This window comes from Taudactylus pleione, unplaced genomic scaffold (assembly GCF_031769625.1).
Source record: "Taudactylus pleione unplaced genomic scaffold, aTauple2 ptg000720l, whole genome shotgun sequence".
In the NCBI taxonomy this organism is placed as follows: Eukaryota; Metazoa; Chordata; class Amphibia; order Anura; family Myobatrachidae; genus Taudactylus; species Taudactylus pleione.
Genome location: NW_028285122.1, coordinates 2,055,823 through 2,127,911, shown reverse-complemented (window position 1 = coordinate 2,127,911; position 72,089 = coordinate 2,055,823). Strand labels below are relative to the sequence as shown.

The 72,089-nt window shown below is 45.9% G+C and overlaps 1 protein-coding gene across 1 annotated transcript; it reads right to left on the bottom strand.

The window, feature by feature from the left end:
* Positions 1-15,733: 15,733 nt before the first annotated feature.
* LOC148477397 (uncharacterized) lies at positions 15,734-44,099 on the bottom strand. Its single transcript, XM_088456821.1, has 9 exons — positions 44,064-44,099; positions 38,118-38,478; positions 36,717-36,932; positions 34,369-34,400; positions 31,754-32,114; positions 30,365-30,580; positions 28,045-28,076; positions 18,900-18,954; positions 15,734-16,458 (listed from the first exon to the last, which is right to left on the bottom strand). Exons 1-9 carry the CDS (start codon positions 44,082-44,084, stop codon positions 16,433-16,435), a joined length of 1,320 nt encoding a protein of 439 aa, XP_088312947.1. The 5' UTR covers positions 44,085-44,099; the 3' UTR covers positions 15,734-16,432.
* Positions 44,100-72,089: the final 27,990 nt, after the last annotated feature.

Genomic DNA, 72,089 nt, shown 5'->3' with positions numbered 1-72,089 from the left:
AGGGTTCCCCTGTAAGATCCAGAACCAGCCCTGGACCATTTCTAATGGGGGACTGATGCCACAGCCAGGGGAGCCCTATCACCGGGCCCCCCACCCGTAGCATCAGCCCTGACGGTTAGTCAGCCCAGGCCAGGGATCCCTGGGGAGTTGGAGACCCCTTCAAAAAAAGGGGTCTCCCTCTCCAGGGCACCCATAGCCTGGGCTGATAGCCCGGGGCTATCCCCGCCACCACTGGGCGGTGGGTGGCGGGTTAATTGTGTAGGTGTGGTGTAAAATGAGATATAATTAAACATTATCTTTCCAGTAGAACTGCAGGTCCCAGCAAGCCTCCCCACACGCTGGTACTTGGAGAACTACAAGTACCAGCATGTGGGGAGGCTTGCTGGGACCTGCAGTTCTACTACAAGTACCAGCATGCGGGGCATTACAGGCCCACTGGGACTTGTAGTTCACCTGTAAAGAAAGTTTGCAAGAAGCACACACACACCTTACAAAGTATAAGTTTAATACATACATACACTGACACAATACTCACCTATCTTATCTCCAGTGGTCCCCTTCTCCAGTAGGCATCCATGGGTTAAAATAATAAAACGAGAAACCCGACCATCGCTTTAACTAATAATCATTCTAACCAGAATCAGAAACTTGCCAAATCGAACAGCAAATCACTCTTCAAAACCGACTCAAATCGAATTTGTTTTGCAAATCGCCAAACAAATCGACTCATAGTAAATGCAGTGAAAAAACGGTTTTCACTGCATGCGATTTGAGTCGATTTGAGAAGTGCTAAATCACTCCTCAAATCGTGCTGCAAATTGACCTTTAGTAAATTTACCCCTTTGTCTTCATTATTTTGCGTCTGCTTGTATTTCCTAAAGGCCATCTTTTTTGCTGTCACAATACTTGCTACCTCTTTCCCAAACCACACTGGCTTCCTTTTCCTGGTGGTTTTCCTAACCCTTTTGATACAAAGGTCTGTTGCCTTTAATATGGCACTTTTTACATTTTCCCACCTCTCCTGCTCTCCTTTCACGTTCCTCCACTCTGCCAAAGATTCGCTTATACATCTTCCTATCCCAGCAAAATCAGCCTTCCTAACATCTAACCTTTGTATGGGTGAGTCAGTATCGGTCTTTATTCTGAACCATACTGCTTAATGATCACTGGATCCCAAGTTTTCACCCACTTTTACATCAGATATTCTGTCTCCATTTGTAAATATTAAGTGTAATATTGCGTCTTTCCGAGTGGGCTCCCTCACCAATTGCTGGAGGGAGGCTCCATGCAATGAATTCAGGATGTCCCTACTTCTAGTGGAACTTGCCACAGACACCTCCCAGTTTATTTGGGCAGATTAAAATCTCCCGTGATTATAACCTCTCCTTTTAATGCCATTTTAGTGATGTCCTGCAGTAGTTTATTGTCCAGTTCGTCTTCCTGACCTGGTGGTCTGTAGATCACCCCAATACGAAGAATCACTTTCTCCCCTGTTTCTATAGTCACCCAAAGGGACTCGGTTTTTTCTTCAGTACTATATATTAATGTAGTATTTATGCTTTCCGTGACATACATTGCTACTAGAGATGTGCGGGTTCAGTTCTATATGGTTCTTATCACCAAATTATGACAAGTTCGGATTAGTTTGGATTTCTCTTATTGGCTATTCAAAACACGTGACAGCCGGAGAGCCAATATGATGCCGTTTTTGAGATCCGAACATATTCGAATAAATCTCAGTAAAACCGAACCGCACATTTCTAATTGCTACTCCTGCTCCTATTCCTCCCATTCTGTCCTTCCTAAATAAAGTATTGTATACATTTAAATAATAAATACCTTCCCCCCCTCAAAATGAAGGCTTTAAATACTCTTTGTTTCATGTAGCAGCCCGTCACTTCATAAAACAAAAAGAATCCTGAGGGACGGGCTATTGGAGTGGGGGAAAACTTTTCAGGGTATGTCAACAGTACGGCGGCCATCTTGAAGTGAGCCATCTTGGATGCAACTTTATATCTTTTGAATAGGAATGTTGTAATCTGACATATCAAAGAGATACAGAATTTCATAAGAAAAACAATTTATTCTTTCTGGAGTTTTCTTTTGCAGGTAGTGACATTAATGACAATGGCACTAACACAAACAGAATGTGTTAAGATTGTCTTGATATCTGGAGAATGGAGCACACCTGCTATGGCAAATGATTCCAACCAACATCACCCAAATAAGCCACCCATTACTCACAGTGCAGTTGCCAAACTTCTTGCCAAATTTAAAGAAATTGGATCAGAAATAATTTGCCGCATCACTAAGCAATACCTGGGGCTCTATTTCTGAACATTATTTTTACTAAAATAAAGTGATAAATGCTGTTTTGTGTTGTCACACCCTTTTCACATTATTGTAGTTTCCCCTGTAGTTATTACAGGGCAATTGGAGTAGAATTCGTAAAATTCTACTCCAACACCTACTGTAATTATCACTTATTTTTAGTAATCAGATCGCATTTCCCATAATTGTAATGGGAAATGTGATCCGACCAGAGTTACTAAAAATAAAATGTGAAAAAATACTGGGGAAAGCCCTGTGATAATAATGCCACCTGGAGGTGGCATTATCCAGGGTCTCCCCCGGTTACCTTACTCCTGGCCTGCTGTAATGGGGAGAGCAGAGCCGGGAGTCGGTCCCAGTAATCAGCTGTGTGGTCTAAACAGACCGCAAGCTGATTGCTGTAAAAAAAATAGTAAAAAAAGAAAATTACTTACCTGACTCCAGGGACCGGTGATCGGGGCTCCGGTGATGACTCCCCTCCGGTCAGCTGGTCTCCCATAGTGCACTTCTGCCTGGTCATCAGGTGATCGGGTCCCAGTGCAGTATGGGAGATCACCTGACCGGAGGAATGGAGAACATCACCGGAGGCCTGGAGCATGCAGGTAAGTGTAAGTAAGGGAATGGGGGGTCGCGGGGGGGTCCACAATCAAGGGGACGGGGCTTAGCACCAGGGGGCGGGGCTTAGCATCGGGGGTAGCAGCGGCGACCAGTCGGCGCATGTGCGGGCACTTAATCACGGTATGTTTTGCGAAAATACCGTGATAAGGCTCCGAAGGGGATTCGCAGGGACAGAGCTTTATCGCAAGCTCTGTCCCTGCAAGTGATTTGTAGTAAATCCCTGTGATATTGCCTGAATTCGCAATGCAAATCCAGTCGGTAATATCACACTGCAATCTGCATTACAAATGCGGATTGTAGTAAATAGAGCCCCTGGTGTGGAAAATGAGGGTTCAGCTGAAGGTGCGGGATCAGTATTTACTTACTCATTTCCTTTTTATAAATACACTTTTTAGCTGAGTTATGCAAAAATACAACACAGGAAGGGAGAGATGACAGGAATGAGGGAGGGGATGTTCATCGGTAGCGCTTGCAAACAAAGGGGCCTATTTATCGATGAGTTTTATTATTCACAAAGAGAGATAAAACACATTGCGTATGATAAATGGGTCTACGGTATGTACATTATCTAACCCTTCTCAAGTACAATCTTTACTGTGATTCATTATATACACCAGAAACACTTATTGTTGCCCTTATACAGTAATTCAATTAACCACAATATTTATGATTGATGTTTTATTATCAATTTATGAAACTCATACCTGCCAGAATAATTGTAGTTTTGACGAAATGCTCTATTCTTAATACCCTCACCATCACTAATAATGAGCTTATATGTACATATACGAATATCCATTGCACACTGTGATAACTGAAATCATTCTGTATAACCCTATATACAGTGAGTAATCACATGGTGCAGCCCAGACATTACTAATAGGGGCCTAATTGTGATTAAGAGCTGATTGCCAAAACTACCAGTAATGATAAATGCATCCGAATACTTGAATAAGTTTGAGGATAGATAAGCACCCTGTTTGATATGTATATTTTGTTAGGTAAGTTAAGGGTTAAAAGCTGGAGGGGGATGTGGTTAGTATTCGTCACTTGAGGAGTATAAGCCTATGGTAGGATTTAAGGGAGGGCTTAGAGGTTCCATATAAACAGCCTGGTGAGGGGAGCTATCTTCCTCTTTCCAGTTTATTTCAACCAGGCTGGCTAAGTGGCATATGTATTGTATTTTATATGTCTGTCTTTCTCTTCTTCTTTCACATTTCACACCCCATTTATTTCCCCTGGTCTATCACCCTCTCTGTCTCCTGTTAATTTTATCTTTTACTACCTTCCTTTTTCTAATTTCCCCCCTGTCCTTTCCTTTCTGCACATGTTCCATACTTTTCCTCCCCCTTCCCCTGCTTGTGTTTCCATATAGTCCCTGTTACCTGCCAGTGCCCTCCCTCCCTGTCATTTCCAGATACACAGGCCCCGCATCCCCCCCCGCCCCCGGCTGCCAGGAATCTCACCTCCGTGGCTGCTTCCCCAGCCAGGCGAGGGCCATGGTCCGCTCAGGCGCAAGGCTCCACCTGCCTGCACTCCCCCTGCCGGCTCTCGATTGCCGCCCCCCCACATCGACCGCCCCTTCCGCCGCGGCCGCCTGCTCTCAAGCGGCAGCGATATTAGCTAGACGGCCCCCACTCCCCGTCTCTCCTCACGCTAAGCGCGGCCATCCCGCTCCCTGCACCGGTGGCAAGCTCCACCCACAGGGCCACGGCGGCCATCGCACGGTGCTCTGCCGCACCCCTCCCCCCCATGCCCCCACTACTTAAGAACAGGGGGGCACCTCCCTGCACAGCCCCCCGCCCTGCTCTCCCAGCACCAGAGACCCCCCTTGGTGCGTTGTCCCCTAGCACGCCACCCACCAACTTGTCCCCGCTTCCCCCCCGCACCCTGGGGTGGGGGTTACACCCCCCCTTGCGTTTAGGGGCAGCTGGTGCACAGCACAATAATCCTGCCCCATTCAAGCCTACAATGACGCGCCGTCGGGCTGCCCCCCCCCTTATTTCCCTTCCACCGGGATGCTGCACATAAGCCCAATGCAATTTTCAGCCCCTTATCATCCGCCCCGCTTCTGCACTGCCAGCCACTGCCCCCCACTCTCCACCAGTTTGCCCCCTCCACTGCTAACGCGCCCCCCCCCCCTTTTTTTTTTTTCCAGGGATTGGCGCCTCACTACAAGGCGCAATAGCTATGCCCTTCCAGCCGCATGCCACTACAGCTTTTTTCCTGAACCCATACATGTTTCCACCCCCCCTCACACCCCTCCCCCCAAAACCTGATCCCGTACCCCCGCTGGCTACAGCATCTCCTGCTCTTTCTTCTGCGGAGGGACTTTGTTGCGTGGGTTTCACCGGATATTTTTTCGAGCCCCCAGGTCACAGTTTTTTGAGCGTCTAGGCCCATTGTCCAAGTCCTGTGGACAGATGGTGCTGATGTCGAATCAAGTCGTGGTGGGCGCACCGTGCAGCGAGGGACTGTTAGCGAACACAAAGGAGCCAGTGGCTGGGCCTTCCACGTCAGGATCAGCACACATTCCCCTTCCACTAATGTTTCTAGCGATTCTTCCAGTTCATTTGTAAATCCGCGCAAGCTTATGCGTTACTTAGTGCAAATTTAATGGGAAGCAGGGGTGCCCTTAGAGATTTAACACAGTGTCGGCAATTGAGGTACCGGATGAAGTGCGGGTTATGGTTCACTGAGCGAATACGGCTATCCTTAAAGGTTTAAAGTTTTAAAGTAGGGAGCGGTTAGGGAAGAGTAAATTTGTGGAAATGTTTGTGATTACGGCTGACGCACGTAGGTTTAGTTCAGGCTAAGTCAGCAGGAGTAATGGCAGGGGCCTTCGGGTATGTTATGTTTTTTGCGACGTGCTACCTTGAGTCCAGACACAACAGGAGGGACAGGCAGTGTTTTCAATTAGGTTTCAAGGATGTTGAGGTTTGGCTTGCTCGACCAACTGCCTAGCTTGCCTGCGGAATCCTTGGTTGGTCGGAAGCAGCCCTTTCTGGCCTGCCCAGATCTGTGGGCATCAGCCACTGGTAGTGCTACGCGTGTAATAACACGCAGGGTCATATGGGGCAGGCTGTGGATACAGTCATATCTGCATGCTCTGCGGGAGCATTCATCCAGCCAAGGTGTGCGGGTTGGTCTGCCACACAGGGTCAAGGAGAATATTGCAGCAGCAGCGCAGGGGTGTTCAGAAAAGAACCGTCATTGATTAATTTGGGGTTTTTTGGCATGGGTTTGCATTTATCTTTGACACAGGAATATCCGTGGTTTCTGAGAGGAATCTGAAAGTGGAAGTTGGGTGGGGGCCCATGCGTGGCCCCTTTTGCTCCACCCACTTTTTGTAGGGTTTAGGTGCACCGCCTTCAAGGGGGTGTCGTAGAAGGAATTGGGTAAATTGGGGTTGTTACAGAGTCTCTTCCATAAATGGAAGGGTTCGGCAATCACACAAAATATCTGTCAGATCACTGCGTCGTTTAACAAACGGGGGGAGGGCTCTACTAGCTAAGGCAGATATCGCATCTGCTTTTTGACTGCTGTCCATTTCACCCCGAGTCCTTTAAATATTTGGGGTTTGGAGTTGCAGGGCTCAATTATGTTACACAGAGGGAAAGCCCTTATGACCTTGTGGTTAAGATGACTGTTTTTACATGCCGGCCAATTGGCCTTTTCATTTCCTGTACTTTATTTGAAGGTTTCAGTTACTTTTTGCAGTAGTTGTCCATGTGGGTATTGGGACATACTGTTGTGTCCCGCTACCTGGATGTTTTCATGTTATGGGGCTAGTAGATACCAGAGTTTGCCAGTATTTAATTAATTTCCTTAGTTTAGTCGTTATGGGAGCCCCGGTGGCTCGTGACAGGTAAGAAGGTTCAGTTATGCGCATTATCTTATTTGCGGATAGAAATCGATACCTTGATAGGATTATGCCGCTTGCCTAGGGCGAAGGCGTGGCGTTTTGGGGAGTTGCTAGTAGCATTTCATTTTGGCAAAAAAAAAAAATTTCGCTACTACAGTTGCAGTCGCTATCGGGCCCCCTCAGTTTGGCATTTAGAGTCATACATAGGGGTCGGTTTTTCAGTAGACGGCTAGAAGGAGCCACAGCAGGGGTTAGGAAGCCTCGTCACCTCATATGCGTCTCTCTGGAGCGGAGTGGACATGCTGCGCATTTGTTTGTTTTTTATGCGCAAATTCAACGGAGTACAGTTCTGCACGCGTCACCCGTAGCCAAGTCAGGGCCGAGACAGGAACATCCTTATTCTTGAGAATTTTTCAATTGTAGTGGCAGTTGAACTGTGGTCCAGCAAGCCTTGCATTAGGCAAATCCTGTTTGGTGATAACTTAGGTGTGGTATAAGAAGGCTCTAATCTAGGACGGACTTGGATCCGGCCTCGCAGTGGTTAGGCATCTATTTGTTTAAGGAATATTGAGTTTAGGGCACGGCATGTTTTCATGCGTTGCTACCAAGATAGCGGACATCTTATATCGTTCAGTGGCACATGTTTCATTCGCTCGCGCCTCCTGCTAATTTACATGGTTTATCCTTCCCCTTCCATGCCTGGCAGATCGTCACGCCGGCATCCAGGGGACTAGCACGGAAGTCATGGGCACCAAGTACATTAAGACCTACACGCTAGTTTTGTGCGATTGGCAAGGTGTTTAGCTTCCAAGAGCAGGCGGTTTCAGATGGTTAATGATTGTATGGCAGAGTTTGTCTGTAGCTACTATGACAGGGGTCGTTCCAAGGCGGCTTTGTCTCCAGCGTTACCCAGTATAATTTTCCAAGTTGCACGTTTGGCGGATCCTGACAAATTATTTGTATTAAACAAGGCATTTAAAAGGGTGGGCAAGAGAGTATTAACAAAGACATTTAATAGGGTGGGCAAGGGAGCGTCCTAACAAAGGCGTTGCGCGGAACCCCATCAATGCAGCCCTATTACAGGATTTGATTGGGCCAGTAAAGGAGTGGCTTCGGTCAAGTGCTAGGCGCCTCCCCCCCCCCCCCCCTTTTTGGTTAGCATTTTCATTAGCTTACTTTAGGGCTTTTAGAATGGGCGAGCTAGTTGCTGCTACTAAGATTTCTGCGCTATCAGGTTTGATGTTAAAATAAGGTGGTTATCAAACCGGTATTGAGCTTGTGCTGAATAGATGAGTCTAAGACAGATTAACTGGCAGGGAGCGAGGGATTTCTATTCAGATGCATGCAGATCCAGTGATTTGGCCAGTTGCTCTTTGGGGTACTTTAATAGGGTTTGCCCTCCAGGTGGCGGGCAGTGGTTATCCATGTTAATCTAACTCCCTTTGTCCAGTTCGTAGTTTACGAGGGTGTTTCAGAATTATATTATAGCTAGGGCAGTGGAAGTCGTATTAAAACAAGTAGCATTAAGTAGTTGCGCTCCTTGCGAGTTTGTTGGGAAACCCAGGGGCCTTATGCCTACTGCCGCTAGGGATTCTGAAAGGATTTTCAGCTTTTGCCCTCAAGGAGGTTTTGCTGTTTTTCATCTTCAGATGGGTCACCCAACTATTTGTTTCCCTTTCCTTGGTTGTTGTTGTTATTATACATAGCAACTTCTGTTTGTATTAAATACCAATATCTGCCAGTATAAATGCCAATTCTGTCTAGGTGAACTTTCGGATAGGGTTGTCCGGGAGTGCTAATTGTCGGGTGTGGGAAAATTCCTATATTTACTGGGCTAGCCAGCACCCTTTGGAGTTACATGCCCAATTTTGGTCGTGATTACGAGAAATGCACTGTAAGTACCTGCTAGATGCCCCATGGGCAGCAGAGGAGAAGTTTGGGGCCAGACTTGGGAGGCAATGATTTGGTCGCGTTCGTGGGTATTGAACAGATATGGCCATTGCACGCTTGTCATTTAGCGTTTGGTGGACGCGTCATACAATACCCAAGTTTATGTCACGGGGCAGAGAGCTTTCATAGGCCCGACGGGGTACATCTCACGAGCGCACGGCTAGAGCGGTTGACCGATGACCTCTGCAGTTTTCAATTTCATTAAGAAGGTCACAGTTTTGGTGGCGGGCCTGGTTCTGCGAACCGGGCTTTGGCGGGAAGCAGTGCTCTTGGGCGGCCTATTATTAGCGCAGGAGTGCCTGTGGTAGCATTCTTCCATTGAGAGCAGCCAGTTTGTCACCGCCTAAAAGGGGGGCATGGTCATTGTTCCAAGGGAGGGACCAGTGCTGTGCCAATTAGGGAAGGATGGTACTGCCCCAGGTCAGCCTGCGCAGGGCGGGGATCCGCCCCTATTATTTAGTATTGGTATCCATCGGGCTGTGGCCTTGGAGCACTGCTTTCTTCTTGTCACCTATTCTAAAATTTCAATTTGATCAATAAATTCTGGCTGTGACCTCTTTGAATTCCATATACATGTGTCATTGTGTTTATTTCTAGGTTTAGGATTAAGTTAAGTTAACAAAAGGGAATAATAAAACAAATGGATGACTTACCAAAACTCAGATTTTTTTTGTGTGTATTATTTTGACATTTTGTATATATTTCTGTGTCGTTTAGTGTGGGGGAAGATTTATGTAGTGCTTTCCTTTAATGCATGAATAAAAAGAATAGGAGGTGCACAAGGGTGAAGTACATTTAAAACCTAATTCTTTACTGACCACAATTAAGAACCACTCACATATAACGTTGTGAGACAAGGAAACATCACAAACAGTGCATAAAATATGAGATATGGTAAGAACTTACCCTTGTTATCTCTATTTCTACGAAGTCCATAGGGTTCCACAGGATACCTTGGGGTATAGGTGATGACGTCAGTCTTCAGGCACCACAGAGTTAAAGTTTTCAGCCTCCCAGGATGCATCTGGGTCCCTCTCCTATACCCCGCCCCCGGGCCAAGGCATCTCAGTTATGTCACAAGCCATAGGCCGGAGGAGAAGAAAGAGAGAGAAGAAAAAAAAAAATCTGGACACTCACAAGAATCACATTCTCACCATAGGGAGACGGAAAAAACGGTGACCAGAATAAAGCCCATCTGCAGTACAGGTGCGACAGGGCGGGAGTCCTGTGGAACCCTATGGACTTCGTAGAAATAGAGATAACAAGGGTAAGTTCTTACCATATCTCATATTTTCTACTTCAGGGTCCATAGGGTATCCACAGTATACCTTGGGGGTGTCCCAAAGCAGTATCCTTTAAGGGTGGGGACGCTCCTGTGCTGAGAGGAGAATCCGCCGCCCGAAGGAAGCATCCTGAGAGGCAAAGATGTCAAAAGCGTAATACCTCACAAAGGTATTGACAGAAGACTACGTAGCAGCCTTGCAGATCTGAACTGCAGAGGCACCACGTCTAGCTGCAAACGAAGGACCCACAGACCTAGTGGAATGAGCCCTCACCAAGGAGGGAACTGGAAGACCTTCATGAAGATAAGCTTCTGAAATTGCCATACGAATCCAGCCTGCCAAAGTCTACTTTGAAGCAGGCCAACCCTTTTTACGGAAGCCATAGAGGACAAACAAGGCGTCCGACTTCCTAAAAGAAGAAGTGCGATCAACATAAATTCTCAATGCCCGCACAACATCCCAAGTGGCGTCACCCACTGAAAGTCCAGGTGAATTGAAAGCCGGCACAACAATTTCTTCATTGATGTGAAAACTGGATACCACTTCAGGAAGGAATCCCGGACGAGTGCGAAGCACCGCCCTATTCCTATGAAAATTCAGAAAAGGGGGTCTACAAGAGAGAACCCCTAAATCCGACATCCGTCTGGCCGAGGCAATGGCCAGAAGGAATATGGTTTCAGCTGTAAGCCATTTAAAGTCCACTGAGTCCAGTGGTTCAAACGGCGGTCCCTAGAGAACTCTCAGGACCACAGCCCAATTCCAAGGCGCCACCGGTGGAACAAAAGGTGGCTGAATGCGAAGAACACCTCGCATAAAGGTGTGCACATCAGAGAGCGCAGCAATCCTACGATGAAACCAGACTGACAGGGCAGACACCTGCACTTTCAGAGAAGCCAGGCGAAGCCCATGATCCAGTCCAGCCTGTAGGAAAGCCAACACCCTAGACAGGCGGAACTCCCTAAGGGAATAACCTCTAGGTCTACATCACCGGAAGAAAGTATGCCACACACGATGGTAGATTCTTGCCGAGGAAGGTTTACAAGCTCTTAGTATGGTTTGCACCACGGAGCTAGAAAAACCCTCTGGACCTTAGAATGACCGTTTCAACAGCCACACCGAGTCAGGTCCGGGTGAAGACAAGGACCCTATGACAGCAGATTTGGTCGTAATGGTAACCTCAGAGGAACGTCTACTGACAGACTCTGGAGGTCGGAGAACCAGTGCCGTCTGGGCCACTCGGAAGCTATCAACAGTAGCGTACTTCCTTCTTGATTTGAATTTCCGTAATACCCGCGGAAGAAGGGAAAACGGAGGGAAAAGGTAGGCAAACTGGAACATCTACTAGACGGACAGGGCATACACCAGAGACGCCTTTTCGTCTCATGTTCGAGACCCGTACACCGGCAACTTGTTGTTGTGCCGGGACGCCATGAGGTCTATCTCTGGAAGACCCCACTTGTCCACCAGACTCCGAAAGACGTCCTGGTATAAAGACCACTCTCCCGGTTCCTCCTTGCTGGTTTAAATAGGCCACCGTGGTGGCGTTGTCCGACGGGACCTGCACAGGGTGACCCTGGAGAACCGGCTGTGCCCGCTGGAGAGCTCTTGACATCGCATGGAGCTCCAGAATGTTTATTGGAAGCTCCGCTACCGCCCGAGTCCACCTGCCCTGAAACAAGTGTGGACCCGTGACAGCTCCCCAGCACCGGAGACTGGTGTCCGTTGTTAACAGGACCCAGTTCGCCACCCAGAATGGGCGTCTGCAAACACCAGGTTAGAGACAGGCGAACATCCGGAGTGAGCCCCATCGTCTGGGACTTGAGACACTGAGGCAATCCATTCCATCTGGACCGGATCAATAGCAGCAGAGGTTTGGAGTGAAATTGGGCGTACTCCACCATGTCGAATACCGACACCATTGAGCCCAATAATCTCTTTGCCAAGTGTGTCGACACTCGACGACACTGCAGACAACTGCGCACCCTCAACTACAAAGCAAGGATCTTTTCCTCCGTCACAAAGATCCACTGCTGCCTGGAGTCCAATAAGGCCCCGAGGTGCAGGATCCTCTGAGACGGGGTGAGAGTGGACCTCTGCCAGTTTGTCAACCAGCCGTGACGTTGCAGTACCGCAATTGTCAGATCCAGATGGTGTAAAAGAAACTCTGGAGACCCCGCTATCAACAGGAGGTCGTCCAGATAAGGCAACAGTCGGACTCCCTGCGTCCGCAGGAGAGCCGCCATGACCGCCATGACCTTGGTGAATACCCGAGGAGCAGTCACCAGGCCAAAAGGCAGTGCCCGGAACTGGAAATGTTCGTTGCAGATTGCCAATCTGAGGAACTGCTGATGGCACAAAAAAATAGGGACATGCAGGTAAGCGTCCTGGATGTCCAATGACACCATGTAGTCCCCAGAATAATGGACTGCAGGGTCTCCATCCGAAACAGAGGCACCCTCAAGGACTTGCTGAGGGCCTTTAGGTTTAGTATTGAACGGTAAGACCCATTGGGTTTCTGCACCAAAAATAGAATGGAATAGAAACCCAGGCCCCTCTGGGAAATTGGAACATGCACTGCGACCAGCACCGGGCGAACTGAAGCAGGCGCCCCCCACTTTGGGGTCCTCCAAAAGGAGACCTGGACCGTCAGGCCGCAGGTTTGTTATCTGACCTAGGAGCCGGACATCTGGTACTCCAGACCTGATTCTTGGGCTTGGACAATTTCTTGGCCCCAGCCTGCCATGGACAGGACTGTACTTTAGGCCTACCTTGGGCCCTGTGAGGCCAAAAGGACGACCCACCAGCACTAGAAAGAATCGTAGCAGACAGAAGACATGCAGATTTTGCTGCTGCCAACGTAACTACAATTTTGTCCAGATCTGGACCAAATAGTACCTGTCCAGACCTTCTAATCCCTTTTTGGAATCCGCGTCTGCTTTCCAAGAACGCAACCATAAGGTGCGACGAGCAGCCACGGCTGCAGAGGAGATCCTAGAGGTGAGCATACAAATATCTAAGGCCGCTTCATTAATGTAAGTGGCCGAGTCTCGGAGATTGCCCACCAACTCGGTCTGTTCAGCCGAACAGTCAGAGTCCAAAGACACCTCCAAATTATCCGCCCAGCGCTCCATAGCTCTGGCTACCCAACACACGGCCAGAGCCGGTCTGGATGCTTCCCTGCAAGGGAATAAACGGCTTTGAGGCAGATCTCCACCTTGCGGTCAGTGACATCCTTCAAGGATGACATCGAAGGCATAGGCAATGTGGCACTTTTGACTAGGCGTGTGACATGTGAATCCATTTGCTTAGTGGATTCCCGCTTAGAAAAATAATTGACCGCAAACGGATAAGCCACGGCTAAGCGTCTCTGGGGCTGAACCGTTTACCTGGATTTTTCCACGCCTCCTCTAAATGATCCACTAATTGATCAGAAAGAGGGAACACCGTAGCCTCACCCTTAATATCCTTAAAAAGGCATATATGAATGTGGCCACCAAAGGATCAATATCCTCAATAACTAAAGCCGAGCGGACCGCTCGAATAAGACCAGGGATATACACCTTGGACTTAGCGTCCGGCTCTTTGGTACGGAGAGGTTCTTGGTCAGATAGATCCAGAATCTCCCCATGATCTGACGTCTCATCGTCATCCCCATAAGGAGCAGATAAAGACGCCACCGGCCGTTATGAGGCCGCAACACAGACTCCCCCTGTAAAACATCGGACAAAGGCTGAACCGATGTAGTTAAGAGTATTAACCCACTCAGGCTCCGGAGAAACCTGGGAAGGGACAGGGAGTCTGTGGGGTACCATCAATTGTCTCGGGAACTCCCGCATGGGTGACGACACCACTGACTGCTGGGACAAACCCGTCTGGGTAAACGCAGGTGGCGGAGCTAGCTGGCCCACAAGGGTTGTAAGCGCCTTAGCGAAACAAGCCCAGGGAGGTTCCTGTACCGGGACCGTGACCATAATCGGCCGTGACAGTGCCAGGCACTGGGGGCATAACCCCTCCGCGTTACCCTCTCCCTCCGCTATTGGTACCTTACATTTAGTACACATGAGCTGGAGAGGAAAATCAGTCTCAGACATGATGGTAAGTATGTGACACTCACACCTATACGTATTGGTATAGTGTGAATAACACCTTGCACACCGCGCACCGCAAGGGCTTTGAGCAGAGCAAGATCAGGGACAGTAATAAAGCTGACAGTAGAAAGTGAAAGTACAGACAGCAGGCTAGCAGTTCAGTCACATACAATGCAGAAGAAACAAATCCCTGCACTATTAGCGCTGATTCTCAACTACTCAGACCCTCAGGCTGGTAGGACTCAGCGCTGCATACACTGACCTGTGACAAACAGAGGAGAGGTATGCTGGGGGACCCAGACCGCAATGCCACCGCTCACAGGCTTCCAGCAGTGTTCACCATGCTTTAAAGATGGCCACCGAGGAGCAGAAGATGAAGGAGGCCGGCCTGGGGAGGACAGCTGACACACTGTGGCCAATCAGGCAGAGCAGAGAGGCTGTGTGCAGCAGGGGAGGCGCCGGCTGTGAGACAGGGAAAGCGCATTCCCCTGGCATGCATTTAACCCCTGGGACGCCGCAGCGCATGCCGCTCAGCAGCGGCCTGCTGTCCCTGGGGGTAGTGGAAGCGCAGGTTGGTCGCCTGGCTCCACGCTGCAGCCAGTCCCCAGGGAGCCCCCTGCCTGGGGACTCAGGACCATGTGACCAGCAGGGACCCACCGCGGGACCCCGCTGCTTACCTGCATCCCCTTGGATCCGGCCATGGTCCAAAACATCTGGGGACACCGCTAGCCGTGACCCCAGATGTCTACCGGATCAGTACCGGCGTTCTGGTACCGGCGGGGTGTAGGGGAGACGGCATGGACGTCAGTACTGACTGTCCATGCTGTACTCCCATATGTGCAGCCAGCGCTGCCTTTAAAAGAAACTTCAGGGGATCTTCATAGCCCCCCTCTGCACAGTGCCTCCGACTCTGGCCAGGCACCGACGAAACTGAGATGCCTTGGCTCGGAGGCGGGGTATAGGAGAGGGACCCAGATGCATCCTGGGAGGCTGAAAACTTTAACTCTGTGGTGCCTGAAGACTGACATCATCACCTATACCCCAAGGTATCCTGTGGATACCCTATGGACCCTGAAGTAGAAATAGGACCTTTGGTCACCCCACATCAGCCAGCACCCCTGGCGTCCACTCCAATCCACCAACGCTTCCTGGACCAATGATGTCACAGCGCCTCCATCATAAGCCAAGCCCAAACATGTTTCATCTCTTGGGGTGTGATCTTTGATGGCTAAAGTAGGGATTATGGTTAATACTGTGACGTCCTACACATAATATATGTTGATAGTACATATACCCGCACAGCTCAATGTGCTGCCAACAGTAAATCATTTCCTAAATAATCCCTAACAAAATATGTTATTTGTCTTTAAAAAAAAGAGAACAAGATCAAAACACTGACACATTATATTATATTATATTCCTGTTTCCAAGAAGGTCACCTGCGCCGGTCACAATCCCGACAGCAGAATGCCGGCTAGGGATTTATGATAGATGTCGAAACACCGACGCCAATCTTAATCCCGACCCCAGGAGTCCAGGGTGCCCGTCCTGTTTGCCGCGGGGAGGGTTTGTTTTAGGGCAGTTAGCGGGGGTTAACGTTAGGTTTTTGAGGTTTTGGGGGGGTTGTTAGGGTTAGGCACCCCTGGGGGAAAGGGTTAGGCACCCCAAGGGAGAGGTTAGGTTAAGGGAGCGGAAAGTGGGGGTTAGGGTTAGGCACTCCCGGGGGGAGGTTAGGGTTAGGCACTAGGGAGGAGGGGTTAGGCACCACTAAGGGAGGGTTAGGGTTAGGAACTCCTGGGGGGAGGTTAGGGTTAGGCACCACTAAGGGAGGGTTAGGGTTAGGCACTCCCGGGGGGAGGTTAGGGTTAGGCACCACTAAGGGAGGGTTATGGGTAGGCACTCCCAGGGGGAGGTTAGGGTTAGGCACCACTAAGGGAGCATTAGGGTTAGGGGAGCCAGGAGAGGTTAGCATACCTACCAGGCTCTGTCGGGATTTTCAGCCTGTCGGGCAGCCGCTGTCGGGATTTGAGCCACCGTTATTTCAATCCCATTCCCTTAAAATAATGTTTTCTTCACAAATCATTCAGATATATAGAATATTACAGGGGATGTGTTGTATTGTCTCTGATCGATACATGATCACAATATATACATGTTGTTCTGTGGATAATAAGCCAATGATTAGTCCAACATAACATGTAAAGCAGTTGGTCTTATGAATGATGTGGTTTCCTTTGTTCTCTGTAATGTTGAATGGTATAAACTCGTCCAACGCAGCACGTTCCATCAGCGAAGATTCAGATTGTGAACCTTTTCCAGAAATCTAAAAGACAGAAAATATGACATTATTTCCACTTGGCACATACTGACCCATTATCTTGAATCACAGACACATTTTCCATCTTAATTCCAATGTTAACACCCAAGAATTTGAATTTGTCTGGTAGCCAAAAGAAGATGAGTTCATTATACAGACTCCCTCCTCCCACCGTCAGCCCTTTGCATTGTGTTACTTTACAGTACAGAAAACTGGGAATATCCGAGTTTAGGGGTACTGAGTCGAACCAAGTGCAAGTTCTGAATCACTTTGGGGTTCGAAGTTGAACCAACTTCTGGATCGGTTTTGTGGTCAGCTCAGAACTCAGTTTTACAAACCAAACTTTTGGATTGCATGTAAACAGGTCCACGTCACATGATTTTAGCTATTTTTTTATTTATTTAAAAAAAATAAAACCCTTGCATCTGCGCATAACTCTACAATACAGCCATCAAGGCTCATGCTTGCAAAATATTTTAATCAGGCTGGGATATATTGTGCCTTTGGACACATAGAACTAACAATTCTGGTACATAAAGGTTTTCACTTTCTTGTGTGTCCTCTGGTAGCTAAGACTAATGGAACCTTAATATCTTTATCAGACAATGATGCATTTACTGTGTATTATAGATATTGTGTGGGCATCCTATCAGGATGTAGTCAGCATCCCGACAGACAGGATGCCGACAGATTGCGCTGTCAGGGGGGGGGTTTGTGATAGGCTGTGAGAGGGGTTGGTTAGGGTAAGGGTGGGTTAGGGTAAGGGTTATAATACTTACAACAGAGGTTCCCAAACACGGTCCTCATGGATCCCCAACAGTTCAGGTGTTAGAGTTATCCATGGTTGAGCACAAGGGGTTAAATCAAATTGACTGAGGTACTAAGAAAGTCACCTGTGCTCAACCACGGATATCTCTAACACCTGAACTGTTGGGGAGCCTTGAGGACCGTGTTTGGGAACCTCTGACTTACAAACATATATCAGTATTTTGACTGTCGGGATCCCATGCCCAAGCCATACTATCAATGCCTAACAGCTCCATCAGTGATAAAGGTTAAGGACCTCTTTAGGCAACTGATAGTGGCAGCTCCGTCCCACGACACAGGCCTGATTCAGAGACGGATGCATTGCCGATATGTATGACATTGAGCTATTATCGGTTGTCTGCGCATGCATCCGAGTCTCACTACGAATGTGGCAAGTTCCATCACCAATGTCACACACAGTAATGATTTATTTGCAAAGTGATTGACAGGCAGGGAGCGTTTATGGGCAGCAACAGGAGAGGGGGGTTGGGGACTCAAATGCCGGTGTGTCATGACCGTTTTCCAGGCATGTTTCTGCCTGTGGCTGCAATTCCGTATGTGGTAAATATGACTCTGGCGCCTCTGTATATTGTAAGCTCTACTGGAGCTGGGACTGATGCGGATGGACAAATATTATCTGTAAAGCGCCGCGGAATATGTGTGTGCGTTATATAAATATCTGGTGACAAATAAATATTGTTCTGCATGAAGCTCCTTAATATTCAGCGATTACAATCATCCCAAGAATAAATAACATGTACAATACATGGCCTCTGCCTTATGTAGCCTCATAAATTATAACTGTTCACGTCTGGATGTGCTCAGCCTATTCCTGCCCATCTTACAGACATACAGTCTTTACAAAACAGATAAGACAGAACCGGTAACAGAGCGTGAAACACGGTGTTAAGAAGAGCAAACTGAGCGTAACAAGGTGATCCCTATACACAGAATATATATATATTATGTGTGTGTATGTATATATATACTGTGGTAAGACCAGAATTAGTTTTATTGTGAAGAAATAAAATGAAAATCATAAACATAAATCCTAGCCCATCTGTGCACTAACTAGACAAAACTTCCCTCTCTCAAAATTGTAGAGCCTACTGCCTTCACCACAAACATACGCATATGCACATTACTTACAAGAAGTATATCACAATATCTCTGAACAAGCCTTCCTGCTTGTTCTTCCCCCAGGTGAGGGACACTGAGCCTGACACAGCTTATATGAGCCTCTTCCAGGTGCAATCACTATGCAGCCTGCTCCCAAGCTGAAAGGTTCAAATGCCTAAAATGGCCCTGTGGATAGAGCCCTCCCTTCTCTCTAACATCCACACCACCAGGACCCTTTTGTCTGGCAAGCCAAGAACTCCAACAAATCAGAATCAGACTTTTCCTGGGGGTTTAAAAGACATAGGTCTGAAACCTTGGACACATGTATACTCCATTTAGCTCTTCACCTGTGTTTCTCTCATCATACACATACACACACTCCTGGGGTCACATACACAGTATATGAACAACTGATAACTTTACAGAGCACTATACAAAAGGAGTCACACAAATTAGATAATACATAGAAGAAAATAACTCATAAAGCCTATATTGAATCATACAGTACACTTGTTACTTACCTGTCTTCTTTAGCCCACAAAAAATAAATTGTAGTATGAACACAGCCAATGGAGTCTAAACAACACAATAAGAAAATTGGAAATTTAATGTGATTATAATTATAATTGTCCATTGTGTTAGTAAGACATGTTCTGTATACACTGATGCAGTGTATTGGAGATTGCTAACACAGCAGCATTTCCAGACATGCCCATGACCCTCCCACAACATGCCCATGGCCCTCCCACAACATGCCAATGACCCTCCCACAACACACCCATGACCCTCCCACAACACACCCATGACCCGCCCACAACAAACCCATGACCCTCCCACAACATGTCCATGACCCTCCCACAACACGCCCATGACCCTCCCACAACAATGATAGATCTTTGCTTCTATACAGAACATAACAGTATATTACAGTATATATCCCATATAAATAAATGTCCTAAGAAATGTAATTTGTTATTGTTGCTATCTTGGTGTCAATCCATACCAGGCTCGCAGATACTTCATATGGTATAAACACAGGGCACATACCAGGCTCGCAGATACTTCATATGGTATTAACACAGGGCACATACCAGGCTCGCAGATACTTCATATGCTATAAACACAGGGCACATACCAGGCTAGCAGATACTTCATATGGTATAAACACAGGGCACATTCCAGGCTAGCAGATACTTCATATGGTATAAACACAGGGCACATACCAGGCTAGCAGATACTTCATATGGTATAAACAGGGCACATACCAGGCTAGCAGATACTTCATATGGTATAAACACAGGGCACATACCAGGCTCGCAGATACTTCATATGGTACACACACAGGGCACATACAAGGCTAGCAGGTACTTCACATGGTATAAACACAGGGCACATACCAGGCTCGCAGATACTTCATATGGTACAAACACAGGGCACATACCAGGATTGCAGATACTTCATATGGTATAAACACAGGGCACATACCAGGCTCGCAGATACTTCATATGGTACACACACAGGGCACATACCAGGCTCGCAGATACTTCATATTGTACAAACACAGGGCACATACCAGGCTTGCAGATACTTCATATGGTATAAACACAGGGCACATACCAGGCTCGCAGATACTTCATATGGTATAAACACAGGGCACATACCAGGCTCGCAGATACTTCATATGGTACACACACAGGGCACATACCAGGCTCGCAGATACTTCATATGGTATAAACAGGGCACATACCAGGCTCGCAGATACTTCATATGGTATAAACACAGGGCACATACCAGGCTAGCAGATACTTCATATGGTATAAACGCAGGGCACATACCAGGCACGCAGATACTTCATATGGTACACACACAGGGCACATACCAGGCTAGCAGATACTTCATATGGTATAAACACAGGGCACATACCAGGCTCGCAGATACTTCATATGGTATAAACACAGGGCACATACCAGGCTCGCAGATACTTCATATGGTATAAACACAGGGCACATACCAGGCTAGCAGATACTTCATATGGTATAAACACAGGGCACATACCAGGCTAGCAGATACTTCATGTGGTATAAACAGGGCACATACCAGGCTAGCAGATACTTCATATGGTATAAACACAGGGCACATACCAGGCTCGCAGATACTTCATATGGTACACACACAGGGCACATACCAGGCTAGCAGATACTTCATATGGTACACACACAGGGCACATACCAGGCTAGCAGATACTTCATATGGTATAAACACAGGGCACATACCAGGCTCGCAGATACTTCATATGGTATAAACACAGGGCACATACCAGGCTCGCAGATACTTCATATGGTACACACACAGGGCACATACCAGGCTAGCAGATAATTCATATGGTATAAACACAGGGCACATACCAGGCTTGCAGATACTTCATATGGTACAAACACAGGGCACATACCAGGATTGCAGATACTTCATATGGTATAAACACAGGCCACATACCAGGCTCGCAGATACTTCATATGGTACAAACACAGGGCACATACCAGGATTGCAGATACTTCATATGGTATAAACACAGGGCACATACCAGGCTCGCAGATACTTCATATGGTACACACACAGGGCACATACCAGGCTCGCAGATACTTCATATGGTACACACACAGGGCACATACCAGGCTAGCAGATACTTCATATGGTATAAACACAGGGCACATACCAGGCTCGCAGATACTTCATATGGTATACACACAGGGCACATACCAGGCTAGCAGATACTTCATATGGTATAAACACAGGGCACATACCAGGCTCGCAGATACTTTATATGGTATAAACTAGGGGTGTGCACCGGCCTCTTTTCGTGTTTGGGTTTTGGATCTGGATCTTTCTTCGTGTTTTGGATCTGGATTGGTTTTGCCAAAACCACCCTTCCGTGTTTTGGGTTCTGGGTTTTGTGTTTTGGATCTGTATTTTTTTTTTAAAAAGCATAAAAACAGCTAAAATCACAGAATTTGTAGGTTTTTCTGATCCTATGCTATTATTAACCTCAATAACCTTAATTTCCACTCATTTCCAGTCTATTCTGAACACCTCACACCTCACAATAGTGTTTTTATGTCCAAAAGGTTGCACCGAGGTAGCTGGATGACTTTGCTAAGCTACACGAGTGGGCAGCACAAACACGAGACCCATCTAGGAGTGACACTGCAGTGGCAGACAGGATGGCAGTTAGAAAAACTAGGCCCCAAACTGTACATAATGCAAAGACAAAAAAGAGGTGCAAGATGGAATTGTCCTTGGGCCCTCCCACCCACCCACCCTTATGTTGTATAAACAGGACATGCACACTTTAACAAATCAATCATTTCAGCGCCAGGGTCTGCCACACAACTGTGGCTGAAATGATTGGTTCGTTTGGGCCCCCACAAAACAAGCTGGCAATTAATGTGTCCCTGCACAAACTTGCTCTACGGAGGCAAGATGTCATCCTCATCCTCCTCATCCACCGATTCCTCACCCTCTTCAGTGTGTACATCCTCATCCTCACAAAGTATTAACTCGTCCCCACTTGAATCCACCACCACAGGTCCCTCTGTACCTTCTGGAGGCTGGTCTCCCTGGAAGAGCTGATAATTCATTTTGATGAACATCATCTTCTCCACATTCTGTGGAAGCAACCTCCTACGCCTTTCGCTGACAAGGTTCCCGGCTGCACTAAACACTCTTTCGGAGTACACACTGGAGGGGGGGCAACTCAGGTAAAATAGAGCCAGTTTGTACAGGGGCCTCCAAATTGCCTCTTTTTCCTGCCAGTACAGGTATGGACTGTCTGACATGCCTACTAGGATGCTGTCACCGATGTAATCCTCCACCATTCTGTCAATGGTGACAGTATCTTATGCAGTGACAGTAGACATGTCAGAAATTGTTGCCAGGTCCTTCAGTCCGGACCAGATGTCCAAACTTGGTCCTGCCTGCCCTGCATCACCGCCAGCGGGTTGCTTAGGATACCTAAGTTTTTTCCTGGCAGCCCCAGTTGCGGGAGAAAATGAAGAAGGAGCCGTTGACGTGTCACGTTCCGCTTCAGCTGACAGTGTGTTCACCAGCAGGTCTTTGCACCTCTGCAGGCTTGTGTCGGCCGGAAAGAGAGACACCACATAGGCTTTAAACCTAGGATCGAGCACGGTGGCCAAAATGTAGTGGTCTGATTTCAACAGATTGACCACCCTGGAATCCTGGCAAAGCGAATGAAGGGCTTTATCCACAAGTCCCACATGCTGAGCGGAATCGCTCCGTCTTAGCTCCTCCTTCACTTTCTCCAGCTGCTTCTGCAAAAGCCTGATGAGGGGAATGACCTGACTCAAGCTGGCAGTGTCTGAACTGACTTTACGTGTGGCAAGTTCGAAGGGCTGGAGAACCTTGCACAACACGGAAATCATTCTCCACTGCGCTTGAGTCAGGTGCATACCCCCTCCTTTGCCTATGTCATAGGTGGATGTATAGGCTTGTATGGCCTTTTGCTGCTCCTCCATCCTCTGAAGCATATAGAGGGTTGAGTTCCACCGCATCACAACCTCTTGCTTCAGGTGATGGCGGGGCAGGTTCAAGAGTGTTTGCTGGCGCTCCAGTCTTCGGCACGCAGTCGCTGAATGGCGAAAGTGGCCAGAAATTTTTCGGGCCACCCAAAGCGTCTCCTGCACGCCCCTGTCGCTTTTCAGAAAATTCTGCACCACCAAGTTTATTGTGTGAGCAAAACATGAGACGTGCTGGAATTTGCCCAGATGTAATGCCCGCACAATATTGGTGGCGTTGTCAGATATCACAAATCCCCAGGAGAGTCTAAGTGGGGTAAGCCACTGGGCGATGATTTCCCTCAGTTTCTCTAAGAGGTTGTCGGCGGTGTGCCTCTTACTGAAACCGGTGATACACAGCGTAGCCTGCCTTGTAACGAGCTGGCGTTTCTGAGATGCTGCTACTGGTGACGCTGCTGCTGTTGCTGCGTAAGGTGATACATCTACCCAGTGGGCTGTCACAGTCATATAGTCCTTAGTCTGCCCTGTTCCACTTGTCCACATGTCCGTGGTTAAGTGGACATTGTGTACAACTGCATTTTTCATGACACTGAGGACACTTTTTCTGACGTTTCTGTACAGTCTCGGTATCGCCTGCCTAGTGAAGTGGAATCTAGACGGGATTTGGAACCGGGGACACACTACCTCTATCAATTGTCTAAATCCCACTGCACTAATGGCGGATACCGGACGCACGTCTAACACCAACATAGCAGTCAAGGCCTCAGTTATACGTTTTGCTTCAGGATGACTGCTGTCGTACTTCATCCTCCTCGCTAAGGACTGTTGGAGGGTCAATTGTTTAGTAAAAGTAGTGGTGTTCCTACTTCCTCTCTGGGATGACGAACGACTCCCAGCAGCAGCAACAGCAGCAGCGGCAGCAGTAGGCGTAGCAATGCAGGATCCTCCGGAGGAATCCCGGATAGGAGAGTCAGTCATGCCAGTGACATGGCCTGCAGGACTACTTCTGATCCTGACTAAGGAGGAAATTGACGAGGAGGGAGTTGACGGTGTGGTTTGCAGGCACTTGGATACAACAGGACAATGGGATTTAGGTGTCCCTGGACTGCTTACGGTCTTAGCCAAAGTTTCTGAACTTGACAGTAACTTTTTATGAATGCGCTGCAGGTGCCGTATAAGGGAGGATGTTCCTAGGTGGTTGACGTCCCTACCCCTACTTATTTCACCTTTACATATGGTACATATGGCAAGACAGTTGTTGTCCGGATTTGGATATAAATATTGCCAGACCAAAGAGGTGGAATGTTTGGTCTTCTGCCCAGGCATGACCGTGATGGGCTTTTTCATCCCACGGACAACAACTGTCTCCCCCGGAGCCTGATTTAAACAAACCACATCACCATCAGAATCCTCCTCGCCAACTTCCTCCTCAGCGCCAGCTACACCAGTATCCTCATCCTGTTGTACTTCAACAGTGACATCTTCAATTTGCATATCAGCAAGTGGACTGTGGGTGCTCCTTTCAGCACTTGCAGGGGGCGTGCAAATGGTGGAAAGAGCCACCTCTTCCCGTCCAGTGCTGGGAAGGTCAGGCATCGCAACCACCACCACACTTGGACTTTGTGATATCTTCTTAGAAAGCACAGTTCTTCGCTTTGCTTTTGCCAGCTTAACTCTTTTGATTTTTTTAGTGGGAGGAGGGCTTCCATCGTCATGTGAAGCTGAACCACTAGTCATGAACATACTAGGGATCGACCTTAGCCGTTCCTTGCCACTCCGTGTCGTAAATGGCATATTGGCAAGTTTACGTTTCTCTTCAGCTGATTTAAATGTCTTTTTCAAGGTCATTTTCCTGAACTTTGCCATTTGGGACTGTATGTGCCCTCTACTATGACATTGGGCATCGGCCTTGGCAGACGACATTGATGGCATGTTATCGTCTATGTCATGACTAGTGGCAGCAGCTTCAGCACTAGGAGGAAGTGGTTCTTGATCTTTCTCTATTTTATTTTTATCGGAGAAAGTTTGGTCCTCCATTTATGTTATATCGATTTGATATATACGTGCGGCTAAACACAGAAAATAAATTTTTTTTTGGTTTGGACTGGAGTGTACTTTCGGGGGTTACAGCACCCTTAACGGTCAAGCCAGCCGGCCCTTTACTTATGACACAGGCGCACGCTTGGCACTACTTTGTTGATGCACGTGCGGCTACTGCGCACACAATTCACAAACACAGAAAATAATTTTTTTTTGGTTTGGACTGGAGTGTACTTTCGGGGGTTACAGCAGCCTTAACGGTCAAGCCAGCCGGCCCTTTACTTATGACACAGGCGCACGCTTGGCACTACTTTGTTGATGCACGTGCGGCTACTGCGCACACAATTCACAAACACAGAAAATTATTTTTTTTTTGGTTTGGACTGGAGTGTACTTTGGGGGTTACAGCACCCTTTAACGGTCAAGCCAGTCGGCCCTTTACTTATGACACAGGTGCACGCTTGGCACTACTTTGTTGATGCACGTGCGGCTACTGCGCACACAATTCACAAACACAGAAAATAATATTTTTTTTGGTTTGGACTGGAGTGTACTTTCGGGGGTTACAGCACCCTTAACGGTCAAGCCAGCCGGCCCTTTACTTATGACACAGGTGCACGCTTGGCACGACTTTGTTGATGCACGTGCGGCTACTGCGCACACAATTCACAAACACAGAAAATAATTTTTTTTTTGGTTTGGACTGGAGTGTACTTTCGGGGGTTACAGCACCCTTAACGGTCAAGCCAGCCAGCCCTTTACTTATGACACAGGCGCACGCTTGGCACTACTTTGTTGATGCACGTGCGGCTACTGCGCACACAATTCACAAACACAGAAAATAATTTTTTTTCGGTTTGGACTGGAGTGTACTTTGGGGGTTACAGCACCCTTTAAAGCCAGCCGGCCCTTTACTTATGACACAGGCGCACGCTTGGCACTACTTTGTTGATGCACGTGCGGCTACTGCGCACACAATTCACAAACACAGAAAATAATTATTTTTTTGGTTTGGACTGGAGTGTACTTTGGGGGTTACAGCACCCTTTAACGGTCAAGCCAGCCGGCCCTTTACTTATGACACAGGCGCACGCTTGGCACTACTTTGTTGATGCACGTGCGGCTACTGCGCACACAATTCACAAACACAGAAAATATATTATTTTTTTAGCACTTGGGGGGAGCACCACTGATGGACAGAGCACCCCCTGGACAACACTACAGCACCCCTTTAGGACTGGGACACTGCACAGGACTTTGGAGTGGACACAGCCCCTATGGAGAACTGACTGCACAACACAGTCCAGCCAGCCCCTATGGACTTTGAAGAAGTGGACACAGCCCCTATTAACAACAGCAGCACAGCACAACACTACACTGCACTACACTACACTACACAACACAGCCAGCCCCTATGGACTTTGAAGTAGTGGACAACAGCAGCACTACACTACACTAGACAGCCATAACTCCCACCCTCCCTCTTCACTGTCCACAGCCGAGTGAGAAAATGGCACCGACGCGGGTACCTTATATAGGATCCAAAACCCGCGAGACTCGGAAGGCGGGATGATGACGTTTTGCCTCGTTTTCAGATCTGAGTCAGGCGGGAAAAGTCGAGCCTGACTCGGATCGGACTCGGATCGGGGGGGCTCGGGGGGGTTCGGATTTCAGAAATCTGAACCCGCACACCCCTAGTATAAACACAGGGCACATACCAGGCTCACAGATACTTCATATGGTACACACACAGGGCACATACCAGGCTCGCAGATACTTCATATCGTATAAACACAGGGCACATACCAGGCTCGCAGATACTTCATATGGTATAAACATAGGGCACATTCCAGGCTCGCAGATACTTCATATGGTACACACACAGGGCACATACCAGGCTAGCAGATACTTCATATGGTATAAACACAGGGCACATACCAGACTCGCAGATACTTCATATGGTACAAACACAGGGCACATACCAGGATTGCAGATACTTCATATGGTATTAACACAGGGCACATACCAGGCTCGCAGATACTTCATATGGTACACACACAGGGTACATACCAGGCTAGCAGATACTTCATATGGTATAAACACAGGGCACATACCAGGCTTGCAGATACTTCATATGGTATAAACACAGGGCACATACCAGGCTCGCAGATACTTCATATGGTATAAACACAGGGCACATACCAGGCTCGCAGATATTTCATATGGTATAATCAGGGCACATACCAGGCTCGCAGATACTTCATATTGTACACACACAGGGCACATACCAGGCTAGCAGATACTTCATATGGTACAAACACAGGGCACATACCAGGCTCGCAGATACTTCATATGGTACAAACACAGGGCACATACCAGGCTCGCAGATACTTCATATGGTACAAACACAGGGCACATACCAGGCTCGCAGATACTTCATATTGTACACACACAGGGCACATATCAGAAGCACAGATGGAGATAGGAGAACTGATAAGGAGGCTGTCTTATTACCTATCTGTCACTTGTTACAGTGCTCAGTTAAATATTTATGTAATGATTGAAATGTCCGTCCAGTTTAGATTTATGTGAATTCTTCATTAATTCCAAAACCTACTCACTGTGACATCCCAGTATATTAACTGACTATATCATTGATTATACATATTAGCTGGTGACATCAGGGCGAATGAGGGGGATTTATCAAATCTTGAAGAGAGATAAAGTGGTGAAGTTGCCAGTACAGAACCAACCAATCATCTTCTAAGTGTCATTTTACACATTGTGCTAGAAAATAACAGGTAGAAGCTGATTGGCTGCTATATGCAACTTCTCAACTGTGCCCCTCATTATACATTAGGTGACATCACTAAGTATATATATATATATATATATATATATATATATATAAAAAATTAGTTGATGGCATCACTGAGTATATGTTATGTGGTGACATCATCACTAGTCACTATGTCTACATATAGACGTTCGGTATTGGACTGGTACTTATATAAATATTACTGTACATATTTATGGATATTCCTGAATTAATAGTTAAACAACATAGATAAGTGATACATGTGTTTTCTATACTCACCAGGATAAGAATCTCTTCCGCTTTCTGTGAACCTACAGATCAGAAGGAAATTTGTGATATGAAAGTAGGAGTCCAGATAGGATGAGATATTACGTGTTCTCTGTATGCTCTTATTACATTGGCTATCTTGTACTGATCATTAAAGAAGTAAAAGGTTCGCCAGTGACATGCTGTCAGCAATAGCAAGCAGGGAGGATCAGGAGAAAACAGAAGGGAATAAGAGGGAGCAGGAGGAAACAGGAGTGTGCAGGAGGAAACAGGAGTGTGCAGGAGGAAACAGGAGTGTGCAGGAGGACACAGGAGGGAGCAGGTGGGATTAGGACAGAGCAGGATAGAGTGGGAGGGAACAGGTGGAATCAGTACAGAGCAGGTGGGATCAGGTGGGATCAGAACAGAGCAAGAGGGAGCAGGTGGGATCAGGACAGAGCAGGAGGGAGCAGGTGGGATCAGGACAGAGCAGGAGGGAGCAGGTGGGCTCAGGACATTGCAGGAGGGGGCAGGTGGGATCAGAACAGAGAAAGAGGGAGTAGGTGGGATCAGGACAGAGCAGGAGGGAGCAGGTGGGATCAGGACAGAGCAGGATAGAGGAGAAGAGAGCTAGATGGAGCTCTGTAGAGTACAGAACAAGCAGTTGGACAAGCTGCCAGACCTCTTGAATGAGTGATCCAGGTAAATTTGAGTTTTGAGGTAAGTTATACTTTAGGTACAAACATTCTATTTTATAGGCCAATAAACCCAAAGTACAAAGGAATAAATACTAAACTACAGTCACAAATATATATTTAAACTTTCAGGAGCTTTTCCAAGCTAAATGTATTTAATATATAGCTGTGGAGAATCCAGATTAACCTGCCACTTTGTCATACAATTTATCATTAATACCATTTAATTTCCCACAGGATGTTCCTTTCTAGGTTGCTCCCTCCCCACATCCCTCTTGGTGTCATGTTGTTATACAGTAGTTACTGGGAAGTGTTTGGTTATTTCATTTTGGATGGTTGTAAATGTTATAGATCTTGGTAAACTGATGTCTGATTCCTTAATTTCTACCTAGACCATAAGTATCTAAACTGAGAGAGCTCCTGAGATAAAGGGGAGATCACTGCTGGGGCACTGCTGGAGGGATCACTACTGGGGCACTGCTGGGGGGGAGATCACTGCTAGGGGCACTGCTGGGGGGGATATCACTACTGGGAGCACTGCTGGGGGGGAGATCACTGCTGGGGGCACTGTTGGGGGGGAGATTACTACTGGGGGCACTGCTGGGAGGGAGATCACTACTGGGGGCACTGCTGGGAGGGAGATCACTACTGGGGGCACTGCTGGGAGGGAGATCACTACTGGGGGGCACTACTGGGGAGGAGACAACTACTGGGGGCACTCCTGGGGGGGAGATCACTACTGGGGGCACTGCTGGGGGGTGATCACTACTGGGTAGATCACTACTGGGGGCACTGCTGGGGGGAGATCACTACTGGGGGAACTGCTGGGGGGAGATCACTACTGGGGCACTGCTGGGAGGGAGATCACTACTGGGGGCACTGCTGGGGGGAGATCACTACTGGGGGCACTGCTGGGGGGTTATCACTACTGGGGGCACTGCTGGGGGGTTATCACTACTGGGTGCACTGCTGGGGGGGAGATCACTACTGGGGGCACTGCTGGGGGGGAGATCACTACTGGGGGCACTGCTGGGGGGGAGATCACTACTGGGGGCACTGCTGGGGAGAGATCACTACTGGGGGCACTGCTGGGGGGGAGATCACTACTGGGTGCACTGCTGGGGGGTGATCACTAATGGGGGCACTGCTGGGGGGAGATCACTACTGGGGGCACTGCTGGGGGGAGATCACTACTGGGGGCACTGCTGGGGGGAGATCACTACTGGGGGCATGGCTGGGGGGGAGATCACTACTACAATGCCTTTGCAGTAGGTGTAGGTGGGTCTACAACTGCATTATATAAGGGGCACTGCATAGGAGGACTACTACTGGGGGCACTGCATAGGGGCCACTACTGGGGGCACTGTATAAAAGCTTGTGAAGCTATACAAGGGTGAAGAAATGCCTAGGGTGCCAAGAAACCTTGCACCGGCCCTGGCTCGGAGGATGAACCTATCTGGTACATTACTGTAGCTTCAGTCTTGTCTTAGTAAGAACCTTGGAGTGAGAATCAGTGACAAGATAACTTCACCGCATCGGAGCTGTATGAGGCTGTCGGGCCAAGCGGCTTCTCTCACCATTAAGTTTCCGTAACCGCACCGGCTGTTTAGCAACATGAAACACAGGACGCTATACATGAATGGTTAGACAGCACTTACCTATATCGATGTAGAAAGCCTGGTTAATGATAGATAATATGTCTTGCAGCTTCTCATTCATGTGGTCACGTGCACTTTCCTGTTTCTCCTCCTCGCTGAAGAGAAAGAGATCTTGGGCCATTTGCTGAATCTGAGGCTGATCTTGGAGTATCCTCTGCTTTTCCAATGTAGAGCTGGAATCCAAGTCATCGGCCACTACAATCACCTTACTCTTCCCTATAAAGAATAGAGCTGCTATTACCATATTGCCACTTACACCAGTCACCCCAATACACTGTACGGCACACCGTTCCCGGAGGAGAGGATTCCATATTACTCTACTTTGTGATATTTCATAACAAAAGCATCAAACAATTTTTCATATAACAAAAAAATGTATACAGTATAAACTGTTTAAATAGCCTCACTATTACAGATAGATAGCTCAAAGAAACACAAGTCTATTCTTACAGTGCAACATAAAACACTTCATCTCAATACCAAAATATGTCATATATATATATATATATATATATATATACATATAAATATAACTGTATAGAACTATCTGTCTGTCTGTCTGTCTCCCACTGCTTATAAACCCTTCCCACTTCATGTGCTGTGAATTGCTGCTTACATTGTAACTTGCTATAGCTGTTACACTGTGAGAATACAGTGGATGGATTAGAGCATAGAGTATCGGGTAAATTTACTAAGGATCGTGATGGTCTGAGATCACATTCAGGGGTGTGTTTGGCAATATTGGGTGTGAAATCATGATTCTCTCTGTAAAACATGGGTGAAAACACAAATAGAAATAAATATCAGCCAATTCCCCCATATTTCCTCAGTCAGGACTGCTTTAGGAGCCAGGTGCTGGTTCATTGAAATATGGGGAGCCCCATGCCATTTTCCCCCCTATTTCCTGAACTAGGACTGGGTCACAAAGCCCAAAGCTAGTAATGCTTGGGAGGTGGGACTCCATGCTATTTGTTTTTTACCATAAATGTTTACACTATATACATATACTAGCCTACATGGATCTCACCGATATGTGCAGGCTGCATGTTTGGGAGTGTTTGGCTATGGTCAGACACAGGGAACACGAGCAGGAAACACAATCTCACACACCATCGAAAAATCGATTCAACAAAAACATGATTCTTGGTAAATTTGGTAGTTTCGGCTGACAAATCTCTCCGTGTGCCTGCGATTCGGAGCATGTAATTCAGGCAAACTCAAGCAAAACACGATTCTTAGTAAATGTACCCCTCAGTGTCTTTGGTTGGATCCACTTAATGAATAGCTATAAATAATGTGACTTATCAATTGGAGATGACTCGATAAACAGCAAATGCATAACACAACCTGTCCTACCTCATGTGTGTGATGTGCCTCAGTCTCTCTTACCCAGTATCCTGTGCAGATAGTCCAGCTCCTGAGTATACAGACAGTCCGTCACATCTGTGATATTCACTCTCCCTCTCTTCTTGGAGTGATACAGGATGGCGACATCGCACCTCTGCACCTCCGCGCAGAACTCCCGTTGACCGTTGTTAGTTATGATGAATGGCCGCACTTCTCCGACCACCCTACGCGATGATGTGAGAAAGTCTTGGAGAAAACCATAACTACTCGCTCCTTCCCGGGAAAGTATCCCAACAACTTTAGTTTTTCTTATTTGTATTCTAAGAAGTTTGTATGGAAGAGATGAACAATTCCTGATAAGTGTGTTCCAGATGCGAAGAATCAATGTCAGACACATTCTGTTCTGAAAAGGAAACAGAAATTTAATTACAATAATTTCTTTTTTGGTTTGGACTGGAGTGTACTTTGGGGGTTACAGCACCCTTTAAAGCCAGCCGGCCCTTTACTTATGACACAGGCGCACGCTTGGCGCTACTTTGTTGATGCACGTGCGGCTACTGCGCACACAATTCACAAACACAGAAAATAATTATTTTTTTGGTTTGGACTGGAGTGTACTTTGGGGGTTACAGCACCCTTTAACGGTCAAGCCAGCCGGCCCTTTACTTATGACACAGGCGCACGCTTGGCACTACTTTGTTGATGCACGTGCGGCTACTGCGCACACAATTCACAAACACAGAAAATATATTATTTTTTTAGCACTTGGGGGGAGCACCCCTGATGGACAGAGCACCCCCTTGACAACACTACAGCACCCCTTTAGGACTGGGACACTGCACAGGACTTTGGAGTGGACACAGCCCCTATGGAGAACTGACTGCACAACACAGTCCAGCCAGCCCCTATGGACTTTGAAGTAGTGGACACAGCCCCTATTAACAACAGCAGCACAGCACAACACTACACTGCACTACACTACACAACACAGCCAGCCCCTATGGACTTTGAAGTAGTGGACAACAGCAGCACTACACTACACTACACAGCCATAACTCCCACCCTCCCTCTTCACTGTCCACAGCCGAGTGAGAAAATGGCGCCGACGCGGGTACCTTATATAGGATCCAAAACCCGCGAGACTCGGAAGGCGGGATGATGACGTTTTGCCTCGTTTTCAGATCTGAGTCAGGCGGGAAAAGTCGAGCCTGACTCGGATCGGACTCGGATCGGTGGGGCTCGGGGGGGTTCGGATTTCAGAAATCCGAACCCGCACACCCCTAGTATAAACACAGGGCACATACCAGGCTCACAGATACTTCATATGGTACACACACAGGGCACATACCAGGCTCGCAGATACTTCATATGGTATAAACACAGGGCACATACCAGGCTCGCAGATACTTCATATGGTATAAACACAGGGCACATTCCAGGCTCGCAGATACTTCATATGGTACACACACAGGGCACATACCAGGCTAGCAGATACTTCATATGGTATAAACACAGGGCACATACCAGGCTCGCAGATACTTCATATGGTACAAACACAGGGCACATACCAGGATTGCAGATACTTCATATGGTATTAACACAGGGCACATACCAGGCTCGCAGATACTTCATATGGTACACACACAGGGTACATACCAGGCTAGCAGATACTTCATATGGTATAAACACAGGGCACATACCAGGCTTGCAGATACTTCATATGGTATAAACACAGGGCACATACCAGGCTCGCAGATACTTCATATGGTATAAACACAGGGCACATACCAGGCTCGCAGATATTTCATATGGTATAATCAGGGCACATACCAGGCTCGCAGATACTTCATATTGTACACACACAGGGCACATACCAGGCTAGCAGATACTTCATATGGTACAAACACAGGGCACATACCAGGCTCGCAGATACTTCATATGGTACAAACACAGGGCACATACCAGGCTCGCAGATACTTCATATGGTACAAACACAGGGCACATACCAGGCTCGCAGATACTTCATATTGTACACACACAGGGCACATATCAGAAGCACAGATGGAGATAGGAGAACTGATAAGGAGGCTGTCTTATTACCTATCTGTCACTTGTTACAGTGCTCAGTTAAATATTTATGTAATGATTGAAATGTCCGTCCAGTTTAGATTTATGTGAATTCTTCATTAATTCCAAAACCTACTCACTGTGACATCCCAGTATATTAACTGACTATATCATTGATTATACATATTAGCTGGTGACGTCAGGGCGAATGAGGGGGATTTATCAAATCTTGAAGAGAGATAAAGTGGTGAAGTTGCCAGTACAGAACCAACCAATCATCTTCTAAGTGTCATTTTACACATTGTGCTAGAAAATAACAGGTAGAAGCTGATTGGCTGCTATATGCAACTTCTCAACTGTGCCCCTCATTATACATTAGGTGACATCACTAAGTATATATATAAAAAATTAGTTGATGGCATCACTGAGTATATGTTATGTGGTGACATCATCACTAGTCACTATGTCTACATATAGACGTTCGGTATTGGACTGGTACTTATATAAATATTACTGTACATATTTATGGATATTCCTGAATTAATAGTTAAACAACATAGATAAGTGATACATCTGTTTTCTATACTCACCAGGATAAGAATCTCTTCCGCTTTCTGTGAACCTACAGATCAGAAGGAAATTTGTGATATGAAAGTAGGACTCCAGATAGGATGAGATATTACGTGTTCTCTGTATGCTCTTATTACATTGGCTATCTTGTACTGATCATTAAAGAAGTAAAAGGTTCGCCAGTGACATGCTGTCAGCAATAGCAAGCAGGGAGGATCAGGAGAAAACAGAAGGGAATAAGAGGGAGCAGGAGGAAACAGGAGTGTGCAGGAGGAAACAGGAGTGTGCAGGAGGAAACAGGAGTGTGCAGGAGGACACAGGAGGGAGCAGGTGGGATTAGGACAGAGCAGGATAGAGTGGGAGGGAACAGGTGGAATCAGTACAGAGCAGGTGGGATCAGGTGGGATCAGAACAGAGCAAGAGGGAGCAGGTGGGATCAGGACAGAGCAGGAGGGAGCAGGTGGGATCAGGACAGAGCAGGAGGGAGCAGGTGGGCTCAGGACATTGCAGGAGGGGCAGGTGGGATCAGAACAGAGAAAGAGGGAGTAGGTGGGATCAGGACAGAGCAGGAGGGAGCAGGTGGGATCAGGACAGAGCAGGATAGAGGAGAAGAGAGCAAGATGGAGCTCAGTAGAGTACAGAACAAGCAGTTGGACAAGCTGCCAGACCTCTTGAATGAGTGATCCAGGTAAATTTGAGTTTTGAGGTAAGTTATACTTTAGGTACAAACATTCTATTTTATAGGCCAATAAACCCAAAGTACAAAGGAATAAATACTAAACTACAGTCACAAATATATATTTAAACTTTCAGGAGCTTTTCCAAGCTAAATGTATTTAATATATAGCTGTGGAGAATCCAGATTAACCTGCCACTTTGTCATACAATTTATCATTAATACCATTTAATTTCCCACAGGATGTTCCTATCTAGGTTGCTCCCTCCCCACATCCCTCTTGGTGTCATGTTGTTATACAGTAGTTACTGGGAAGTGTTTGGTTATTTCATTTTGGATGGTTGTAAATGTTATAGATCTTGGTAAACTGATGTCTGATTCCTTAATTTCTACCTAGACCATAAGTATCTAAACTGAGAGAGCTCCTGAGATAAAGGGGAGATCACTGCTGGGGCACTGCTGGAGGGATCACTACTGGGGCACTGCTGGGGGGGAGATCACTGCTAGGGGCACTGCTGGGGGGGATATCACTACTGGGAGCACTGCTGGGGGGGAGATCACTGCTGGGGGCACTGTTGGGGGGGAGATTACTACTGGGGGCACTGCTGGGAGGGAGATCACTACTGGGGGCACTGCTGGGAGGGAGATCACTACTGGGGGCACTGCTGGGAGGGAGATCACTACTGGGGGGCACTACTGGGGAGGAGACAACTACTGGGGGCACTCCTGGGGGGGAGATCACTACTGGGGGCACTGCTGGGGGGTGATCACTACTGGGTAGATCACTACTGGGGGCACTGCTGGGGGGAGATCACTACTGGGGGAACTGCTGGGGGGAGATCACTACTGGGGCACTGCTGGGAGGGAGATCACTACTGGGGGCACTGCTGGGGGGAGATCACTACTGGGGGCACTGCTGGGGGGTTATCACTACTGGGGGCACTGCTGGGGGGTTATCACTACTGGGTGCACTGCTGGGGGGGAGATCACTACTGGGGGCACTGCTGGGGGGGAGATCACTACTGGGGGCACTGCTGGGGGGGAGATCACTACTGGGGGCACTGCTGGGGGGGAGATCACTACTGGGGGCACTGCTGGGGAGAGATCACTACTGGGGGCACTGCTGGGGGGAGATCACTACTGGGTGCACTGCTGGGGGGTGATCACTAATGGGGGCACTGCTGGGGGGAGATCACTACTGGGGGCACTGCTGGGGGGAGATCACTACTGGGGGCACTGCTGGGGGGAGATCACTACTGGGGGCATGGCTGGGGGGGAGATCACTACTACAATGCCTTTGCAGTAGGTGTAGGTGGGTCTACAACTGCATTATATAAGGGGCACTGCATAGGATGACTACTACTGGGGGCACTGCATAGGGGCCACTACTGGGGGCACTGTATAAAAGCTTGTGAAGCTATACAAGGGTGAAGAAATGCCTAGGGTGCCAAGAAACCTTGCACCGGCCCTGGCTCGGAGGATGAACCTATCTGGTACATTACTGTAGCTTCAGTCTTGTCTTAGTAAGAACCTTGGAGTGAGAATCAGTGACAAGATAACTTCACCGCATCGGAGCTGTATGAGGCTGTCGGGCCAAGCGGCTTCTCTCACCATTAAGTTTCCGTGACCGCACCGGCTGTTTAGCAACATGAAACACAGGACGCTATACATGAATGGTTAGACAGCACTTACCTATATCGATGTAGAAAGCCTGGTTAATGATAGATAATATGTCTTGCAGCTTCTCATTCATGTGGTCACGTGCACTTTCCTGTTTCTCCTCCTCGCTGAAGAGAAAGAGATCTTGGGCCATTTGCTGAATCTGAGGCTGATCTTGGAGTATCCTCTGCTTTTCCAATGTAGAGCTGGAATCCAAGTCATCGGCCACTACAATCACCTTACTCTTCCCTATAAAGAATAGAGCTGCTATTACCATATTGCCACTTACACCAGTCACCCCAATACACTGTACGGCACACCGTTCCCGGAGGAGAGGATTCCATATTACTCTACTTTGTGATATTTCATAACAAAAGCATCAAACAATTTTTCATATAACAAAAAAATGTATACAGTATAAACTGTTTAAATAGCCTCACTATTACAGATAGATAGCTCAAAGAAACACAAGTCTATTCTTACAGTGCAACATAAAACACTTCATCTCAATACCAAAATATGTCATATATATATATATATATATATATATATATATATATATATACATATAAATATAACTGTATAGAACTATCTGTCTGTCTGTCTGTCTCCCACTGCTTATAAACCCTTCCCACTTCATGTGCTGTGAATTGCTGCTTACATTGTAACTTGCTATAGCTGTTACACTGTGAGAATACAGTGGATGGATTAGAGCATAGAGTATCGGGTAAATTTACTAAGGATCGTGATGGTCTGAGATCACATTCAGGGGTGTGTTTGGCAATATTGGGTGTGAAATCATGATTCTCTCTGTAAAACATGGGTGAAAACACAAATAGAAATAAATATCAGCCAATTCCCCCATATTTCCTCAGTCAGGACTGCTTTAGGAGCCAGGTGCTGGTTCATTGAAATATGGGGAGCCCCATGCCATTTTCCCCCCTATTTCCTGAACTAGGACTGGGTCACAAAGCCCAAAGCTAGTAATGCTTGGGAGGTGGGACTCCATGCTATTTGTTTTTTACCATAAATGTTTACACTATATACATGTACTAGCCTACATGGATCTCACTGATATGTGCAGGCTGCATGTTTGGGAGTGTTTGGCTATGGTCAGACACAGGGAACATGAGCAGGAAACACAATCTCACACACCATCGAAAAATCGATTCAACAAAAACATGATTCTTGGTAAATTTGGTAGTTTCGGCTGACAAATCTCTCCGTGTGCCTGCGATTCGGAGCATGTAATTCAGGCAAACTCAAGCAAAACACGATTCTTAGTAAATGTACCCCTCAGTGTCTTTGGTTGGATCCACTTAATGAATAGCTATAAATAATGTGACTTATCAATTGGAGATGACTCGATAAACAGCAAATGCATAACACAACCTGTCCTACCTCATGTGTGTGATGTGCCTCAGTCTCTCTTACCCAGTATCCTGTGCAGATAGTCCAGCTCCTGAGTATACAGACAGTCCGTTACATCTGTGATATTCACTCTCCCTCTCTTCTTGGAGTGATACAGGATGGCGACATCGCACCTCTGCACCTCCGCGCAGAACTCCCGTTGACCATTGTTAGTTATGATGAATGGCCGCACTTCTCCGACCACCCTACGCGATGATGTGAGAAAGTCTTGAAGAAAACCGTAACTACTCGCTCCTTCCCGGGAAAGTATCCCAACAACTTTAGTTTTTCTTATTTGTATTCTAAGAAGTTTGTATGGAAGAGATGAACAATTCCTGATAAGTGTGTTCCAGATGCGAAGAATCAATGTCAGACACATTCTGTTCTGAAAAGGAAACAGAAATTTAATTACAATAATTTCTTGATTTTTTTTCTTTCTTTTTTTCCCCAAAAAATAAAAAAATAAAAACAGAGGGGTTGGGTCTATAACGACAGGCTTTGCTGAGAATTGCGCAGTTGTGCTCCCATCCCACCATCGTACTAGGAGTCCCTCAATATTTGGGATGTACAGTATATCCTGCATGCATAGATATATTTAATTGCATTACCCCCATTCAGTGATCCCCCTCCACTAGAATCCTGGAGGAAGCAGCCAGGAAGTAGGTGTCACACTTGTTTGACTGTGGCCCTGTTCCATTCCATGCCAAGCTGTGATTTGTGGCATTATAAAGCAGGGGTGTGGCTATGATAATGTGATGCAATGCAAATGGTGTCATTAAAACCCCAGACCACCCACTATAGTCGGGAAGTGGGGGATGCAGGAGACCGGCCTGGTCAACTTGCCATCCCAGGTTTGATGCCTGAAGATCAGGTGGGAAGAGACTGTCTGTAGTCCAGGTGTGACATGTTTTCACCTTAGGAGATTTATATTCATCCTTTGTTGTCCAATGTTCCAAGAGAGAGTACTGTATCTCACCAAGTCATACAAGTCACCGGAGAAAAGATTTCACCACCGTAAGGTACGGGATGGCTGTTCTGCCAAGCCAACCTGATCCTGATCACCAGCACTAGTGTTATAACTGCTCCTGATGGGCTGACTGGGTTGGATACGGGATCGACCCAGGTCACGGCACAGTGTGCACAGTCTGACCCAGGTTATCTGACCCAGGTTATGCCTAAATTTAGCTGATTGGCGGGTGTGGAGCAGTCGCCAACCACTTTTTATGACCTCACAAGTTAATCAGGGCAGACCTGGGTTTCATGTGAATGGGGCTTACCTGGGAATAACTCAGGTCAAAGGTGCAGAGTAAATGGGTAAAACAAAATTTGTGCAGTGGCGCGTAGAACCTCACACAGTACATCATTAACTTTATAAGAATCATTTATGAAAAAATAATGAAAAAATCTAATTGCTCTCGGGAGTATATAAAAATATTAATCTCACATATTAAACACACGCAGCTCCAGAGTGACTAATATATGACAATTCTTAATTCTAAAGTACAAGCATAAGAATACACAATTGTAATATTGTTTCTCCAATGTAAATGTAGCACACAGGGGGCCTGATTCAGAGCCGGACGCTCTGAAAGAGCGCTCGCTCTGAATCAGGGCGTTTTTGTTTTATTTTTGTGCGGCCTCCTGGCCGCTCGCATAGCTGTGGGTGACCACCCATAGCTATTGTAAGCGGCCAGGTTGATGGTCGCGATGGTCAAGACCTTGTGGTAGGGGCTTGTGGCCGCAAGCCCCTGAGAGCTTCCGGCTCTAATAGAGCCAGAAGCTCTCCCACTGACATCACTCATGATGTCAGTGGGGCCACCCTCAAATGGCAGGGGTTCGCAAGGGAATGCCTCCGTTTGGCCAGCCACCCCCCCTGCCCGCCTCCCAAATTGGGCGAGCCGTCAATCACCATCGACAGCTCGCCCCCTTTGGTGCAAGACCCGTAGCAACGGAGCTAGCCGGATCTTGTGCTTGCGAAAATCGGAGCCGGCTCAGGCGTGCAAATGCGCAGTGGCCAAACATCGACCCGCATAGCGCTCGCGAGTGGGTCTGAATCAGACCCTGTGTCTATAAATCCACACAATATAATAATATTCTCCAATACTAGGTAAAGGTAAGAGTTTGATTTAGATGTATGCCTGCTTCTTGAGATAGCCGTCTAGGTACGGAGAAACACGTTAAAGGTTACAGGTGCTCACCTCCATCCGTAGCAATGCTTAGTACTGAAGCTACCTCCTGCTCTGAATTGTCCGGCTGTTGGAGACTCACTGGTGATCACTATTGGCTGCACGCAGACTCTCACTCTGGATGGCCGGTGTGGCCTAACTCACTGAGGATACTACCTGTGCCAATTGGCTGGATTACCGTAAGAGATCATGGAACTATGGGGCTTGATTCACTACGGAACAGAATTCTGCTTATACACACGCACTGCAGGCGTTTATATCAGCGGTGATATTTAAATGTTTGCATTCACATTGCGAACGCAGCCTGACATAAGGACGCCCACTACCCCTTCCTCACATCTGTATACTGGGGGAACAGAGCGAAACAATCAGTAACATCGGACCCATATGCACACTTGCACAAGCCCTGACCTTACTCAGAAATTGTTAGTATCCACGCACGCTATTAGCGCTATTGCTGCTTTTGGCCACGCAGTGGCTAATTTATGCACGCCCCTGGAAACTTGTTGCAATACAGACACGCCTGCGTTCACCCGACCACCCCCCGTCACCGCCCACAAACGGCACTTCTTGTCAATCACTCTGCGTAGCCTCTGCATCACAATTTTGTTTGCAGTTGCTAGTTCACGCACGTACACTGCGATACATACACATGCGCAGAATGCAACAATCGGCCGATCGTGTGCGGATTTGTAACTGCAAACCAAGATGAGTGAGGCCCTTTGTTTTCCCACCCTACATGGCGTATACAGCCCAGTGTCATCTTCATAGTGACAGAGTCACATTATCGGAGCTCCCTCTTGTCACTGGCTGTGGCTGGAATCAGAGGAAGAGTTATAAGTAGTGAGTATTATTGAGGAGATGTCTTTCTGTAACCTACTGTACTGTACTTACCTTATTACACACATACAGTATATGACCTGACTTTCCCCACAGAGATCCCTATAATTGGACTACTGACAAATTTATTTTTTTATTTGCCAGTATCAAGTTTTTCTTTTACTGGTTCATAAGGAGGATTTTGGTGTGAAAGGGTATCGCACTGCACCGTGACCCGCGTCACACCACGGTCCAACCCTGGTCACTACCCGGGAGGAAATGCTCGACCTCGGTTTTTTTTTAGGACGTGACCTGGGTGGGTTATTTTTATAGTCTGAAAAGGATATTACTTGCTGGTATTTACCATTTTCTTAGATTTGTTTCTTTAGAATACAATTAATGACTGATAATTCTGCAAATTATCAACAGCCTCATGTGGCGATGATGACATGATACAGGGCGCAGAGAGGCTACATAACTCCCCCCTGACCTTTGGATTTTCTGATCTGCCCAAAATTGTCAAAAAAGTGTTTTGTTTATAATGAAAGACAGCGAAATAAAAGCCAATGTGTGTTTACCACCACCAATAAATATTTATAATTCATTCTTTATTAATTAAGTTGTGTTTGAAAATATTCCTGGTGTATTTTGAACAAACACATACCCTAAAGGTGGGTACATACCTAAGGGATATATCTGCAGATAATGGTCCTTCATACACACTGAACGACCATAATCTGCATGCTGCGGTGGGTCGTGGGGAGGTGTCAGGGGCGTGTCCCGGTGGGCGGGGGGCATGTCCCGCCCCTCCCCGTGGCTCAAGCTGTGTGTCCATCGGCTGTGCAGCGCAGCCAATGCGATATGTCGGTGAACAACGCCATTCACAGACATATCGCTGGTACACACTGGCCGACGGGCAGCGGATATGTTGGCCGACCAATTGATTGGCCTATATATCTGTCAGTGTGTACCCAGCATAAGATTCACTGTAGTTTATTGTTTTTTAAAAAATAACTGTTTGTGAGACTGTGTCTGTGTTTTTATGAGTGTGTGTGTGCCAGTGTGTGTGCTTATTATATGTGTGTGTTTATATGTGTGTGTGTGTCTGTGTGTGTGTTTATGTGTGTGTGTGTCTGTGTGTTTATATGTGTGTGTTTATATGTGTGTGTGTGTGTCTGTGTGTGTTTATATGTGTGTGTGTGTGTTTATATGTGTGTGTGTCTGTGTGTGTGTTTATGTGTGTGTGTGTGTTTATATGTGTGTGTGTCTGTGTGTGTGTGTGTGTGTGTGTGTGTGTGTGTGTGTGTGTGTGTGTGTGTGTTTATGTGTGTGTGTGTTTATATGTGTGTGTGTCTGTGTGTGTGTTTATCTGTGTGTGTGTCTGTGTGTGTCTGTGTGTGTGTTTATATGTGTGTGTGTCCGCGTGTGTGTTTATATGTGTGTGTGTGTGTGAGATAAAGAGAGGTTGAGAGAGACAGGGAGATGGAATAGATACAGTAGGTTGAGAAGGAGAGAGAGAGAGAGAGAGAGAGAGAGAGAGAGAGAGAGAGAGAGAGAGAGATAAGTTGGAGAGAAAGAGAGAAACTGAGAGAGAGTGAGAGACAGAGAAAGACTTACAGCACAGTAAACTGACTTTGCATATGAGTTCTCTGTCTCTCTGTCTCTCTCTCTCTCTCTTTCTCCGTCCCTCTCTCTCTCTCTTCCTCCTTCTCTCTCTCTCTCTCCCTCCCTCTCTCTCCTTCTCTCTCTCTCTCTCTCCCTCCTTCTCTCTCTCTCCCTCCCTCTCTCTCTCCTTCTCTCTCTCTCTCTCTCTCTCCCTCCTTCTCTCTCTCTCTTCCTCCTTCTCTCTCTCTCTCTCCCTCCCTCTCTCTCCTTCTCTCTCTCTCTCTCTCCCTCCTTCTCTCTCTCCCTCCTTCTCTCTCTCTCTCTCTCTCTCTCTCTCTCTCTCTCCCTCCTTATCTCTCTCTCTCTCTCTCCTTGTGAAGTCAGTCACTTCTCACCTCTCTCAGGTATCAAGTACTTATGATTGGCTGGCAGAGACGGGAGCCCCATTTCCTATGGCTCATAGGGCCATATTCAATTAGGCTGTGAAAAAGTCATTTTCGCATGTTTCAATTATCCCCTTATTCAATTTCAAAGACTTTTCGCCGGTGCACCTCTGGGAAATGTCATTTAAAAGTTAACTGTGTCAAAAAAAGTAAAAAAATAGGGACACCCCAAAAAATTTTATTTAATTCTGGAGTAAAAAAAATTAAAAAAATGGGGAACACATTTTTAAATAACAAAATTAATTCAGGGGGGTTCCCAAGTATGCGGCAGGTGTTTAAAAGAATGTGGGTGGTAGCAGCAGGTGCATTTTTGCAGAATTTTAAAAATGCCCTTTAGGGACTTAAAAATATGCTTACCCCCATTTTCATGTACCCCAAATTTGATAGGAATAGTTATTTAAAAAACTCACCTCTTCCCAATACATAATCCTTCAGTCTGAAGTGTATATGTAACTGGTGCAGGCTGTGGCTCTTACTGACACAGACTGATGGACAGACTGCGCCAGGGTCCTTATTTGCCGCAGTTTACATTCACGCCCCAATTCTATGGGAATATGGAAACGGGAGATGAGAGAATGTCTCCTGAATCACATGCAGATCCTCCTGTCACATGTGTGATTGTATGTGTGTCTGTGTGTGTGTGTGTGTGTTAGTGTGTGTGTGAGCGAGAGAGTGTGTATGTGTGATTGTATATGTGTGTAAGAGCCTGTAAGGAATAATGTATAAATATGTAGGAAGGACAAAGTGGAGGGAATAGTCCTAATGATATATTTACAGAATATGGAGTTAATTTACTTCTAGTTTAAGCACAATTTACTGTACCTACTTTTTCTACACATCCGCAGTGTAATCCCCCCACCCCCATCTAATACTATATGGTCCATGCTGTGGTTACTGCTCGTGTTGTGGGGTCTTACCAGTCCGTTAATAAGAGACATGATGACAATCAATCTGCAACCTGTGAGAAATGGAGAGAAGAATAAACATCCCCATTATGACATGAATACCAGTCCGTACATGGAATATCAATTAATACAGTACATGTAGAGATTATAGATATACATAGATATACAGTATTGGGGCATATTGCACATTATGGGCCTGATTCAGACCCACTCGCGAGCGGCTGTACGCTCGCAAGTGGGTCGATGGTCTGCACTGAGCATGCGCACGACGGAGGGAGCTCCGTCGTGCGCATGCGCCAGACACGACGAGCGAAGGACTTTCCTTCGCTCGTTGTGTCCGATCAAAGGGGGCGTGCTGTCAATGTTGATTGACAGCACGCCCCCTTTGGTGGGCGTGCCGGGGGCGTGCCTCCCTGACGGGGGCGTTCCCACGGGAACGCCTCCCGTCAGAAGCCGGCCCACTGACATCACTAGTGATGTCAGTGGGAGTGATTTTGGCTCTGATAGAGCCAAAATCACTCCGGAGCTTGCGGTTGAAAACCTCAACCGCAGGCTCTGGCTCGCAATTGCGATGGTCGCGATGGTCACGACCATCGCGGCCATCAAATTGCACGCTCGTATAGCCTGTGGGTGGTGACCCACAGCTATACGAGCATCCAGGAGGACGCTCCATGAAAAAGGAGCCCGGCCCTCATGCAGAGCGTGCGCTCTGCTCAGAGCGTACGGCTCTGAATGAGGGCCTATGTTCTTTTGAGGTTAGGTTATAATTCTGCCTACACAGGTCAATGCAATATTAATTACACTCAGGAAACCAGATCGGGGCTGGTGTAGTTTCATTAACATGTACAGTACATCTTTTATGAACCTGTGAGCAGGAAAGCAATTACCTGTGCAGTCCAGGCACTCCTGGGAGAGGAGATTGGCAAGCAAAAGGCATTTGTCTACATCTGCATATACTGTAGATTACTTGAGAATGGTCTTTTGGCACTTAAACAGCGAGGGGTATTCAAACAGCAGTCTGGTCAAAAGGTGTGAATTAGCATAAGCAGGGATCAAAGACCTCACCATATTTTATTTGGTTTTTATATAAATTTGATATTTCTGTAACAGCTAGGGAGTACATTTACTAATGTGAGAGTTATTAGATGTGGATATGTTGCCCATAGCAACCAATCAGATTCTTGCTATTATCTTCTAGAAGGTGCTAGTTAAATGTTAAGTAGAATCTGATTTGTTGCTTTGGGCAACATCTCCACTTCTAAAGACTCTGACTTTAGTAAAACCCCTTTTACACCAGAGCTAAAACCCGGGTTATTGCAGGATAAACCTGGGTAGCTTCTTGATGTAAAAGGGGACAGGCTTGGATTACCGGGTCGAATTACCTGGCAATCCAACCCAGGTATCTTGGAAGGTTTAACATGGGAATGCAGTGTAAACGTTGTGATCCGGGTCACGATAACCTGAATCGTGCCGCATGGCTTCCGATTGCCCGGCTAAAGTGGTGCTTGGAGATAACGTCATCGACAAGCATCCACTTCAATGTCGGAAGAGCCGGGTCACTGCAGACCTGTCTCCGGTGTGAACGGTGCCAACTCGGGAATATCCTGGGTCGTGCCAGTGAAATTCCAGGTCTGATCCGGATTGGAACCCTGTTCCAACCTCTGGGTCAGACCCAGAATTTAGGTATAAAAGCGGTATTCATTTACCCCTATGAGTTCCCAAAATCATAGAAAATTACCTAAAGTCTGTTGCTGGACTGGTGTGATTCGGGCGCATCAAGAAGGTATGGTTTGGGAGAATTAGAAATCAAACCAATCACACCCCCCCAAGCAGTAATATTTGCTTTTATTGTAAAGCTGAAATAATAGAGATTAATGTGAACATACCAAATTTCATGTGACAATTACTCATGGGAAACAATGTACAGTTATTTGTACTTACTGTAGGTATAAAGTTATGTGGGCGGCCCTGGTATGGACCCCAGGGTTAATTAACAAGCCAGCCAGTCATCAGGAACTTGTTCATGGCATCACATAGTGTGAGAAAAGCTGATAAAAGTTATGGGAGCAATTTGCACAGTGTCAGACTTGGGGGATGAATTCTAAGTTGAAGCCGGGATCTGCATTTCCTGCAGATAACCCTCAGGCCAGACTCAGTGGAGTTTAAATTCTGTGGAAGTTTTGGTTGTTTGTGTATGTAATCTAAGATCCTTTTTAGTTACATAATTTCTGTAACTAAACATTCCTTTGTAAATAAAATGTTCCTTTTTTAAGTCTATTCTCAAATATGCTCCAGATCCCAGTCTTTGAGGAAGCAATAGATCATTAAGGATATGCCATATAGTATCTATTACACTGCACAACAATGAAAATGTTTCCAATGTGAAGTTACTTCTAATTGATGTCAGCATGCAAAGAATATATATGACATTTAAAACTCTCAATTAGCTCTGAGTTACGAGATATAGCCCATTTATGACGATGTAGGGGTATTCCTAGTGACGTTGGCAGAATGGAGAGAATCTTACCAGCAATCTGCGTTCTGCGCAGAGGGGGCGGGGTCTAATGACCCAATTAAATGAATCAATTATTTGTCCCCTCCCCTATTCAATTATATGCGATTCACGGGATTACCCACACAAGATACCTGTGGTGCACTGAGTGACAGCATAGGGAGCGATTCCACCAAGACATTTCAGCAATGGAACAAAGATATCAGGGCAGGTGACAATGACAAGAGACGCCCCAGAAGAGGAGTACAAGCGACAAGCAAAGAGAAAGCACCCCCATGTATAGGCCTCTATATTACATAGTACTTTCTTATGCTGTATGTTTGTTTCCTATGCTGTATTTTTGTTTCCTATGCTGTATTTTTGTTATCTATGCTGTATGTTTGTTTCCTATGCTGTATGTCTGTTTCCTATGCTGTATGTTTGTTTCCTATGCTGTATGTTTGTTTTGTATGCTGTATGTCTGTTTCCTATGCTGTATGTTCGTTTATTATGCTGTATGTTTGTTTCCTATGCTGTATGTTTGTTTCCTATGCTGTATGTTTGTTTCCTATGCTGTATGTCTGTTTCCTATGCTGTATGTTTGTTTCCTATGCTGTATGTATGTTTCCTATGCTGTATGTTTGTTTTGTATGCTGTATGTCTGTTTCCTATGCTGCATGTTTGTTTCCTATGCTGTATGTTTGTTTCCTATGCTGTATGTTTGTTTCCTATGCTGTATGTTTGTTTCCTATGCTGTATGTCTGTTTCCTCTGCTGTATGTATGTTTCCTATGCTGTATGTTTGTTTCCTATGCTGTATGTTTGTTTTGTATGCTGTATGTTTGATTCGTATGCTGTATGTTTCTTTCCTATGCTGTATGTTTGTTTCCTTTGCTGTATGTTTGTTTCATGTGCTGTATGTTTATTTCGTATGCTGTATGTTTATTTCGTATGCTGTATGTTTCTTTCCTATGCCGTATGTTTGTTTCCTATGCTGTATGTGTGTTTCCTATGCTGTATGTTTGTTTCCTATGTTGTATGTTTATTTCCTATGCTGTATGGCTGTTTCATATGCTGTATGTTTCTTTCCTATGCTGTATGTTTGTTTCCTATGCTGTATGTTTGTTTCCTATGCTGTATTTCTCATTCCTATGCTGTATGTTTGTTTCCTATGCTGTATGTTTCTTTCCTATGCTGTATGTTTGTTTCATGTGCTGTATGTTCATTTCGTATGCTGTATGTTTCTTTCCTATGCTGTATGTTTGTTTCCTATGCTGTATGTTTCTTTCCTATGCTGTATGTTTGTTTCCTATGCTGTATGTGTGTTTCCTATGCTGTATGTTTGTGTCCTATGCTGTATGGTTGTATCCTATGCTGTATGTTTGTTTCGTATGCTGTATGTTTGTTTCGTATGCTGTATGTTTGTTTCGTATGCTGTATGTTTGTTTCATATGCTGTATGTTTGTTTCGTATGCTGTATGATTGTTTCGTATGCTGTATGTTTGTTTCCTATGCTGTATTTTTGCTTCATATGCTGTATGTTTGTTTCGTTTTGAACAAAATATCAGATTATTTTAAAATAGCTTTTCACTATGACTATATTACCAATGTACATACAGTATAGTGCAAGTAGTGTAGCTCAAAATATAGAGCTAGCAAAAAGATTCTGAAATCATTTTAGTTTTTCTTGGGCTCAAATTAGTAATGTATGACTGTTAGTACTGTATGACTGTTAGTAATGTATGACTATTAGTAAAGTATGACTATTAGTAATGTATGACTATTAGTAAAGTATGACTATTAGTAATGTATGACTATTAGTAATGTGTGACTGTTAGTAATGTATGACTATTAGTAATGTATGACTGTTAGTACTGTATGACTATTAGTAATGTATGACTATTAGTAATGTATGACTGTTAGTAATGTATGACTATTAGTGATGTATGACTATTAGTAATGTATGACTATTAGTAATGTATGACTATTAGTAATGTATGACTATTAGTAATGTATGACTGTTAGTAATGTGTGACTGTTAGTAATGTATGACTGTTAGTAATGTATGACTATTAGTAATGTATGACTATTAGTAAAGTATGACTATTAGTAATGTATGACTATTAGTAATGTGTGACTGTTAGTAATGTATGACTATTAGTAATGTGTGACTGTTAGTAATGTATGACTATTAGTAATGTATGACTATTAGTAATGTATGACTGTTAGTAATGTATGACTATTAGTGATGTATGACTATTAGTAATGTATGCCTATTAGTAATGTATGACTATTAGTAATGTATGACTGTTAGTAATGTGTGACTGTTAGTAATGTGTGACTATTAGTAATGTATGACTATTAGTGATGTATGACTATTAGTGATGTATGACTATTAGTAATGTATGACTATTAGTAATGTATGACTGTTAGTAATGTGTGACTGTTAGTAATGTGTGACTATTAGTAATGTATGACTATTAGTAATGTATGACTATTAGTAATGTATGACTATTAGTGATGTATGACTATTAGTAATGTATGACTATTAGTAATGTGTGACTGTTAGTAATGTATGACTATTAGTAATGTATGACTATTAGTAATGTATGACTGTTAGTAATGTGTGACTGTTAGTAAAGTATGACTATTAGTAATGTATGACTATTAGTAATGTGTGACTGTTAGTAATGTATGACTATTAGTAATGTGTGACTATTAGTAATGTATGACTGTTAGTAATGTATGACTGTTAGTAATGTATGACTGTTAGTAATGTGTGACTATTAGTAATGTATGACTATTAGTAATGTATGACTGTTAGTACTGTATGACTGTTAGTAATGTATGACTATTAGTAATGTATGACTATTAGTGATGTATGACTATTAGTAATGTATGACTGTTAGTAATGTATGACTGTTAGTAATGTATGACTGTTAGTAATGTATGACTATTAGTAATGTATGACGGTAATAATGTGTGACTGTTAGTAAAGTATGACTATTAGTAATGTATGACTATTAGTAATGTATGACTATTAGTAATGTGTGACTGTTAGTAATGTATGACTATTAGTAATGTATGACTGTTAGTACTGTATGACTATTAGTAATGTATGACTATTAGTAATGTATGACTGTTAGTAATGTATGACTATTAGTAATGTATGACTGTTAGTAATGTATGACTATTAGTAATGTATGACTGTTAGTAATATATGAGTGTTAGTAATGTATGACTGTTAGTAATGTATGACTATTAGTAATGTATGACTATTAGTAATGTATGACTGTTAGTAATGTATGACTATTAGTAAAGTATGACTATTAGTAATGTATGACTGTTAGTAATGTATGACTATTAGTAATGTATGACTATTAGTAATGTATGACTGTTAGTAATGTATGACTATTAGTAATGTATGACTGTTAGTAATATATGAGTGTTAGTAATGTATGACTGTTAGTAATGTATGACTGTTAGTAATATATGAGTGTTAGTAATGTATGACTGTTAGTAATGTATGACTGTTAGTAATGTATGACTATTAGTAAAGTATGACTATTAGTGATGTACGACTGTTAGTAATGTATGACTGTTAGTAATGTATGACTGTTAGTAATGTATGACTATTAGTAATGTACGACTATTAGTAATGTATGACTGTTAGTAATGTATGACTGTTAGTAATGTATGACTATTAGTAATGTATGACTGTTAGTAATATATGACTATTAGTAATGTATGACTATTAGTAATGTATGACTATTAGTAAAGTATGACTATTAGTAATGTATGACTATTAGTAATGTATGACTATTAGTAAAGTATGACTATTAGTAATGTATGACTATTAGCAATGTATGGCTATTAGTAATGTATGACTATTAGTAAAGTATGACTATTAGTAATGTATGACTATTAGTAATGTATGACTATTAGCAATGTATGGCTATTAGTAATGTATGACTATTTTTAGAAAGGAAACAAATTAGAAGTATTAATTTGTTGTACAGTGTTATTTATTACTAGAAACATGGGGAGACCAAGTAACTGTGTGGAAGTGTGTGTCACCGCACCTGCACAATTGTGTGTTAGGGGACATGTGACCCCTTTGTATTTTCCATGGGTGTTGGCAGTAAAGAGATGTATAGTATATGCGCAGAGTAAGAGAATATTCACTGTAAGTATTAAATCAGACTCACTGCACATCAGGACCTGCAGATCTGCATGACCACACTCCTGATGCAAGTGTAGTACCAGTCAGGGCGATATAGTCATTGGCTCTGACCTAGTCAGAGCCATTTCAGGGATACCTATTGGGGTCCCAGACAACACATATTAACTTCGCTGCTTCAACTGTTACAGTAGTTTAATGAGAACACATAGTAACCTGCTGGTGATTTGGTTACGGGAGGTCAACGCTCACATGGACTCTAGTGAGTATGTCAACCTCACAATTTGTGGCTGCGGGATCCTGACACAGGTGTAATGCTAACTAGATCACTGTAACCATGTGGTTGTTATTACTCTAAACAAGCCATTTACAACTGAAGTAGCTTCCACTACAGCGAGCAATGGGACAGACCAGGACAGGGGAATGCTCTGCGCCAGGAAGGGGTCAGTATATAGAGCAGGGATGGGGAGGGGACAGGGTGGAACAGAACAGAGAGCAGGACGAGTCACAGCAAAAGGAGGACAGAGGTGACTGGGTCTTTATCTTGAAACTACAGGCAAAAAAGGTGCCCAAAGTAAGACCCATTTTGCACAGCATGAAGAGCCAGATGTATCTCATGGGTAGCAACTGAGCCAGGTATGGACATATCTATAATGGGTGCACAGAGTGCAGTGCACTAGGGCCCAAGCTGCACCCTTATGTTATATGTCACTCTCTAGTGTTGTTGCACAGAAATCACCAGGAACATGGAGCCAACACAGTGCCAGACTCTATTCCATAACTGCGCCAGTCAGAGGAGGGGCACGGAGACCTCACACAGTCCCCCTCCTCCCTTTAACTGCACCAGGACCCAGGCTCACATCACCACAGAACAGGAGTATATGTGCCAGGTTTATGCCACCATAGATAATGTGCCTGGGTTACGCCAGGAGATGACAGTGTTAGTGGCAAATGCAAAATGACAGCACACAACTCATGCACAATATAGCACTTTAATAGAGTTTATTATATATAGTACAGTGTATAGATAATACAGTCTGACTGCATATGAACACTGATGCTGAGGGAAAAAATGACTAAATTCACAGTTATTTCAAATACAAGACATGTAAATACTACCAACGTTTAACTAAATACAACATTTGTTTCTTCACCTTCAAAACATAAAATAGGGATCTAACAGACCTTCTTTTCTGTACAAAACCTACACTGACACGTCCCCAGCCTCCTATATTCTGCCCCTCGGAAGCACCTGATGGAATCTGTATTCTGGTGGAGATATAAGAATGTTTGGAATATTGCGCTGTTATAATAATAACAACTTATGCACATGACAGATGCTGACGTTATAATCTACGTACATAAGGCCCTCTATGATGTCAGCATTATGTACAGCCCGAGTGACAGATAGTAACATTCCTCTCCCCTCCGGTGTCACCTCACTGCTCACACACATGAATGGGACATAGGACAGTCATTTATTCCATATGCCACCATCAGAAGACCCCGCTTGTCTCTGTACTCACCAGCCGGGAGCTGCTCTGTCTGGTAAGTTTGGTAGCATAATGCGAGATGTCTGACAGAGAAAGTGAAAGTATGAGGACAGCAATGAGTATACGGTATACACAGCTTCTCTGCTTATCACGCCCTCAGGACTAGTAAAACATTAAAGCAGAAGTTCTACTTCTCTCCTGGTGCGTCTTAGGGGCTCATTCTGAGTTGAGAGCAAAATAAAAGTAAAGAGTAATTTTTGCATCTGGGCAAATCCATGCTGCACTGCGGGGGGGCATAGGTGTCCAATTTCAGGTCGGTGTTTCAGGGGGCATGGCGGCGGCAATGATTGGTGGTGAAGGGGCATGGCGATGCGACATGCCCCTTTACCACCCATCATTGCTGTTGCTATGCCCCCTGATACACCGTCCTCAAAGTAGGCACGTATGCCTCTGTCCCCCGTGCAGTGCAGCATGGAATTGCCCAGGAGCAAAATTACTCTTTTTTTTTGCTTTGCTCCCAACTGCACAACCCCTCTATACAACGATGACACTTCCGGCATTGTAAATCAGGGGGGGTGCTACTACAACGTGATTCAGGGCGAATTGCGTCATTGAACCCACTTCGATAGACCGCTCACTATCACTCTAAAGTGGATGGCTGCCATAGGGAATTTCATCCAGTGGCCCCCGAACCCTGAGACTTGCCATCCCCTGGGGGGGACCTGGAGTGGAACCCATTATTTGGTAGCCTCCCGGGTATTGCGGGAGAGTTGGCAATTCTGGGCAGAAGTAAGATGTGTCCTAGCGTAAACTGCAGTGTAATAATAAAGCTGCCCAGCATGTGTGTGATACATACAGAGCAGCCAGTAATTACCCTGCATGCACACATAATACATGTATGTGCTCCCTGCAGTGTAATAATAAAGCTGCCCAGCATGTGTTGGATACATACAGAGAAGCCAGTAATTACCCTGCATGTACACATAATACATGTATGTGCCCCCTGTAGTGTAATAATAAAGCTGCCCAGCATGTGTGGGATACATACAGAGCAGCCTGTAATTACCCTGCATGCACACATACTACATGTATGTGCCCCCTGCAGTGCAATAATTAAGCTGTTCAGCATGTGTGGGATACATACCGAGCAGCCAATAATCGCCCAGCATGCACACATACTACATGTATGTGCCCCCTGCAGTGCAAAAATTAAGCTGCCCTGCATGTGTGGGATACATACAGACCAGCCAGTAATTACCCTGCATGCACACATATTACATGTATGTGTCCCCTGCATTGTAATAATAATGCTTCCCAGCATGTGTGGGATACATACAGAACAGCAAGTAATTACCCTGCATGTACACATAATACATGTATGTGCCCCCTGCAGTCTAATAATAAAGCTGTACAGCATGTGTGGGATACATACAGAGCAGCCAGTAATTACCCTGCATGCACACATAATACATGTATGTGCCCCCTGCAGTCTAATAATAAAGCTGCCCGGCATGTGTGGGATACATACAGAACAGCAAGTAATTACCCTGCATGTACACATAATACATGTATGTGCCCCCTGCAGTCTAATAATAAAGCTGCCCGGCATGTGTGTGATACATACTGAACAGCAAGTAATTACCCTGCATGTACACATAATACATGTATGTGCCCCCTGCAGTGTAATAATAAAGCTGCCCAGCATGTGTGGGATACATACAGAGCAGCCAGTAATTAACCTGCATGTACACATAACACATGTATGTGCCCCCTGCAGTGTAATAATAAAGCTGTACAGCATGTGTGGGATACATACAGAGCAGCCAGTAATTACCCTGCATGCACACATAATACATGTATGTGCCCCCTGCAGTCTAATAATAAAGCTGCCCTGCATGTGTGGGATACATACAGAGAAGCCAGTAATTTCCCTGCATGTACACATAATACATGTAAGTGCCCCCTGCAGTGTAATAATAAAGCTGTCCAGCATGTGTGGGATACATACATACAGAAGCAGCCAGTAATTACCCTGTAATTATTATATCGCTGACATAGGAGACATTAAGGCTTCTTAGACATGATCTGAAATTTCACACAACCTACTGAATTTGTGCCACTCAAACTAAAAAAAGCAATGAAATTATGATCATTAAAGCTGACGCCTTAATAGACATGTTCCTTGCCCAATGCAGATATGGTATGCCATCACACCCTGTGGTTTACTGCAGATTCAGCACTCTCACAGAATGAGATTGCTGTCACTCACAAAATGGTGAAGCTGCTAATTCGCAGAATTGTGTGCTCATTGGAATACACACATGAAGTCTATGCAACTGAGGTCTGAGCAGTTATGTGGCTCCAACATCCCTCACAGTGCACACATACAGTATATACATATACAAACACATTTATACATACACACATATATACTCATACACACACATATATACTCATATACACAGATATTTAACCCACACACATATACTCACATTTACACACACTATATATATAATGTGTAAATAAGCAAGAAAAAAAGGATGTCGTTCAGATCTATCAATGACCTATGGGCCTGATTCAGATTCAGTAAGCGGACGCTCGTTCGCTCCGAGCGATGTTCGCACATCTGCGCATGCGTATGGGTCGTAATGCGCATGCGCCAACCAGTCATTGCAGTCGGAAATCGTGCACTCGTAAAACAGCGAGGGGCTGCTAATTTCAGTTACAGAATGAGGCGTTTGTTGGTGGTAACAGGGGAAGGTGCTTGAAAACGGGGAGTGGAGATCCGAACGTAGGCGTGCCAAACGGTCAAAACGGGTGTTTTAAGGGTGTGCATAATTAACAAAGCAGCGTCATCGACCACGTCACTTGGTTGTCTTTTAGCCTGAACTGCACGCAGTGTTTGCGGGAAGTAAAACCTACCACAAGCACTGCGAGCAGTTCAGACGCCTTTCGATGTACTCGATTAATCTAATAAATAGCGGAGATGATGTATGATGCGAACAGCCAAGGGGTGTCTTTGCAAAATAGTGAGCGCATGTTTCGGACGCTCGCTCAGACATAGAGGCGTCAACAGACCACAAAGAGCAAGCGCTCAATATAAATATCCGGCCCCTTTTTCTGTATGAGCGCCAGCAAATAGCGTCCAGCTCTGAATGAGGTCCTATGTCTCGACACTGTGGAAAAGATCTACTTTTCAGGGTGTTTTTGCGTCTTTATCAAGATGCACAAACACAGAATACACATATGTTTTATAGATACTTAACAAAGTGCACCCCAATCACTGATCCACGCTGCACATCCCGCCGGAGACCCGATGATGGAGGTATCCAATCTATCATTTTGTATTGAATGGTAGATAAAGGATGTTTATTATCTCGGAAATGTCTTGCGACAGGACGGTCTGATGGTTACCTTCCAAAGCGGCCCTAATCTTTGATCTATATAAGGCCATCTGTTCCTTTAGTTGTCTCGATATCTTCCCTATATATAGTACCCTACATGGGCACCTTCGATACAAAATGATAGATTGGATACCTCCGAATCGGAGAGGAGGTAACAGAGACCGACTCCTTCTTCAAAAGGAAGCGTGGTGGACTCACACTTTACAGACTGTAAACCCTTATGGGTTAAATGAAATCTTAACATTTTCTAGTTTTTTATAAATTATGCCTGAAGATATTTGTTAGTCTTCCTCTGCATGAGGGTATGTGTCATAGACTAGGCTTTAGATTCATGTATTGGGCATATCTGCCTTGTCAGCATACATATCAGTATTGAGTAGGTTATTACTGTGGTCTATTTAGATACATTTATCTCTGCTATGCAGCTGCTTCAGGTTAAGAAATACATTGGTTTATTGCTTCTAACCCTTAACAACCTTGTATAGCTTACTTAACTTAAACTAATAAATAACGACACAGACAACAAGAGCTTGGCTAAAAGGTCACAGCTTTTATTTATAATGAATTAACCTAACCAGGGTGGCAAAGAGACGCTGCAGACTCAGTTCTAGCTTTTACTTTGCTCAAATACTCGGGGAACGACTGACACGTCCCCCCTCTAGACGCACTAATGCTGCGAGGGTCCCACTTCCCTCCTGGGCCAATCTGAGGCGCTTCCATACCAAAAAGCGCCCGGGTCCCCCCGTGCGGAGCAGGACAAATTCGCCAGGTTCATCGAGGGCAAGTGCCCCCACAACGTATCTTACGCCACATAAAGCCACTGAGCTGCAGCGTACTCCCGCCATGCTGCGCCTCCCCTTAAACCTTCTATCGGATGAGGTGTTGTCATGTGTGCAAACCACTTATCATACTAACATAAAATAAAGACACTGAGACGTGGATTTGGCAGATAACTTGATAGCGATTTATTGGAGCAATAATAATAATTATTTATTTAAGGATGTATGGTGGCAAAGAAAGGACGGCCAGAAATCAGCCAGATCTGCTATGCCCACACACAAACAACAAAAGGCATAGCAGGCGTAGATCGCCCAGAGTGCATACACATAACCATGTAACTCATATCATCAACAAAAGGTAACGCCCACCCCCATCTTGACTTCCCACCCGTTTAGGTGGTGATACTGCCCCCCGTTAGGTTGGTACAGCCAACTACCAGTCAACGAAGGGAGCGCCCTTAAATCATAATTGCACCCGGACTGGTGACCTGCCGTTCTTTCCCGCCACAGCAAGGTTCAGCTTATAGAACCGCCGCACCGCCACCATACCAAGTACTACCCCAATAACGCCAACTCCTCAAAAAGATCCCCAATAAACAATGACACACCCTCCTCTGTTAAATGAACTCCATCAGGTCTATACATATAACTAAATCGAAATTGAATGTTATTATGGTAAATGAAACGGCCATAATTGGCCATCACAAATTTGGCAACTGCGAAATTAAGTTTCTTCCTAGCTTCGTCATTAGCAGGAAAACTCCTAACCCCACGCCAGACCTGTCGAGGTACAATGCAAGACCAAATTAATTTACACAAGGGCCAGGCCGATAGCACCCTCGCCAAATCGTTGACAATATCAACTCGTAATTCTACAGTGGACCTCTGCCCTAAGTCGTTGCCTCCTAAATAAGCCACCAAAATACGTGGCCTACCAAAAAGCCTTGCATACTCTAACAGTTTAGGACAAAAGGAATGCCATCTCATACCTCTGGAACCTATCCAACGGACCCTAGCTGAATATTCAAAAATTGGAGCTTGATCTGAACTCAAACCTAGCAGCCCAGAAAATATATGAGTGGCCTATAACCCAAATGTCCTGCGTGTCAAAGAGCAATCCTAAAGGTGGAGGAAAGCAGTAAATAAAAAATTAGTAATTGTCATAAAACAATAAAATTTTATGGTGTATTAGTGGGATCTGATAGAACATAAGTGAGTATCTGCCAAAAAGAAAAATTTTCTATTGGTCGCCGACTTTACTATTTGAAGTGGCTGAGACAAACAGAAGACACAAAGGGGAAGAATGGGTGGGGGGGAATTGGGAAAAAACAGGTGAACTCGGCAAGAGGTAAAATAAAAACCTGCTGAGGGATGGACTATGGCCTAATTAAATGATTGAGAATAGCCAAATTGAATCCGTCAGTTCAGGTAAAAATTGTAAAATCCCTCAAGACTCCCATTGCCAGCAATGGCGAGTAGCTAATCCCGAGTAGGACGGACAGGGGTAACAGACAAGACAGGACAGTACATGAGACAAGACAAAAACCAGGCAAGCATAAAATATAAACGTAACCGGAACAGACTGTGAAATGACTTTAAACAAAGGGCCTTCATGCCTAGGTCGAATGTAACCTTTATAACTATCCGATTTCCAATGTCCTAGGGCCTTAATTTCTGATGCCGAGAAACCCGCAGCTGCCGCCGAAGTTGCGGCTCCGATCAGAAACGAGTGTGTACCAAAATCTTGAGGCGGGAGGCCTAAAACTGATACACACCTCTTCAAAAACCAACCAAACTGGTATTTGGTAAGCGGAGTCCTGTCCATATGCATGAGTCATGAACCAGGAACATCCGGCCGCAATAACTCATACCGCATAGCTAGTGCCACGGGGCAGATCTGTTCGTCCCTAGATGGGCCCAACGAGATCCACCTACCCCTACCAGTCTGGTCGGTCTTCGACTGCCGAATCCTACAGAGAACAGACCTCTCACTGACCAGGATATCCGAGAGGAGCATGGCGGCATCAACCCATTTGGATGATGCCACCAGCTCCGATACCCTCAAGGTGCCGTGAAAAGCCTCCAAAAACACCACTTGAATCAGGACCGCCTCATACGCAGTAAGAGCCACTCCGAGAACCGCCCCTAATACTGCCGGAAGCAGATGAGCGTCCACAGGTCTCCTACGGTCAGCTACTGGCCGGGAGACCCGTGCCCAACCCTTTAAAGCCTTCACTATCAGAAAACTTTTAGTAAAGTCAGGTTGGCCCTTCAATTTACAATAAAATGCAATGCCCCCCAAAGAGCGCGCAACAGAAGCCCTGGATCTGCCAGCCAAACGGAGACTCCAAATAAAAGAAAGCATCGAACGATGCTGACTCTTACCTGCCTGTTTGCTGCTACGGGAATAATCTTCCCATTCATTCCATGCCTGCCGATATGCTCGCAACGTGGAGGGGGCTAAAGACTGTTCTGCTTAGCCCTCCATGCCGGCTCGATCACCTGCCAAACATAAGAGGGGCAAAGCACAACGTCAGCACCAGGGCCACAGATCGGGACCTAGCCCACTGGAAACGTGATAACGCATCGTCTATCTCATTCTCCACCCCAGGAACGTGTCTTGCCTTAAACATGATGTTACAGCGCAAACATGTGAGCACAGCTGCGCTAGCAAGCGCAAAACCAGCAGGGAAGCCGCATGTTGCTGATTGTATCGCATGGACCATGCCCAGGTTGTCACACCTGATAATGATGCTGCGATTGCGTAACCATTCCCCCCAGATTTCCAAGGAAACCATTATGGGAAAGAGTTTGAGAAGGAGTAAGTCCTTAGTCAAACCCTTTCCCACCCATTCTTCCAGCCAACGGCCAACGCACCAGGAGCCATCAAGGTAACATCCGAACCCCGTGGTGCCTGCTGCGTCGGTGAACAGCTGCAGCTGCAAATTGTCAGCGGCTGGAGACATCCACAACCGAACGCCATTAAAATCCCGAAGAAACGAGACCCAGACAGAGAGGTCCTGCTTAATCTCTGAGGATAAACGTAGCAAATGTCTCGGTTAGTGACACCAGCCGTGGCCCTTTCCAATTTACATGAAAAAGCTCTGCCCATTGGAATTACTTTACAGGCCCAGGAGGGATTGCGCCTGCCGCAGGGTAATTCTACTGGAAGCCGTGCATTCCGCTATGGCATTACTTGACAGGCTTATCGAGAGGAATGCGACAAGAACCCACCGAGGTACAGATCTCGATACCCAGGAATGACAATCGGAAGGGCCCTCCGTTTTGTCCACAGCAACGGGAACTCCAAATGAAAAAACAGCGCTCGTAAAGAAAACAAAAGATAACTGCATCTGCCTGAACCGGAAGGGCCGACACACAGAAAGTCATCGAGATAGTGGGCTATTCCATGACTACCGCAAAAATTAAATAAATAAATTCCGCGCACCAGTGTAGGAAGGTGCTAAAATGCTCAAAAAACGCACAGGACACAGAACACCCCATAGGCAAGCATTTGTCTATGCAATATCCGTTGTCCAAGCTAAAAACCCATAAACTGGAATGACTCTGGGTGCAAAGGAAGTAGACGAAAAGCTGACTCAACATCTATCTTAGCCATCAGTGCGCCCGGACCATAACACCTAATGACGTCCAAAGCATCGTCAAAAGACTGGTACACCACCGAGGAAACCTCAACTGGTATGGCATAATTTACTGACGAGCCTGGCGGATAAGACAGATGTTGCATGAGCCCTTATTTTCCTGGAATTTTCTTGGGAACCACTCCCACCGGGGAATTCACAAGATCCCTAATGGGGGTTCTGCAAAAGGCCCAGCAATGCGCCTGCGCTAACCTCGCCAGCCACTTTTTCCCTAAGAATGTGAGGCAATTCAAAGGCAGACTTCAAATTTCTAGGCGAATATGTGTCGACATCCCTGCAAATAGGTAAACGAAAACCAAAACTGAAGCCTTTTAACGAAAATTCTGCGTCCTGCAGAACCGGGTACCAACTCAACCATTTTGCTATCGCTGTGACACGGACAGGGGATGGAACTTTACTTAGCACTTGTGCCTTTTGCTGGCTGTGCAGGCTGCTGCTGGGCACCCCCCTTGAAACACTTGGCAACTGGGTGATTGCCACCACATTGCAAGCAGAGGTGACGAAAACGACATTTTAATGTGGAATTATTAAAGGCGAAGCATTTTCCCCAGAAGCCTGCTGTTAGCCCTGACGAACTGAACTAGCTGCTTTGCACGCGTTGTACCCCTCATAGGCAGGACGCGAAGGCTGCGTGACCTCCAGCAATGTATATTTGTGGAAGTAGGAGCATAGCTGAGAATGGAGCTTCCCGGTGATAGCTGCTTGGGGCAGTGATTGCAATAATAAGCTGTGCACCCTGTAGAAATTCACTGTAGCACATGTATTCTGTCTATTTTGTAAGTTAAATGCTCAGAATACAGTATATAATACAATCTCCTCTATTGGCTGATAATAATGATTCAAAGGAGATAAAAGCTAGATCTTAGGTGCTATAGATAAATAAAGCAGTGTCAAAGCCATTACCCCTTACTGTCAGATAACGCATCACTAAAGCATTCTATTCCCCCAATGATACCTCAATGCCCAGCATAATACTGACACTGTTTGCTGCAACTGTTTTCTACCATTAAGAGGCATAATCAGCACTTAGACCATCTATAAAATACATCATACGAATGTACTGAATGATATAATTCTGGCATATACAGGACCAGCAGACACAGTAAGTAATTATATGTAGAAGTAGAGCCATCCTGTCTGAGCTGAATCTTTTTATTTCATGTGCCGGCTCCTTTACAGATCATATGAGCAAGTTGGGGAATCTGGGAGAGGGCAGAAAAAGAAACCATGCACTGTCCTGGACATAGATGCACAGATTGGTCCCCTTATGTACTGGATGGTGTATTATCCAGTATTAATAATTGATCCAATAGGTGATCCATATCAGTGCACCCCGTACAGTGCATGTTTTCCAGATCTAGTTGGTGCACAACAATATTCATTACTGGCTTTTTAACTTTTTCTACTGGCTGACACATTTAAAAGATCAACAGGGACTGTAGTGCTAGTTATTTCATTTGTGACACTGAGGGGATCCTAAAAAACATGCAACTTTAGTATTATATGCTATTTCTATTGTAGTCATCATGGTGTGGGCTGAGGGGGGGGTTCAGGCAAGGCACTCATAAACCCCTCCTGCATTTGCCTATGGTGCTGGCCATTGCAGCCACAAAGATAATATTGACCAGGGGCATTAAGGACTAAAGGGAAGCACCCCTCCCCCGCACTGGCACACCTTCCACAAAGCTGCTGCAGCCTGAGGGGGGATAGAACTATCAATAGGGGAACCACACCTGCAGCTCCTAATAACATGGGGACACTGTGGAGCCAGGGACCAGGGTCTGGGGAGGCTCATTACTAGGCAGGACATAGCTACACCCACCCCCAGCAGAACAAGAAATCAGAAAAGACACTGATTGAGGACAGAAAGGAAAAGTAAAAGCAATGATATGAAGTAAATTAAAAGAGACTAAATACAATAAGGAAAAGGAGGAGAGAAGAAGAGAAGAAGGAGAAGCACTAAGAGAGTTTTATTAAGGAAAATGACAACTGACAAAATGCACTTCCCTGTCCTGGAGGAATCTGGAACAAAGAGGCTTTGGCCCACACTTTTATCCCACTATATAATGTTCCTGTTACAAACCCGCACCTGCTTGCCATAGGCTAACTCCCACAAGTAATTTGCATACATGCCTGCCCCCATCCTAGAGGTTTAAAACACCTCTTTTCTTATGCAATCTTTCGGTTTCTCGAATTGGGAAGAAAAAGTTAGTGTGACACAACATAAACAGTAACGGGTGGGATGGTGGGTTTCAAAGATCCAGGAACCAAGAGGCTGTCCATGCTCACACAGCCCAATATATACTGATCATCTGACCACTCCTTCAAGCAATATCATTGGCTCACCCAACCAGCTGACCAGACAGCCTTATAATCTGCCCAGCAACAAGGCTGTCATCAACAGCCATACAGCAAAAAAACATAGTATTCTTAATTATACTCACGCTTATCCCGCCTTCGTATACTATAAGAAATACATTGGTTTATTGCTTCTAACCCTTAACAACCTTGTATAGCTTACTTAACTTAAACTAATAAATAACGATACAGACAACAAGAGCTTGGCTAAAAAAGGTCACAACTTTTATTTATAATGAATTAACCTAACCAGGGTGGCAAAGAGACGCTGCAGACTCAGTTCTAGTTTTTACTTTGCTCAAGTACTCGGGGAACGACTGACACATCCCCCCTCTAGACGCACTAACGCTGCGAGGGTCCCACTTCCCTCCTGGGCCAATCCGAGGCGCTTCCGTACCAAAAAGCGCCCGGGTCCCCCCATGCGGAGCAGGACAAATTTGCCAGGTTCATCGAGGGCAAGTGCCCCCACAACGTATCTTACACCACATAAAGCCACTGAGCTGCAGCGTACTCCCGCCAAAGCCAGACTCCAAAGGAAACTGGCCCGCCACCCAACACGACCTAGCCCAAAACAAGAATTCCTAAGTAAAGAAACTGAATCCAAGTCATCAAGATGTCCTCAATCAGGATTGAAGAATACCGACTTAAATCTCCAACTAAAAGCTATGACTCACAACCAAGCCACCCAATGACTCCGCATAACAGTCTTCTGACACATTCACCTTCTTCTTCGTCCTGTCTAATGCACCATGCTTATACCCCACTCTCCAAGTCAAACTATGCACCAGCCGGATCATACATCCTCCCATTTGTCCGTAAGCCCAACAAAACCTCTCACCACGAACGATCATCCCGCACCTTTCTGCTGTCGCACATCGTTGCCCTGACGGGCAACCCTCCTAGTCAGGCACATCCTATTTAGTCACCGAGGACACAAGAAAACCAAGCACGAAAATCTACATCAAACCGCGCACATCATTCACAATCCAACTTGTCAATGCTGCAATCCCAGTGAGCAACAAAGTTCCGTACCATGAGTATCGCACCAAACCCAAACCATCCCAACACAACTTTAAGAAAACACATAGCAACTAAATAGCAGGGATGCATAAGAGGGGAAACAAATAACCCGAGTGAAGGGGAAAAACTAAAAAACCTACCCGTGAACCAAATTGGGCCGGATCAAGGCTCCCGGGAGGAAAAATTTAAAAATCCCTTCACCAACCCCCAATTGTTGAATGCTAGTCGTTCAACGATTGGTTGGTAAACAACGTTTCAGGTTGTCGCCAGGTGCGCAACTCGTTCTAGTCGCAACTGAATATGTCTCATAGGCAGCCATTTGCACGCCCTAAACTCTGCAGGAAATGCCACCGCAATCGCTGTGCCAATTAGAAGAAATTAAGTACTAGAAACTGAAGCATAGAAACTGCCCCAATCAAAACTATGACCAAAAACCGCAGAAAACTAAAATGTAGTGCATAGGATAAAATTGGCCTGTACACCACCCTCGTGCTCTAAAGGAACTGAAGAAATGCAGGGTAAGATTGGCATGTAAACTCTCCTTGCATTCACCAGGAGGACGCCACATCTGTAATGCACCGCGAGGCGTACCGGGCAAATGAACCTCTGTATGTTGAGAAAAAGAAACTATCCACCTCCCCCTTTATAGTCTGAACTGCCCAATGAACTTGCAAAGCACCATTAATCCCTGAAAAACAATATCTTAAACCAAATCCCTAACGAAACTAAACACTCCAAAATTGCCACTGGAAAGTTCAAATGTAAAAGCGAGGCCTAATACCCTCCTTGTAAACTCTCCTTGTGTTCACCAGCAGGGCGCCACATCTGTAATGCACCGTAAGGCGTACCGGGCAAATGAACCTAAGGATGTTAAGAAAAGGAAACTATCCACCCCCACCTCTATGGTCTGAACTACCCAATGAAAACTTGCAAAGCACCACTAATCCCTGAAAAACAATATCTTTAAACAAAAACCCAGACGAAATGAAACACTCCAAAATAGCAGTTGGAAAGTTCCAATGCAAAAGCGAAGCCTCACACCCGTCAGAAAGTCACCTGCCCGTAACCACAAGCAACGCATAAAAAACTGTACATCAAAAAACCGCCGGGAGACGACGCGAACGGGGAAACCATTCACCCAACATGTAATAACTGACTGGGTATGTACATGAATACCTTCAAGCTAATAATAGATGAGCTCCCCGCTGGCACCGGTACCGCAGAGGCTTTGGAGCCACTCCGCTATGAATGGCTCCAAACAAAGAAGTAAAGGCAATATTGAAAAACTTACCCTCCGTAGATGGCTGAGCCCATAAGCTCGCCAAAATTGCCAGGCAGACGATTACCTCCTTGGTATCATTGGGACAAGAAAACGAAGCTCAACTTGTATGTAGAAATTATTATTATTATTATTACTACCAGTTATTTATATAGTGCACACATATTCCGCAGCGCTTTACGAGAAGATCTGGAAATTCACATCAGTAATATAATATTCTGAAACTAAAAGTACAAAACTAAATGACAACGCAAACGCAAAAGGAACGAGTTTCGGTCATAGATGGCATGAACTGCACCCTATTGAGTAGATTAGAAAATAATTAAACCTCAGATGCACTAACCAGCAAATTTGGCCATGAAAATTGGGAACGGCTCCAACAGCAACAATTACTCGAAAAACCTGCATCGTAAAAAACCATGCTGAAAAATTTCCCTAAAACTGAAAAACCCAAAAAAACCTGGCCAGCCAGCCTCATTGGTAAACAAATTGCAGCAAAAATTGCAGCTGAAGTGCAAATTAGTTCACCGTCAAATTGAACCAGAAACTTGCCCAACAACGAAATGCTTGTTCAAACTGTGTAAACCTATAAACCCGCCGCCTTTAAGCAAACAACTTACAAACCCCATACATAATTATTATTTATTTATTTATTTTATTTATTTATTTTTAAAATGTTTCCACCGAGGCTCAAAACCTTAAATGTCTTGTGTGATATGTGATCCATTTCCCACTACGCTACAAAAACCTACCAAACAACCATAACCGACAATCATGACTATCTCCTTCTCCAACCTACCAACAGGATACAAAACCTACAATCATATCAAGCGCGACTGGAACACCCAAAACACGGGAAAAAGGTGACTGCGCCCCAAGAGGAGGTCCAAACAGACGTCACTCCTTCCCGCACCCATGAAGAGAAATCAATACGGACGATGTGCTACACCGACCTGGTCAGTGCCGTCCTGAACATGCGAAAGTAAGAAATATGGATTTCCCGAAATAGGTGCCGGAAACCGCACCGCCCGAAGGCAAACATTATTCACAAATTCACCTGCATACCATTTAAACCCCATGCATTGAAACAGAATACATGAAGGAAACACAAACACAGGAAGATATCAGACCAAGGTGGAAACCGAACCCACAATCTCTTCGCTGGGAGGAGGAACGCTAACCACTGCACTATCTGTGCTGCACCGCGAAAGACAGCCAAACAAAATGGCGACTGAGCCCAACTAGCTCCCTTGGAGCTAACCCCTGAGTCGGGAGGTAAACCCACCTATACCCGTAGGCTATCCTTGGACAGGAGCCACCTCCGCAAGTGTGGCATGAGGGCAAACGAGAGCCCAACCTACAACACATCGGGGATCATAACTGGCGAAACATATGCCTTAATAAACCAGGATTACCCCGTTTCGAAGAGGTAATGCGGAGGCAGCCCCGTGACCAAGGAGGGTCGACGTTGCTGCGTGCCTATAAACAAATTGAAACACCCTTTGTACACAAAAGGCATAACCACCCTACCGTCATGATTCCGCCCACATTGGGCATAAAATCCATGCCAAATTTCTAAACTAGACAAACATGTAACCACAACACAGATGTATAATGAATCCACCTGTGTTTCGCCTTCTGTTCGCCAAATAGCCATGGCACAGAGGAGCACCCTTGTTTCCTAACTCCCAGAACTGCGTCATAAGCCTCCCTGTAATTACCACCTAAACCCCCTGTCTAACCTCTACGCAACCCTCCTGTCAATCTAACGCGAGCGCGCCAGGCAAACGTTAGATGAAAAACAAAAACTGGAGTCATAACAAAATTTGTGACACAATCATACTCGCCATCACCAGGTGGACCCAGAACCTCCTCTACAATGCTTCTGCGAGGCGCCATCTTTGATGTTTTAATGCAGTGGAGCCGCCAGCTCGACCGCCATAACCAGCTTGACCGCCATGACCGTCTCAACATGCACAGGATCACTAGCCACCGCACTGGAACATTAGCCGCACGAACTACTGCATCATCTTGAGGTACCCACAGAGCCAGGCCGACCTATAACTAAAGGAGAAAGGTGAGCAGGAGAAGAGGGTGCAGGACGAGGGGGGGGGGACAGGGGTGTATGCAGGGAGGGTACATGTGACCAACAGAGGTGAGGATGGTGGATAAAGGGGAAGATGGGGTACAGGAAGCAGAGCCAAAGAAAAGATGAAGGGAGCCATAAGAAAAACAAATTATAAGGAGGCATGGATGAAGGTGTACAGAAGGATAGCCAGGGAAGGAGGGGCAGCAGATAATAACACATGAGGGGGGTACAGAAAGGAAAACAATGAATATGAGGCCGGGTGAGGGAGCATAAAAAAAAAAAAAAAAATTGAAAGGGGGTTGGAGGAGAGAGGGAAGAGGGCTGGTGGAGGTAGCAGGGGATAATAAAAAGGAGTGCAACTAAAGCTGCTAGCGCAGAAAGGAGAGGCTGTAGGCTAAATGTTGGGACTACAAAAATGGCCGCCACAGAAAATGGCCGCCGAGCCTGCCGCATGGGCAAAGAAGATGGCTGGCGCTGGAAGGGAAATTTTAGGGGGGCGCTGGGAGGACAATTTAAGGGGGGGACCCCCCCAGACCGAGGGGAATATGTCGCGTGGGGGGGGGGCGGGTAGGATGGTGCTGCTCTCGCGGCGGGGTGGCCGTGAACCGGCAGGAGGTGAGGGAGAGGTGGCCCCTGCCAGAGGAGATGAAAGGGGGGGCTAAAGGGGGGGGACCAGGAGCGCCCGCAGGAGCCGCGGAAGCACAGCTGGTGCAGGGAGGCACCTGCGGTGCTGGGACTGGGCACCGGCGGGAGGCGCGGGAGCGTTCACCCCCGCCAGTGGAAGGTGAAGCGGGCTGTAGGGCAGACGCCGGAGCGCCAGTGGATTAAGATGGAGCTCCCGGTGGCGCATAGAGGCGCTAGCGCCGCCGGAGACTGAGAACCGGCAGGAGGCGCGGGAGCGCTCACCCCCGCCGGAGAAGGAGGGGGGAGGGGGGGCTAGAGGGCAGACATCAGTGCACCAGCGGGAGGCGTGGAAGCGGGAGCTCCCACTGGCGCGGAATGACACATGCTGACTCGGGATGAGAAGGGGACCTGCAGCCATAAGGGGGACCAAACAAGTGGAGGTGGAAAGGGGGATGCCTGGTGCAGGTGAGCGGTGCTTGTGTGCTTAATTAGCCCGGTTGGAGGGGGGGGGGGCAGGATGGCATGGCCGGGCTATGCATGGACAGGAAACAGAGGGGGGGGGAGCAGGCCGGCATATACAGGGTATGTAAGTACAGGATGAACCAGTGAGAAGATATGAAAAAGGGGGGGGATTCAAGGTAATAACTGGGAATGAAAAGGTAGTAGGATTATACAGAAAAAGGGGAAAACTACTCAGCCTGATAGTGTTTCAAAGATCCAGGAACCAAGAGGCTGTCCATGCTCACACAGCCCAATATATACTGATCATCTGACCACTCCTTCAAGCAATATCATTGGCTCACCCAACCAGCTGACCAGACAGCCTTATAATCTGCCCAGCAACAAGGCTGTCATCAACAGCCATACAGCAAAAAACATAGTATTCTTAATTATACTCACGCTTATCCCGCCTTCGTATACTATGCTCTGTCCCTAGGAGGACACAGCTTATCTGTGAGTTTAGCCATGTTACTGATTTTAAGTTTCAGTTTATTTTTTATCTTCATTGTTAGGAAGAGATGAGAACTGAATAAGTTTAAAGCTATATAAGAGTCCTTAGTTTTTTGTAATTGGTTGGAATTTGTCAGCAGTTGCTAGGTAGAGTAATTTGGGTGGGCTATCATGGTTGGTTGGTCGCTGACCATGTGGGAGCTCGTGGGAGCGGCTTGGTGGACTTTATAAGGCTGGTGGACTTTATAAGGCTGCAACTTCCTTTTCTGGATTTCCTATCTCTTTATTGTGCATTTGTTGTGTATGTTTTTACTAACACTGGTCATTGTTGTGTTCGGCGAGAAGGTGCTACAGTCCAGCGGCCACGTAAAGTGTAAGTATATTCGATGTGGAGCACATATCCTTTGAATGGTCGTAGTATGGCCTACCTCTGCGGGAGGACTTTGGGCGTCTGTCACTGCGGACATGCTCGTACTATGCAATATCATAGGGGTTGTGAGTCTTCGCAGCTTAGCTTACAATGACCACAGGGGGAGCGTTTCAGTCGCTCCCTAATATTGGTCACGATGGCCACAGGGGGGCGTATCAGTCGTTCCCTAATATTGGTCACGATGGCCACAGGGGGCGTATCAGTCGTTCCCTAATATTGGTCATGATTGCCACAGGGGGGCATATCAGTCGTTCCCTAATATTGGTCACAATGACCACAGGGGGGTGTTTCAGTCGCTCCCTAATATTGGTCACAATGGCCACAGGGGGGGCGTATCAGTCATTCCCTAATATTGGCTAAGATCATGTGGCTGGAGCTGATTGTTTGTAGCATCCTTCTTTGCCTCCCGATAAATTAAATTCAATAGTTAACGTACAAATCAGGGTCATACCTTTAATAAAAGCGAGTTATGACCATTTAACCAAAGCAGTCCATGTCCGTGTCTTTATTTTTAGTATAAGTTAGTGTAAGCTCTTATATATTGTGTTTTAATTGCAATAAAGTTATGGACGCCTTAATTGTGCATTTGTCACTATGGTGACAGACCACGCCCCCTGGAGACGACCAGAATGCCAGCGCTGTGGCACACATGTGACGTCATTGGGTCTCCGATGGGATGTGCACCGTGGATTGGTGAATGGGGAGCACATTGTGAAGTATCTATAAAAGGTATGTGTATTCTGTGCTTGTGCGTCTTGATAAAAGGGTTTGAATCCTGAAATGTTGATCTTTACCACAGTGTCGGTACATTATTCTTTGATAGATCTGAGTGACATATACACACATGCACACATATATATATATACACAAACACACATATATACACACAAATACACACATATATACATACACACAAACATATAGACACATATATACATACACACATATATACATACACACACAAATTTATACACACCCACATATATATATATATATACACACACACATATATGCACAAAAATACACACATGCTGTATATACACTCACACATACACATACACACACATCAACCTCAATAACATTAATTTCCACTAATTTCCAGTCTATTCTGAACACCTCACAATATTGTTTTTGGGCCAAAAGGTACAGTAGCTGGATGACTATGCTAAGCGACACGAGTGGGCGGCACAAACACGTGGCCCATCTAGGAGTGACACTGCAGTGGCAGACAGGATGGCAGTTTGAAAAAATAGGCCCCAAACAGTACATAATGCAAAGAAAAAAAAGAGGTGCACCCACCCTTATGTTGACTTATGACACAGGCGCATGCTTGGCGCTGCTACTTTGTTGATGGACGTGCGGCTAAGGCACACACCGACACAGCTAAAGAAACAAAAATACAATGTTTTAATTTTTGGGGGCACTTTGGGGGTTACACCACCCTACAACAGACCAGTCGGCCCATTGACTTATGATGACACTGGTACACGCTTGGCGCTGCTACTTTGTTGATGCACGTGCGGCTAAGGCACACACAAACACAGATAAAGAAACAAAAATAAAATGTTTTATTTTTTGGGGGGCACTTTGGGGGTTACACCACCCTACAACAGACCAGTCGGCCCTTGACTTATGACACAGGTGCACACTTGGTGCTGCTATTTTGTTGATGCACGTGCGGCTAACGCGCACACACAAACACAGAAATCTAAAAATAATAAAATGTTTTAATATCTTGGGGCACTTGGGGTTACACCACCCTTCAACAGACCAGCCAGCCCTTGACTTATAATGACACTGGTGCACGCTTGGTGCTGCTACTTTGTTGATGCACGTGCGGCTAAGGCACACGCAAACACAGAAAAATAAAATAATATATATTTTTTTGCACTTGGGGGGAGCACCCCTGATGGACAGAGCACCCCCTGGACAACACTACAGCACCCCTTTAGGACTACAGTGACACAGGAGCCACTGAATCCCCCCCTCTTCTGTCTGCACACAGCTCCTATGGACAACACAGCCTTTATGGGACAACAGCACTGCACAACACAGCCCAGCCAGCCCCTATGGACTTTGGACACAGCCCCTATGGACAACAGCAGCACCAGCACAGCAATCCCCACCCTCCCTCTTCACTTTCCACAGCCGGAGTAAAAAATGGCGCCGACTCGGGACCTTTTATAGAATCCAAAACCCGCGAGAATCCGAAAGCGCGAGGATGACGTTTTGCCTCGTTCCGTTAACCGAGTCTGACGGGAACACCCGAGCTGGACTCGGTTCCCGGCTCAGATCGGGGGGGGGCTCGGGGGGTTCGGATTTCTTAAATCTGAACCCGTTCATACCTAATATACACATACATATATATATATTAGGGGTGAGCGGGTTCGGATTTCTGAAATCCGAACCCCACCGAGCCCCCCCGATCCGAGTCCGATCCGAATCAGGCTCGACTTTTCCCGCCTGACTCGGATCTGAAATCGAGGCAAAACGTCATCATCCCGCCTTCCGAGTCTCGCGGGTTTTGGATCCTATATAAGGTACCCACGTCGGCGCCATTTTCTCACTCGGCTGTGGACAGTGAAGAGGGAGGGTGGGAGTTATGGCTGTGTAGTGTAGTGTAGTGCTGCTGTTGTCCACTACTTCAAAGTCCATAGGGGCTGGCTGTGTTGTGCTGTGCAGTCAGTTCTCCATAGGGGCTGTGTCCACTCCAAAGTCCTGTGCAGTGTCCCAGTCCTAAAGGAGTGCTGTAGTGTTGTCCAGGGGGTGCTCTGTCCATCAGGGGTGCTCCCCCCAAGTGCTAAAAAAATAATATATTTTCTGTGTTTGTGAATTGTGTGCGCAGTAGCCGCACGTGCATCAACAAAGTAGTGCCAAGCGTGCGCCTGTGTCATAAGTAAAGGGCCGGCTGGCTTGACCGTTAAAGGGTGCTGTAACCCCCGAAAGTACACTCCAGTCCAAACCAAAAAAAAATTATTTTCTGTGTTTGTGAATTGTGTGCGCAGTAGCCGCACGTGCATCAACAAAGTAGTGCCAAGCGTGCGCCTGTGTCATAAGTAAAGGGCCGGCTGGCTTGACCGTTAAGGGTGCTGTAACCCCCGAAAGTACACTCCAGTCCAAACCAAAAAAAAAATTATTTTCTGTGTTTGTGAATTGTGTGCGCAGTAGCCGCACGTGCATCAACAAAGTAGTGCCAAGCGTGCGCCTGTCTCATAAGTAAAGGGCCGGCTGGCTTGACCGTTAAGGGTGCTGTAACCCCCGAAAGTACACTCCAGTCCA

Coding starts and splice junctions, on each gene's coding strand:
- LOC148477397 (XM_088456821.1), bottom strand. CDS start 44,084: ATGTCTCTTATTAACGGACTG. Junction 28,077..30,364: donor GGCTTTCTACATCGATATAG/GTAAGTGCTGTC, acceptor TCTGATCTGTAG/GTTCACAGAAAGCGGAAGAG. Junction 18,955..28,044: donor CGGAAGAGATTCTTATCCTG/GTGAGTATAGAA, acceptor TGTGTTGTTTAG/ACTCCATTGGCTGTGTTCAT.